Below are 68,897 nucleotides of genomic sequence, written 5' to 3' on the forward strand. Positions count from 1 at the left end.
CTTGAAGACTGCTCTCCTACAGAGCTGGTGTCTACTGAGATGAGCTAAGCCTGCGTCCTTGTTCAGTCCCATGCCATAAGCCCCACCCCTTGTTCAGCTGTATGTGATAGTCCTGATTCCTGTTTAACCATATACAATAAACACATTAAGCTTCTGGGCTCCCCATGAGAGATCCTGGACTGCCCGACCTTGGTTTCTCTGTGTCCATATGTCTGTCCTTTCTTTATTCCTCTGCCACTCCAATTAAGTCAGTCCAGGGAGCTATGTAGAGCATGGCAGAAATTTACCCAGTGACCAAACATACTGAAGATGTGTCTCGGTCAGGCCCCAGGTCTGTGATCCTGCAGCCCCCTAGATTTGAGACAGTCTCAGAATGGTCTAGACATCTAGGTGTGATGAGAACTGGGTGCTAGTATCCTTGAGTTGTGTAAGTCTAGGAAAGTTACACATAAGGGATCAACATGTGAGCTGAGATGGTCTCTCCATGTCTGACACATGAACTGAAAGACTCGCCTCATATTAGGGGGCAGACTTCAGCCTGTTTGCTAAGAGGCATCTAGGTCAAGGAGAGGCAGAACATTCTGGCCTCTGCTAGATTTATCATGTAACTTGTTCAACCCTTTGACTAACTGGAGGTTTGTGGGAAATAACTTGGATTAGGTAGACTTGGAGCAGTGAGCTTTGGTCTTTTCTGAGTAAGGAATGCTTGTGATTTAGATAGAATTCTATACTCCATGATGCCCACCAAAGATATTTTAGGAGTCCATGTATGTAACATGAAACACCTCTGGCCTACATAGCAAATCTTTTTTTTTTTTTTTTTTGGTTTTGTTTAGATGTTTTTCTCCATCTTTATTAAATTGGGTATTTCTCATTTACATTACAATTGTTATTCCCTTTCCCGGTTTCCAGGCCAACAGCCCCCTAACCTCTCCCCCTCCCCTTCTACATGGGTGTTCCCCTCCCCACCTTCCCCCCATTACCGACCTCTCCCAACAATCACGTTCACTGGGGGTTCAGTCTTGGCAGGACCAAGGGCTTCCCCTTGCACTGGTGCCCTTACTAGGTTATTCATTGCTACCTACACAGTTGGAGCCCAGAGTCAGCCCCTGTATAGTCTTTGGGTAGTGGCTTAGTCCCTGGAAGCTCTGGTTGGTTGCATTGTTGTTCATATGGGGTCTCAAGCCCCTTCAAGCTCTTTCAGCCCTTTCTCTGATTCCTTCAACGGGGGTCCCGTTCTCAGTTCAGTGGTTTGCTGCTGGCATTCGCCTTACATAGCCAATCTTACATGCCGCAGATTCTTGTGACTTTCTGTGCATGTGCATATACAGGCCAGATGTCATTTCTTATGTGCCATCCATCTTGTTAAGACAGTCCCTCCCTGATGCCTAGAGCTCTCTGATTAGGCTAGGCTGTACTTGTCTGCCTCCAGCACTGGAATCATGATAATGTGCCACCATGCCTGGCTTTCTGTATGGATTGTAAGGATTTGAACTTAGGTCCTCATACTTGCACAGTGAATACTTTGTCAGTTGAGCCATCTCCAAAGCTCAGGTTCTCATGATTTTCCTCAGAGAGAGCAGACAGATCTAGATCAAACCACGACTGCTAGAGAGATCTAGCCATGACCGCTCTTTGGTTCTTTGAGGAACTATAGTTTTCTCTTGCATAGAATCAAGATGTTCAAGACATAGAGAGATCAGGAAATAACCTCTTTCTCTGGTGTTAGTAGGTTAGGCTAGAGACTTGCAGCTAAGTCCTCTAACAGACGTAGGAGGATCTATTACTGGTTACTTGGTCTGCTCAGTCCTCAGGGAAGTCCCCAGAGTTCCTAGATTCTTTGAGAGAGCTGGCGGATGTTCCTAGACAAATTGCTCAGTTTGTTAGGGTTTCTGCTTTCTGGTCCGCTCCAGTCTTCTTCCCCTGCCCCCTGCTTTACGCTGGTGTCCCAGCATCTGTGGTTCCATGACTTCTATCTGTGTAGCACTGAGAGGTCACTCAGAGAGGAATTTCTAGAGCATTTGTGCATTTGGCTTCCTAGATGCCTTCAGGAGGAGGACAGGAAAGCAGCATTTTTGCCTCTTTTTCTGCTTTGAGAAGAGCCACTCAGCACAGCTGTCTGCAGGGTTCACACCCCACACTCTTCTGAATGAAAAGCTTCCATCGAGAAGTCCAGAAAAGGCAGGTCCAGCCTCAGAGACTTGCTAAAGAAACAGGAATCACTTGAATCTTGGGCATGATCCCACTTCCATGACTCACGCCCCCTCCCTCTTCCAGAAAGCCAGGCACAGGAATTAATTTATGGGTTCTGTCCAGAGGTCTTTAAGTAAACAGTGCTAACAGCCCTTTCAGCTATCCAGACAAGCTTGATTTTAGGCCCCTGGGAGGAAGCTAATGACTTGTAGTTACTTGGCTATTGTTTTCCGAAAACAATTTGACTTCCTTTTAGATAGCCTCGCAATTCCTTCTTTACAAATTGGGGTGCTGGAGCCAGGGCAGGGCTGAGCTGGCCAGCTCCAGAGCACAATGCCCTCAGTCAAGCCTCTTTCTTAAGAACTTTAAAGGCACCTGAAAATTGGTTGAACAGTCAAGACTCTGTGAATGGAAAGGACCTTTGTGATTCTGCCTGTCTCTTGAAATCTCACCCTATCCAAGAGCCTATAATAACAATTACACTGCATAATGTACAAAGAACAAATGTGTGAAAGACTATGTAATGTCGTGACCATTTTACAGATGTAAACATTGAGGCCTGATGACTTGCCTGAAACCATATAATTAGCAAAGGCTGAGGGTAGAATTCTGTCTCAGATCTGAGCAGGGAGACTGACTGTCCTGAGCCAGCAGGCTTTGGTGGGTCCCCTGACAATCAAGTCTTCCTGCTGGAATGTACATTCAGCTGCACCGGCTGTGAAGTTGAGATGCAAGATACCCCCTTCCCCACGCCCCGTCTCATTCTCCAGAGCTGGGATAGGTTGGGTCTCAGGTTGGGAATTTTTCTTTCAGACAGTCTTTCACAGCTAAGGCTTGACTAAGGATGACCTTAATCTCCTGACACTTCTGTCTACTTCTCTAAGGGCTGGGATTACATGAGCCACCACATCTGGTCCATGGGGAAACCATGCTGAATCTTCTTTCTGTCACAGATGCACAGATACACAGGTGCACAGGCTCACAGGTGCACAGGTGCACAGGGGTGCAGGTACACAGGTGCACAGCTGCACAGGGGCACAGGTGGTATTCTCAGATGAATAGCCCAGACCCTTTCTGTTAGAAAACACTCCCCTAGTCTTTCTCTGGAAATAGGTTGAATCTTACTGACTTTTTCTTAATTTTCAAAAAAGTGTAGTATAAGCAGACTTTAGTTTTTATTATTGACTCATTTATATGTTGTATGTGTGTATATATTATATTATATTATATGTACATGTACAAAAGAGAATAGACATGTAGTTCTTGCTACATTTTAAATAGTTTTCATTGGATAGCCAGCCCATAGGTTGGATGGTTATTAACATTATCATCATTTTAAAGTGAAAAAGAGGGTCCCATAGATGCTAAGTGGTACAGCCAAAATCTGAGACCAAGCCAATACTATGATTATTTTTATGTTGCTGAAGTTTAAACCCACATTCTAGGCAGTTGCTCTACTACTGAAGTAAACATCTGCTTTGCAGCCAGTAGTCTCTTTGTATGTGTGTGTATGTGTGGAAATTTGTGTGCTCATATGTGTGTACATGTGTTGAGATCAGAGATCAATGTCAGGTTGTTTCTGTATCTTACCAGTTCAGCAAGAGTAGCCAGCTTCTATCTCTAGGATCCTCCTGTCCCTGCCTTCCCAACACTAGGGTTACAGGTATGCCGTCATGACCAGACTTTAACATGGGTGTTGGGGATTTGAACTTGAATCCTATGCTGGTGCAGTAGCAAGCAGTTCCCCAGATCCCCTGGAACCAGCACTTCAGTAGATCCCACTAATGTCTCTCACCGCATCTGACAAAGACAGGATTCTGAGTTGTAAGTTATTTCCCCCACATCCTGCCCATTTTACCTCTAACATTTAGCTGACTGGATGTAGGATTAACCTTTGAAAACCAATGAGAATCTAAATTTTCTAAATGCTTCTCATTCGCTGTAAGAACTTGACCCTGGGAACACAAGTTCAGCCTAATGACAGATATGGACACATAAAACTTCTATCCTTGAGTTAGGGTTTGAACACCTGTGGCTAAGTTTTCAAGATGGAAAAAGGACACTGCACCTCTCTTTACACTTAAGGGTATGCCTCTCTTTTGCAGTGACTTCTCAGAGGTTGTCTGAGTACACAGTATATTTGTCAATAAGTTCTTCAGCCTTGTACTTTAAGATTTTTGTCAATAGACCACTATACCAGTTTGCTTTGTATTGCTGTGGTTAGAAAGAAATGACCAAAATCAACCTGGGGAGGAAAGGGTTTATTTCATCCCTTGAGTCATAGTTCATCATTGAGAGAAGTCAAGGCAGAAGCTAACACAGGGGCCATGGAGAAGTGCTGCTTCCTGGCTTATTCCCCATGGCTCTCTTACTTACCCTAAGTCAGGACCACCAACCCCGGGGTGGTACCACAGTGGGCTTGGGCCCTCCCGTGTCAATCATTAATCAGGAAAATGAGTCCCCAGACCAATCTGATGTGGGCAATTTCTCAATTGATTCCCTCTTTACGCATAACCCTGGCTTGTGTCAAGTTTACAAAAGCTGACCAGTATAACTACCAAGTACCAGACCTTGTACTCAAAGGAGAAGCAAGTCCTCTTTAGTCCTCATGAGGCAGACATTAGGCAAGGTTGCATCCCTTGTTAAAGGGAAGGGAGGGAAGGAGGGAGAGAGGTAGGAAGGAAGGAAGGAAGGAAGGAAGGAAGGAAGGAAGGAAGGAATCTAGGTAGGTATTGAGCTGGAATCTCTAGACTTGTCTGAAACAGGACTAACATTTAAGACTCTCAATAGTTTAGTTTCAAGGATTTCCTAGACGGAGAACAAATGCCGTTCCAAGATGCCCCAGGGAAAGGTCCCACAATTTTGTTGAATGAAATCTCCAGTCTTAGACTCTTGGGGGCCTAGTACTTTCCCCCATCCTCTGACTTTAGAAGGAAAGAATCAGGCTTGTGTGGCATTAGGCTGGCAGTGATGATGACCATGAGGGTGATGGTGGCCGTTCCTCTTCCTCTACGTCCTCTTCTTTGACTCAGCCTGCCACTACAAAAGAGTTCTGAGGTCTGGGATCCCAGAGGACCCCTACGCCCAAGATTAGGTCTGGATAAGATTTTAACCTTGCCTTCAGGGATTAAAAACTTGAAAAGTGACAAGAGAAGAGAACAGAGCCATCAGGAACAAGAAAGTGAGTTTCGTTTGCTTTCTGCTTCTTGGAACAAAGTGGGTGTTTGTTTCTTTGCCACTATCTGGAAAGTAAAAGTCCTAAAGGGATTGGCTTAAGCCTGCCGTGTTTGCATCCCAACCAGCATAAAAGTGTGACCTCAGCCCACTAACCGCAGCTCCAATTGCCCATTTACACCCTCCAATTAGGCGCTGGGGACTCATTGCTCTTGCAATTAGCTGCTGACAGAAATTACTTGCACATGTAGCCTGCAAAGGAGGTAGCTGTGAAAACATCTGCACTATAGTGTCTTGGGAGGGAAACCTAAAGAGCCAGAGAGTCACTGCGTGAAGAGGACATGGAAAATCTGTCACCTCATTTCTCTCCTTGCTTCTAGAGACAAGGGGGGAAGGAAGCAAGTTTTGCAATGCCAGCGTTAGAAGACTTTGGAGAAGGTGGTAGACTGTGAGATGCCTTTGTGGTTACAGAAGCGCAGTCTCTTGCTGGGGGTGGAGTCCGTTCTTCTGGTGCTCTGACTTGGAGTACCCTGGGCTCCTTTCTTACTATGCTAGAGGAGTTCATATTTCTTCACAGCTGGGGGACAAAGTGATGAGGCTGTGCATCAGGCAGAATATTTCTCCGTGTCCTAAATAACCCTGGGAAAGTTATTCAACTTCTCCCAGTGTGAACCTTCTTTATGTTAAAATGGGGATGGTAGTGTACTGTTTATCATGCAGTACCGTGAAGTGTGCAGCTTTCCACTCTGATATGACACAACGAAGCAACCGCTCCAATGATTTTCCCTCCCATGATTTAGCAATTTATTGAATGGGCAATGCCGAGTTTATATTAATTATTTTACCATTAAGAACTCTATTTTGCAATCAGGACACCAGCTCCTTGTGGCCTTTGTTTTTCAGCATTGACTGAGTCCATTGTAGGTGGCCAACGAGTCTTGGTCAAGGCCACAATCTTTATGTATTGCAGAAGGTTTCATGACATTGTTTTTCTATGGGTTAGAGAGATGTCTAAGGATTCAGAACAATTGCTTGTCTCACAGGGGACCCTGCTTGGGTTCCCAGCACTCATGACTGTCAGTTCACAATTGCCTGGATCTGGCACCTTCTTCTGGCCTCTGTGGGCACTGCACTCGTGAGTGCACATACCCACTCACACATAAGCACATATACAAATAATTTGAAAGAAAGTAAATCTTACAACAACAACAACACCCCTTAGATAATTTTTCTATGCTTTTATTTCTAAGTGGAAAAACAGTGAAGTGTGCCCAGCATGCTGCTTAGTGGACTTTCTTTGCAACACCCTTTTTAATGTGTGGAGCCCACCCTCAACACCTCTCTCTAGGACTCTTTTTATACTGAGCGTGAAGAAGAAGGGGAGAGCACAGCAGGATTTCTATTTTGTTCCCAGCTCTTGTCCTGAGGTCTTTCTAGGGCATTAGGCTTCTGCTGCTGATGTCCTTCTCTGGTTTGTGGTGACAGTCATACTGGGTCCCTTTAGAGAATCACTCCAGACCTACATACAGCATGAATGATGTTTTCCTTACTTTTGTTAAATTCTTGCCTTCATCCAGAGAGATTCTCGAAAGAAATAAGCCAGTCTTCCCAAGTATTTTCTGTCTGGATGCTGTGCTGAGTCTTGCGCACAGCTTCCTGGACGCAGCTTCTTGGAGTGTCTCTAGTGACCCCGCCCAATTTCCCTACTGGTTAATTCTTTCCTCTTCAGGTAGGATGGTGGTATTTTCCTGCTATGCCCTGAACTGCCCAGCCTCGCAGGTGTGCCTACATCTAAACACGTCTTCCCTTCAAGTTCTCAAAGGAAAATGGTACTCTCTCTGTCTCCCTGATGATCTAGGCATTACATCACGGGCATTCAGTTTCTCCTCTGGCAGCCCCACGATCTATGAATTCATATTCCATTAAAACTTCCCCGCTTTCAGATCACTCCCAGATGAGACTTTATGGGATCTTATCCGGCTATCTCTGGCTAGAGGTGTTAATGTGTCTCCAAGTGCCTTGTTTTGTGGAGCGGCTGTAAAGTCGGGACAAAGTCACAGCATGGGGACAGGGACCCCTGGGACCCAGGGCTCTGTGCTGGCTTCAGGGCTGAACTCTATCCCAGCCATAGTAGGCACAGACGGAGAGGGAGCAGGCTCTGTGCAGTACCACTCCGTGCTGTGTTCTGAAGTCATACCCACGGCACCTCTTGGTACTAGCCACTAATCTAAGTCTTCATGTATCTCCATCAGTCCTTGTGGCAACCCTGAGAAGCAGGGTTATAACCCCCAGCTTACAGCTGAAGAACCAGCGCTTCATGCAGGATGGCTTGCCCGGTGTGGTTCTCAGCTAGAGAGTGGCAGAGCCAGGATTCAAACCCAAATAGGACATTCTGGCAAAGGAACCTGTGACTGTGGAATCAAGATTCCTGCATTTGTTTTTATCAGAATCGTTTCCCTTCCCCTAATCCAGTAAAAGAAGCCTCACCTTCTGTCTTCTCCTGCCAGCCCTCAGCTGGTTTGCTGATGGAAAATAGTGTCCGTTTGTGACTAGCTCTGGCTGGGGAAGGCACCGAGTAGATGACTATGTGGAACAAGAGGCAGATCTGTGTGCCTGGCCTGGCACCTGCCACCCACTGTGGTATATGACACCATTAAGGAGTCTAGACTGTCCCTCAGTTTCCCTGGCCATTGCAAATGGTTTCTGAGATTCTCTTCCTCAGCTGTCATATCTGTGGCTTTTAGTCATTGGTTTGTCTGACTTTAGCAACTCCCACCTCTGACACTTGTCCCAACCCCTCTGGGACCAAGGCTTAATGCTCAGGCAGAGGAATTGGTACAAGGTGGAAGAGGAGGTGGTCTCAGACCATGATTCCTGAATTTGCTCATCTGTGACAAATAATGCTCTAAGATCTTTCCCTGGTTCAGCTACATCAGGGACATCTACAGACTTCTTCAAATTGCCTAAGAAGGTGAACGCTGGCATTGACTAAAACCTAACCTACCGTGCAACTGAGTCACCATGATCCTGTGTCTCAATTTTTTGACCCTCTGTTCTCCTCAGAGGCATTGCAGAATGTGAAATCAGAAACTGGAATGGTGAAGTGGAATAAAATGGGCCACGTGTGTGAAGCCCCTAGCCCAGTGCCCAGACACACATAAGATGTGGCTTTCTGGTTAGAGGAGAGGGAGAGGAAGAGGGCGTGAGAACACTCTGGTTGGTGGGGAACGCAGCTCTACCATTTGGAACCCCAGGCTAAGGGGGTTTGACCATTCAGGTTAAACCTTGTGCCCATTCTGGGTGCCTAATGGCTGTGGCTTGGGAGAATTACCTTTTCCTGGGTTCCCTGGAGGGTTTGTTGTGTGGATAGACTCCTTTTCTGGTGACAGAAAAAGGACTGGAAAAAGAGATTTTCCTCAGGGTGCTTCAGGAAAGCAGAATTCTGTAGCCTCAGCAGCAGAGAGATGGGCAGAAAAAGACCCAGGAAGGCTGTGCCTGAGTCAGCTGAGACAGCTAGCAAGTGCATGGACTGCCAGATTGCCGATTGTGGATCGCCACGACAAGAACAGCCACTTGGACAGGGACAGCGGAGGGCAGCAGGGTGGGGGGTGGGGTGTCTTTCTCGACTGGTGAGAAGAAGGGAGGAGAGAGGACTTTTATAATGAGTACAAAATTCTAAACACAAAAGAGAGGGGAGGGAGGGACCCAGAGGGGGAAAGGGGTGGAGAGAGAAAGAGGAGGAAGAAGTGGGAGGAGGGAGGGCGATGGGATACCGGTTAAAAAGAGGGTGGGCGGGAGCAACCAGCAGGCTCAAGAGCAAATAACACTGGACAGTTGAACAGCAGCCAGAGCCTGAAGAAGCCAACTCCAGGGCGGAGGAAAGGAAGCAGGTAAGGGTGGACTTGAACTTTAAAGGCTAAACCTACACATCAGTGGGAAGCAGCTCAGAGACAGACTTGCCTCTCCAGAGGCTGAAAAAAGAAGCAAATCTCCCTCTGGACCTATGAGTGGACTCCCTACCCCTCTCTATTCCTGCCTTAGTGAAGCTTGGCTAAATTAAGTAGGAAGGTTTAGTCATGATCTATAGGAGCCGTGGAAATGTGAGCGGGATCGGGTGACAATCTGCCCCTGTGCAAACGCAGTGCCCTGGGGACATCTTAAGAAGTGGGTCACTAGTCCATTTCCAGGAACTTCTGTTAAGTGGGAATTGACCCTTTAAAAACAAAAACCCCAACAGTGTTTTATGATGTTTCCTCTAGGCGTGAAATCTCGTTTGAAATGCTTTCCACAGCATCTAGGAGAGCGTCTTGAGTGTTTTTTTTTTCTTCATAAGGCGTGTTGGACAGTTTAAAAATATTCTCTGCTTAGCTTCCTGCTGCGTCTCATGTCCCCACTGTGCAGTGGCCATTCACAAGAATCCCAGCTACCCCTGAGGTCAGGTAAAGAGGCTAATGAGACCAAGAGAGGTAGCCAGAGGGAGGAGGCCCGAAGGGCTCCATCTTACCTGACGGCAGTGTGAGGCCGAGGCTGCTGCGAGCTCCTTACCTCTCTTCTGATCATGTGGCAATATAACCCAGCCCTGGGGGTGGGAAACCTGGGGCTGGTCCCATGGGTAGCTATGTGACCTTGGGCGTGACACTTCCTCCTTCTGGTTCTCATTGTTCTCCCACAAAATGTTGGAAGTAGAAGGACCTTCTGTGGTCCAATTTGCCGCAACACCATGCAAAACTGTGGTTGGGTAGGCTTCAAAGCAGCTCAGAAACACTTAAAAAGCAACACTTGACACACTGTTTCTTTGATCCCCTGGTTTCTGTACCCCCTCCTAGTGTTCATCACAGTGGGTGCTTCCTGGCCAAGGTTTAGAGATGGCATGGCCAGGCTGGCCTTAGAGAAGAAAGGGCAGTGGACATAGAGAGACTTGAAACCAAGAGATGTTCGCCAGAGTGGAGACAAGACCTGGTAGGCAGGAAGCTTCTTAACTGGCCTCACCCTGAAGCTAGCAGGCAAACCAGACTAACTTTCACAGTAGCAGGTTAAGTGGGCTCCAACTTCTCTACCCTTTGTCCCCGGAGGCATAGCCCAGCCCAGAGCCTGATTCACTGCTCTCTAGGGACAGCATCCCTACCTTCCTGTCAGGTCACCCCCAACCCCACCCCTGGGGCAGCAGAGCTGTTTGGAGCTTGCAACCCCTGGCTACCCCTCCAGGCCCTTTCCTCACTCAGCAGCTGCCAGTAAGGAATCCATAGTGCAGAGCGGAAAGCCCCAAGAGGGATCATTTCTGGGCCCTGTCTTTCCTACATGTGTGATGTTCACAGTTCCATGGTACTCACCAAGTCAAATTGTTCTGCCTTACCACTGTCTTGAAACAGTGTCTGGCTGGGCTCCTGACATTCTTAGCTGCCTCACTCCTATGCCCTCTCCTAGTCCTGGCCTAAAGTCTTAGGTCATTAAAACTGGAAGTCTCAACGTGGCCAGTCAAACTCTTCCCTTGACAAAGAGACCAAGACCTAGAATGGGAACATGCCTTGCTGGGGATAAGGCCCTGCTCTGCCCTTATTCTTTGCTATGTTATCTTTCCCGTCTTCCCCGATGCTTCCGTGTAAGTATCTCTGCAATCCTGAGCGTTGGCAGACACCGCCTGTCTGCCTGCCCCTCCTCACCCCCACTGGCTGGTAGAGATTACAGACAGCGGACAGTCACAGACTCCAGCAGTCACTGAGGCTGTCACAGTGCCACCTGGCCTCTGGGGTACTGGCTGAGCACATCTCCGGGGATTGCCAGTTAAAGTGGGACAGGTGAGCTGCCTGTGTATCGCTCAGGACTGAAGTGGGAGACCTGCAACCCCCTGAGCCAGGAGATCTGATGTCACTGAGGTCAGGCTCTCTGCCTCCCAGGGAAGGACTGTTCCACAGGAGATCTCATCGGCTTTCTGTAGGAATGAGTGCCCATAGGTCTGGCTCTAGGCTCAGGGGTTGACTGAGCTAGCCAGAGAGGGGAGATGCTCATATTCCTGGAAGGCCTGGAGGTTTCTGTAAGAAAGGCAAACTTCCTTCCTATTGTGGGAAGAGGTTGACTTGTGAATGACAGCTCAATACCACTTTCTGAATCAGTTGTTCCTGACACGTTAGCAAGTAGCTGGCAAGAAAAATCCAGCAATCCATTCACTTGGATAAATAAGTGGAGTTTTGAGGATTCAGAATCAGAGGGATTGAAATCACACAGAGTGACAAGTCAGTGTCTCATATGCATAGGGCAAAAGGAAGAAGCTGGGTATGGGTTTGGAAATTAACTATGTGACTTGAGGCAAATTACTTAATGTCTCTGATCCACAGCTACAGGAAGAGAAAGTCTTCTGTAAGGCTTAGTTAGCATCACAGAAAGCCCATTTCCTGCTGCCCATTGAACTCTGGGGTCCAGGCACCCAGCTGCTGAGCTACTCCCCAGCCTGGTGTCTTAGACCGCTATCACAATAGTTGTTCAACCAATGACAAAGCAGTAAGGCCAAATCCAGCAGACCCAGGCCTCAGTCCCAGGCTCTTTGATTTAAACCTCATTTACTACAAAAGCCCTTTCTCAATGAAGGCCAGCCAGTGGCATCCCATTCTGAGAACATACTGCTTGCTTTCATGATTTACAGATAGATGCTTCCCCCCTACAACTATTCTTGCTGACCCCTAAGCTGAGGGTTAGAAAGTCTGATTTGTCTCTTGACTTTGCCACTCGGCTTCCAACCTCTCATAACTGGGCAAGTTACAGGCTCTCCTGATGCACCGGCTTGGGGCTGTCAGGCCTTGGCAACCATTCCACCCAACTGCTTTTGTCTATACCAATGCACTGTGGTTCAGGGAGAAAAATGCACCTGTGTAAAGCCACGGAAAAATAGTAGAAGCCAGAAAAAGCCTCCTTCATGAGCTGGTAGCACTGGTGTCCATAAATGACTTCCAAAATCCTGTGCCAACCTGAAAAGTTCTTGGTTCAGAACTTCAGGAGAAGGCAGAGGTGGCCAGCCAAGATGTCTCTGGTCCCCAGCTTACAGGAGATAAGACAGTCTGCTTGGATTCAAAACCTTTAGCTATGAACACATTCAAAGGGCTTTATTTAGTTCCTCAACCCCACAGCACAGGCTCTAGTGCTAAAATATATGTGAGGCAGGCTGGGTCTGCCTTGGGAACTGAGGAACCCCTCTCTTCCTCAATCTTGCTCAGAGGGTCTCGATGCCAACTGAAACATTCATCTTTCTTCCAGACATATGAGTGTCCTTCCAGCCCCCCATGTTTTCCTCATCCCCCCCCCCGATGGTTGCCCTTCCAGTTCTAGTGCCAGGAGAGACTTGCAGTGTCACTAGCCGGTTTCTTGTATCTTCAAGTTCATTGTAATTGGGTAATTGGGCAATTGGGTCATGGTTGAGGGGTTTTACTGGGCCTCCGATGTTCCAAGTAGTGCACTAGACGCTTCCACAGATTCACAATCCGTTAGTGCCTGTGATCAAACATTCCTACTTGCTTTAGAGCTGGAAACTGAGATCAGTTGACGAGAGAGCAATGAAATCAGAGTCCTGGCCCTCCTAATTCTCACAAACCATGAGTCTGTCACCTACCTATGACTGTCCCTGTTGTTCTTGTTATGACAGCCACAAAATTCCAGAACCTGCTGTTTGGCTAGCTAGAAGGCCATCAGTAGACATTGTCACAGCCAAGAGCACTTACTGGCTGAAAAAGGAAATGACTTTCTATATGTGAATCCCGGCCGAATGGTGGCTGATGCTCCTGAGTCTGGGGGTCCTGACCACTGTAGGCTGAGGCCCCTGAGGCAGTGACGAAGCCAGGAATAGCTTAAGTAAGAGCTGATCTGCCAATTAGACACAAGGTAACAAGAAGTCCCCAGCTTCTTGTGGGACTGGATAAAGTGAGCAAAGTCCCGTTCACGGGTTGAGACTGGCATTCTGGACACATGCTCATCATACTCTGCTGATTGTAGGTGCTTTTCTGATTCTCTTGTATAGAGATGTAAGGGGAACATGGGCTTTGGAATCAGATTGATAAGATTCAGACCTGTTTGCCGCATTTTATAATCATGAGACTTGGGACCAGTTACCAAACCCTTGAACCTCCATTTTCTTTCCTATGAAATGGAACAATATGACTTCCCTAAGAGAGCTAATGGATGGGTTTTAATTATGGTTTGTAAAGAGCCGTGCACATGGAAATACATCGTGTTCTCAATGGCGATGTGCGTTTTTATGGTCCTTGTTCTACAGCCGTCTCCTCCAGATAAGGGTTGAGACGGAGCCGTCTCTGAGTCTTTGAGCTGTAAGGTTCTATGAGTCTATTACAAGACCATAGGAACGATAAAGAAATCCAAGTATTATCATAGAGTTTCATTACTAATCACATAGGAAGTAATCAGTCCCTGTGGGGTAATTAATACGGACCTCCTGATGTTTTGTTGTGCGTTGCTATCCCTGTACGCTAGCCACTTCTACTACTTCTTTTAATATTTCAGGGAGAAAATGATTGTTTTTCCTAACATAATTCTTCCTTCACTGCATCTGTTCCCTCCATCCTCTTGGCTTCAGAACAACAATGTGCCAGCAGGTGTCTCTGAATCGTCCAATCTGCCCTTACCGGAATAAAGTAATTAGATTTATTTTAAAGAGTCGATTATCTGCACGGGCTTGAGAGGGAGGAGGGCTGTGTCGCATACTGTATGTTATCCATCTGTGTCTTTCCTCCTCCTCCGACTAATGCTGAGGAAGTAGCTCACAGAGCATGCTCAGTAGTGGGAGCTCCTGTCAGGTGTCTGGTCATACATACCCTTGAGCCTTTACATCTGAAATGTAAGAATTACTCTACTTAAATCAACTCCCAACATAACAATTGTCCCACAAGCATCCAGTCACCTCAGACAAAAGCAGCCGACTTCTCCTGTGAGGTTTTGCTAAAGAAAGGAAGGACAGGACGGGCAACTAGATGAAAACGAGCCAGTTGTTAACATGGGGCTTTGCTTCAGGTGTTCCAGGATCACGTTTGACCTCAACTCCAACCTCACTCTGAGCTCTAAAAGCAGGTAATGATGGCTTCTAGTTCCTTTGCTTGAAGTGAGATTCCAAGGAAAACAGTCTGTAATGTTTATGGGGCATTCAGTGCATAGGAGTATCTCTCGATATGTATCATGTCATCATCACCATCATCGTCACCACCATCATTCTCATCATCATCATCATTGTCATCAATAGTGTGTGTCTGTGTGCACGCACGCGCATGTGTAACACTAGGTAAACTAGAAGATGTAGTTGGCAACGTCAAGGATAGGAAAGATGATTGAGACAACTGAGTACTTACACTAGTTTTGCATGTAATTCTTCCCATGTGTCTTCAGGGGAAAACTACTACTAGGCAAGGAGAAATTAGAAAACTGCACACGAGTGAATAAGTCTACAAGAGCCCTGGGACGATGTCCCTCCTGGCACTTTACAGCCACCTGTACTGTCTGGCATAGCACAGTCACTCCGTCAACACTTTCTACACTAAACCGAACTGGCACAATGCTATGCCTGAGGCATTCTTTGAGGAGGCCCGTTGGGTCCCTTTACAGCAGAATTCTCTTAATTGGGAAGCAAGTCAACTGCATTCCACTGTATGACGAGCAGAATTGCAGCGGGCCCCAGGGGACTGTTACTATTACTATGAATAACAGCCTTTATAGAGAAACAGAGATCTGTAAGATACTCTCCAGGACATGTGTCACTGTCCAGAATTAGCCTCTGCGGAGTGGTTTTATAATCTAATTTTGACAAACTTAAAGCCTCTCAGTAATCTGATGGGAGGAGACTTGAAGTAGTCCCTAGTGACATTGTCTACTGTAGACATATTCAGTCCTGAGTAGCCAAGCAGAGGTCTCTCTGGTGGGCAGAAGGAAGATTCAGTGGCTTCCATGTCCTTGGCGTCTGTCACAGAATAGGAGTTCCTGTGCCAGCTTTCCAGGAGGCTGGTCTTCCTGGCATGCACAATGATTCCTAAGTGGCGCTAACTTCTTCAGCAGCCGAGAAGGATCAGCCTCAATTCATTTGGTACTTGGTGTTTTGAGTCACGTGAATACTATCCTTCAATGTGTGCACTAGTTTTCTGTTGGTTTTTGGAGTGTGTGTGTGTGTGTGTGTGTGTGCGTGTGTGTGTGTGTCCCACCAGGTGCATGGCACACCACAGGAGAGGAATTCATCTTGGAAGCCACGATGAGAGAATACATGGCTGGTGGAGCAAATATCTCTCAGCATGTTTGTGAGACCCCCAAAGACTTTCCAGCACACCCCGAGGCTCAGCTGCTGATTTGAACACCAAGAAAATGTTGTCAGATACTGTGTTAGAAAGTTGGCTACATGTGACCCCAAAGAATATAATTGTTACTCAAGAACATAGACAATTTTCAGCTATCCCTTTGGAAGCTGCTTTGATCATGCACAGTATGCACTCTTGAACAGGAGAGATGAGATGCTGTGCTCGGAAGCGTGGTGGGGGACACCTGTTTCCTACATGGTTTACACTAAAGGAGAAATGGAGATCAAAAATTGTGAAATCCTTAATATCCCAAGCATCCTTGGAGGGCTGCCTTCTCAGGGTCTGCCCTCAGAAGCAAGGCATGTGCTGGGCATAGTGAACACTGTGGATGAGAATTGCTTCAGACTCCGAGACATAGCCTGTAAAGTCTCCCTTGATCTGAGCCCGGCCTCCGGGCAGACCCTCGTGTCAGTTCTCATCCACTGAGTTCTGTCCTACAGCTCTCTGTCTGAAGTGCCTTCGTCTCCCTGCATGTCCTTCGCACACTCTGTGCCCTGATGGACAGCATGCCTACTTGGGTTGTCTCCTCCAGGAAGCCCTCTGACCCACCCACCTGCTCCTCCAAGGGCAGTGCTGGCTTACTCGTTCATATGCCTCATTGCACTTCATTTCTGGACCGTCTCTGGCTTTATCTGTATTCCTCCACAGGACAGTGTCTCACGAACATGGAGATGTATTGACCCTTGGGCCTCTGAGTTCTAGCACTAGGCTAGTGTATGAGACACTCAGGAAATGTTTATGAAGATGAAATGAGTTATGCTTTCCTACATACTTTCCCCAGCACTATATATAGCATAGGTTATATAAAGGGAGCACAATAAATATTTGCTTGATTGCATAAAAGCTGACCCTAGATGTTATCACTAAACAGCAGATTTGCGTCTGGAATCACTCAGTGGCCCAGCATTCATGGGGATTTGTCCAGCTCCAAGTGCAGAGACCTGAGAAGTGATGGGCTCCATGTTGGGGAAAGCTGGAAGGAGATTTACAGGCACCGCACTCTATCAGTGGTTCTCAACCCGTGGGTCGCGACCCCTTTGGGGGTTGCGTATCAGATATTTACATTCTGAGTCATAACAAAACTACAGTTATGAAGTCGCAGTGAAATGATTTTATGGCTGGGAGAAGCACAGCGACCATTAAAGTGTTGAATGGTAGGAAGGCTGAGAGCCAATGCTCTAGACTAACCAGAAACTGAAGCCCTGGGTCTGCTTCTTTACTTTGCCTTTATTTCTTGGATCAACACATCTCCATGAACAGGCAACAGTGATCCCTGAATAGAGTGGCTGTGAGGATTCATCCGTTCCACAGCAAAAACCAAATATCTGCAATCCTGAGGGGAAATTCAGTCTTGAATGGAGAAAGTGTGGCCCTTGCTCACCGAGCTGGCAGGAGACAGCAGAGAGGCACACTCTGAGCGGAGGAAAGGTTTTAGTTGTTATAACTGGGCTTCTGAAAGGATATTGGAGACTCCTTAGAACTGCTCTGTGCTGTCGTCATTTGTATTTTCTGCTGTGACAAAATACCTCACAAAAGTAATTTATAAGAGGCTTGGTTTGGCTCCTGGCTCAGGAAGAGACAAAGTTATGGAAGGTGTGGTGGTGAGGTGGTGGGAGCGAGAATGCTCCAGTTAGCTGCTCTGCTGCTGTGATTAAACCCTGACTAAAAGCATCTTGGGAAGGGAAGGGTAGAAGGGAAAGAAGTAGAGAGAGATGGACACTGGTGTTCAGCTCCCTCTCTCTTCAGGAGCATACTGAAGACACATCCTCCTTCCTTGATTAATAATATATTTAAACTGTTATCTATCATCTATCTATCATCACCATCATCCTCCCTGTTGCCCCTTCCTCTTCCCCATGTGTGTGTGTGTGTGTCTGTCTGTGCATCTGTCATCTGTCTGTCTGTCTCTGTATGAGACTGACTGTGTGTGTGTCTGTGTGTGACTGTGTGTGTATCTGTGTGTGACTGTGTGTGTGACTGTGTGTGTGTTTGTGTGTGTGAGACTGTGTGTATATCTATGTGTCTGTGTGTGAGTGTGTAACTGTGTGTGTGTCTGTAGTCTGTCTTGTGTGTGTGTGTCTGTCTGTCTCTGTGTGTGTGACTGTATGTGTGTGTCTGTGTGGCTGTGTGTATGCGTCTGTGTGTGTGTATCTGTGTGTGTATCTGTGTGTGTGTCTGTGTGTGTGACTGTGTATGTGTGTGTGTATCTGTGTGTTTCTGTGTGTGTGACTGTGCATGTGTGTGTCTGTATCTGTGTGTCTGTGTGTGTGTCTGTGTGCGTGTCTGTATCTGTGTGTCTGTGTGTATGTGTCTGTGTGTGTGTATGTGTGTGTGTCTGTGTCTGTGTGTCTGTGTCTGTGTAGTTCAGAAGCTAATATTATTTGCCTTCCTCAATCTGGTTCTACCTTATTATTTGAGTCAGTGTTTCTCACTGAACTTAGGGACTGGATCAATCTAGACTGGCTGTCCAAGAAGTCATGTAGGTGCTTCTGTCTCCACTGACCTAGTGCTAGGATTATAGGTGCACACTGCTGCCCCTGGCCTTTTTAAAAGATTTATTTTTATTACTATTTTTAAATTGTGTGAGGTGGGGTGGGGGAGTGGGTGTGTGCATGTGTGCACACATGCATTCAAGTGAGTTTCTTAAAATCCAGAAGATTGTGTCTGATTCCCTAGATCTGGAGTTGCTGGCAGTTGTGAGCCGCCTGGTGTGGGTGCTGGGAACCAAATTTGGGTCTACTGCAAGAGCAGGTATATGCTCTTAATTTCTGGGCCATTTGTCAGCCCTGGGTTTCATGTGGGTGCGGGGGGGGGGGGTCCAAACTCAGGTCCTCAGGCCCGCACACCACCTCACCAGCTGATCACCACCACACCGGCTTTGTTGCTATTGGATCTGTGACAAGATAGGGACATTGTGTTATAAGGACATAATGGAGGAAAGTTGCTTACCTTGTGGCAGCCAGGGAGGGAGGGAAGGAGGGAGGGATGGAAGAGAAATAAGAAGTGAGGGGGTGTGCAGACAGCATCTAGGGACAACGTATGCATTTCCCTTCTGTCTGTAAGGGAAATAAAGGCAATTCCACTAAGTAAAAGCAAAGAACCTTTGCTTGCCTCTCCTTCATGATGAATTCCCAGTGCCTAGATGAGAGGACACTTGCAAGTACCCCCCCAAAAAAATTGCGTGAATGGATGAAGTGACGGATATTCTAGGTGGCAGAAACAAGAGGTGCTGAGGCAAAGATGTGAAGTATGATTGTGTGTGTGTGTGTCTCTGTGTGTGTGTCTGTGTGTGTGTGTCTGTGTGTGCGCGCACGCACCAGAAGAATTGGGCATCTTAAATAGTGAGCGTGTGAGGCAAACTGGGGGAAAGATTGAATCAGAAAGTGCTGTGAAGGATCTCAGAGGGTAGATTTGAGTTTGAACTTCAAAGTGTTAGGAGTCTGACGGGGCCCACAGCCGACGCAGTGAGGAAAGTTAGCATTGTGCCCACTGGATTTACTCATGGCACTGGCAAACTTCCTTCAGCCCCCCTCCCCCAACACACTTCCGGTCAAGAAACAGATTATATCTAGAAGGCATTTCATGTGCCCTACGCACAGCCAATTCACTTAGTAGCTAATCTACAAATTTCTTTGGCCGAGGTTGTCTGGGTCCCTGAGGGACTCAGTGTAGCTACAAAGTTGGCTCTGGCTGTGGACATTACACATTAAAACCTGAGCAGCTGGGGCACGGAAGCCATTTAAAGTTGTTCTGACACAGACTGGAGGTCAGAGGAAGTCATAAGTGAAAGGTTCCTCATCTTATTTCCTCTGCCCCGGGGTCTGCCTCACCCCTACCCCTTCCTAGATGTCTATTATTCTCTCCTGATGAGACATCCTTCCTAATATCATGTTTCTGGTTTTCCAAATATTTTATTTTTCAACCTGGGCATGGCTTCTTCCAGGTGCTACCCCTTGACCCCAGCAAGGGACCCAGCAGACAAACCCCTTGATGGACCAGACCAAAGCGTCACAGTAGTTGTCTGGAATTATTTTATATTTCCTTGGGGACTTGCATGGAATGAGTGGCAGAGAGAAAAGATCAAGAGAAAATTCCTCAGGGATTAAGTGTGAGATACTTGTCCCAAACCCTGGAAGAATGTGTCATTTATTTTTATTTCCTTTGAATGTCTGTCTTCTCGTGCCTCTCCCCTTCCGGTCCTTCCTTCTCCTGCTCCTCCCCTTCCGGTCCTCCCTTCCATTTCTATTTGCTCTGTTGTAACACACGTTTTCCTCTTTCCTTTGTCCTAACTAGACTTTAGTTAGTCGTGGCTTTGTTTCTCATAAGCTGGGCTCTGTGCTCAGCACTGTTTCAATGTCGTCCGTAGCACTCCATCATCTGAGTCCAGTCTCTTCATCCACTTCAGAGGCGAGGGCAGCAGAACACAGCCTGAGCGTTTGTTCAAGCCCAGCACGAGCCTCAGGAACTTGAAGGCTGAATAACAGCTACACCTGTGTTCTCCTAACTCATAATGATATGGTTCCTTCTCCACTCACAACTATCCCTTTTCATTTTCATTTCTTAAGGATTGTTTTATTTTTAATTATTTGTGCAAGTGAATGCAGATGCCTGCCCACAGCGCCTGGAGAGAGCGTTGGGTCCCCTGGAGCTGGAGCTGCAGGCGGTTACGAGTGTTGGGAACCAAACTCCAGTCCTCTGTAGGAGCGGTACACAATCTAACTGGACCGTCTCTCCAGTCTTCACTGGCATTTTCTGGTCTTCTCGACCTCTGTCCAACTTCACTTCCATTTCTCCCCTTTCTTTCACTCACCGTGCCCGATTGGTACACAGCTATGGCTGCCACCGCAGATGCTTGCACCACGCACTATGTCCAGAAGAGATGACAGATTATTCAAACCCTTATCTAGTCTGCCATTTTCCTTTTGAGAAAAATGCTCTACAGTTTCCTATACTTCGAGGCTGAAGGAGTGGGTCCTTCACCACCTGAGGGGCAGATGTCTAATTACAACCCAGAAGAAAAGCCTCAAAACACGGGTGTATGATATGTAAAGGAGAAGAAAAAAGTCTCTTTTCATTCCCAGAGTTGAGGTCATGAGTGGGAGAAGCCATGGCTGGTTACCATCAAGGTGTCTGTGGTCATGGAACAGAGCACAAAGAATGTCCTATAGGGGCTGGAGAGATGACGCTGTAGTTAAGACCTTGCTCTTCCATAAAGACTGGAGTTCAATTCCCAGCACCCACATCAAGTGATTTAAAACTGTCTGTAACTCCAGGCCCAGGGGATCTAGATGCCTCTGGTTTTCACAGGTACCCACATACACATGGCACACACACACACACACACACACACACACACACACACACACACACACACACATACACACACACACACACGATTAAAACAAAAAGAATGTGAAATTGTGAAACCTCTATGGTCTCAGTCTCTCTCTCTCTCTCTCTCTCTCTCTCTCTCTCTCTCTCTCTCTCTCTCTCTCTCATTAGTGGAATCAGGAATAGTTAGAGGTTTCTAATGTAGGGCATTTGTTGTCCATAGAAGAACCCTGGAGTTAGAGAAGAGTTGATTCAGAGGCCTCAGGCCACTGGGCAGCATTTCTGAGATTCTCTGGGCAGCTTCAGGCCCACATCACTCTGTCCACAGGCAGGAAGTGGAGGAGACAAGAAAGGCTGTGAGAGGCCTGAAAATTTCTTTTCCAGAGCACTCCTTCCACATGTGGCTGCCCCATGCCTTTGTTAGAGACAGAGAAAAGTCTGTGGCTTGATTTTTTAGATCTATTATTTATTTTATTTGTGTGTGAGTGTTTAACTTGCCTGTATGTATGTGTTCTGTATACTTGCCTGGTGCCCACAGGGGTCAGGAGACAGTCTTGGATCCCTTGAGACTAAGAGATGGTGTAAGCTACCATGTGAGTCCCAGAAACTGAACCTGGTCCTCTGTAGGAGCAGCAAACGCTGCTACCACTGAGCCACTCGTCCGGCTCCATCTGTCTGGGTTCAGCATGCCCAAGGATTCAGGCAAGGAACAAGCTTACTGCAAACCCCAGTGCCTCTTAGTCCTCTTTTGCTCAGCTAAGATCTATTAAGCACCTACTTTGGGCTGATCTCTGGAAGACAGAAGAAAAGATGTTATCTGTTCTCAAATTCTCCCTGCTGGGGAGAAGGTCACAAGTGCCTGTGGGAAATGAGCGTCCTGAGCGTCACCAAGGAGGCTGAAGAGGGAGCATGGAGATTGGAGAAAGCGTAATGGGATTCAGCTCTGGGTGCAGGGGTGTGTGAGACATAGGGGGAAGGACAGTGTCTTAGTCACTGTTCCATTGCTGTGCAGAGACACCATGACCAAGGCAACTCTTATAAACAAAAGCATTTAATGGGAAGCTTGTTTACCGTTTTAGAGGGTTAGTTCATGACCATCATGGTGAGAGGAAGACAGGCATAGTCCTAGAGCTTTACGTTTTACATCCTAGCTGAGAGCTTTCCATTCTGATCCACAGACAGGAGGGAGAGGAGGAGGGAGAGGGGGAGGGGTAGAGGGGGAGGGGGAGGGGGAGGAGAGGAGAGAAGAGATGAGACTAGGCCTGTTGAGGGCTTTTGAAACTGCAAAGCCTACTCCCAGTGACACACCTCCTCCAGTAAGGCCACACCTCCTAATCCTTCCCAAATGGTTCCACTAACTGGGGACCAAGCATTCAAACATATGAACCTACAGGAGCCATCTCATTCAAGCCACCACAGAGCCACTGGGAGTCTGGAAGGACTTGGTATAAATGGACAAATGAAATTCCTATGACCTTTCATAAGCAGAACTCTTAGCAAATGGAGCCACAATTGCAATGGCTGTACCATGGCACTGACATGAAGAGCATTTTCATGTTGCCTGACACTTGTGGAAGTTGAAGGCAGGGACGTAATAAGAAACTGTGGCACCTTTAGAGTGACCAAGATGTGCATGTTTGCTGTCTTTCTGCACAGCTTTCCAGATGGTTCTGATCAGTAGGACGTGCCTATGGAGAAACAAAACTTTCGATCCTTGCCCTCAGCCCTTCTGTCCTCCTTCACTTCATCTTGTCTTTTGGAGTTAGAGAAAAGGAATTATTTTCTGTCTATGATGGTTTGCATATGCTTGGCCCAGGAAGTGGCACTATGAGAAGGTGTAGCCTTGTGGGAGGAAGTGTGTCACTGTGGGGTGGGCTTGGAGACCCTCCTCCTAGCAGCCTGAGGATATTCAGTCTGTCCCTGGCTTCCTTCTGGTGAAGATGTAGAACTCAGCTCCTCCTGCACCATGCCTGCCTGGATGCTGCCATGTTCCCGCCTTGATGATAATGGACTGAACCTCTCAACCTGTAAGCCAGTCCCAATTAAATGTTGTCCTTCATAAAACTTACATTGGTCATGGTGTCTGTTCACAGCAATAAGACCCTAACTAAGACACTGTCCAGCAGTCATTCAGAGCATATGGAATATTTATGATGCGAATTTAAGAACATCACATTCTTTACCTCATTCGATCCTCTAGATCCTCTGGCCCAGCTCCTCCAAGCTCCATTTGAAAGAAAGGAAGCAGTGAATCAAGTGTTCAGGGGCACATGGCAGCGTCTAAGCCTAGTTTCCCAGCTCCAGGTATGGTGCCTAACCTGCTGGCACCAGAACCATCTGAAATGCTTCCCGCAAATCCAGACTCCTAAGAGGCCACCCCATAAGATATAAGAATGGAGTAGAGGTGGTTACTTTGGGGAAAGGGCTGACATACACTTACTTTTCAGGAGTTAGCTTTATTAGGAGAAAGGTTCTTGAAACTGATTGGGCGTTGAGGTCAGGGAGCTTCAGAAAGAAACAGTACAGAGCTGGAGAGGTGGCTCAGCAGTTATGAGCACTGGCTGCTCTTTCAGGGGACCCAGAGCCAATCCCCAGCACCTCTACAGTGATTTACAACTGTCTGTAACACCAGTCCCAGTGCATATGAAGCCCTCTTCTGGCCTCTGCAGGCATTGCATACACATGGTGCACAGACATGTAGGCAAAACACCCAAACACAAAGAATGGAAAAAGGAAAGAAGGAAGGGAGGGAGGGAGTCAGGGAGGGAGGAAGAGAAAGAACAAGACAATTATATTGACAACAACATAACAAGGCCTCAAAGGATACAAGTGAACTTAGAGTTTCGCTAAAAGGATTAGCTTAAAGAAAGAAGAGAGGGGTTGGAGGGATGATTTGGTAGCTAAGCACACTTGCTGTCCTCACAGAGGACCCAGGTTTGGTTCTCAGAAACCACATGAAATCTCATGACTCCAGTTCCAGGTTATCCTGTGCCCTCTTCTTGCCTCCCTGAGTATCATGGTCACATATGGTGCACATACATACCTGTGGGCAAAACACTCACAAACGTAAAACAAAAATAAGTCATTTTTTAAAAAGTAGCCATTATAATAGAGTGAGGGAGAGCCAGAAGGGAAAGTCCTCAGAGAAATCCCTAAACTAAGGAAACAACTGGTTTTTATATCGGTAACGGGTGGTAGGGCTTTTCCTATTACTTGATTTAATTCAGCATAATCACATGACAAAGAGTGTGGAGGGCCAGGTGCTGGGTAAGCCCATTAATCAGAAGACTGTTGTTAGGCTCTATCATGTCTTCTTAACTCTCCATCCAGGGGCGCCATGCTTTGACCTGGCTTAGAACCTCCTCTAAGAATGGGAGGGCACGGGGCTGGGGATTTAGCTCAGTGGTAGAGCGCTTGCGTAGCAAGCGCAAGGCCCTGGGTTCGGTCCCCAGCTCTGAAAAAAAAAAGAAAAAAGAAAAAAGAATGGGAGGGCACTTTTCAAGACCCCTGGCTTTAAGAAAATTGCACTGTCCTCATTTTTATTTGCTTTGTGTGTGCGTGCACATATGCTTGAGTGTGTGTGTGTGTGTGTGTGTGTGTGTGTGTCAGTTCATGTGCACAACAAGCATGCAGTACCCCAAGAGGACAGAGGAAGGTGTTCAATTCCCCAGAACTGGAGTAGCTGGAGTTGTGAGCTGCCACGGGGGTACAAGAAACCAAACCTGAGCCCCCACCCCAAGAGCAGCAAGTGTTCTTAACGAGCCCCTGTCCTCAGTCAGTTTATGTTTTTAAAAAGTAAATTACTAAACCCACCCAATCTCTTTGCTTTAATTTCTCCCACTATTCCCAGCTTCATCTGTGCCCTGTCTGTCTGTCTGTCTGTCTGTCTATCTATCTATCATCTATCTGCCCATCTATCCATCTATTATCTATCTATCCATCCATCCATTATCTATCTATCTACCCATCCATCCATTATCTATCTATCTACCCAACCATCCATTATCTATCATCTATCTATCTATCTATCTATCTATCTATCTATCTATCTATCTATCTATCTCTTTGACTAAGCGCATTTAGCACTGTCACGATGAGCATGGGGAAGGCTATACACTGCAGCATGGATAGCTCTTGGGGTAAATCTCTGAAGAAAACTGTCTCTTTCTTACCCAGAAACCATCAGTTGCCAGTAGCTCCTCAGCTAGGGATGGAACTCCATGACTCCCATCCCCACCCAGGCCTGGACTTTGTCTGGCTTGAGCTTACAGTCACCTCCTTTGTCACTTCGTGTATACAGAAGTGAGACAGATTGATTCTAACTCCAGAGGCCCAGGTCACATCACAAAAGACACAAAAAGCCTCTAAAAATTAGAGGGTTCTTTTTAGATTTGTAAGATTTATTTTAAAGCATCCACAAATCATTTTGTTTTTGAGACAGTCTCATGTGTAGCCCTGTTAGCCTCCAACTAACTTCCTGTGAGCCCACAGGAACCTTGAACTCCTGATCTTCTGCTTCCCCTTCCCAAGTGCTGGGATTACAGGTGTGCACCACCACACCCAGCAAAAGTTACACTTTCTTAAAGAACACATTGGTGTGGATCAGTGGTCCAGAGCATGATGGGACCTTCTAAACCTCTTGAAACATCCCACGCAGACATCTTTCTGTTTCTGCTCTATTTGCAGAAGGCTCAGCACCAGTCTCCAACACTTGGCAAGATGGGTGACTGGAGCTTCCTGGGGGAGTTCCTGGAGGAGGTCCACAAGCACTCTACGGTCATCGGCAAGGTCTGGCTCACCGTCCTGTTCATTTTCCGCATGCTGGTCCTCGGCACCGCTGCTGAGTCCTCCTGGGGAGATGAGCAGGCTGATTTCCGGTGTGATACCATTCAGCCTGGTTGCCAAAATGTCTGCTACGACCAAGCCTTCCCCATCTCCCACATTCGTTACTGGGTACTGCAGATCATCTTTGTGTCCACACCATCTCTGGTGTACATGGGCCACGCCATGCACACTGTGCGCATGCAGGAAAAGCAGAAGCTGCGGGAGGCTGAGAAAGCTAAAGAGGCCGGTGGCACCGGCACCTATGAGTACTTGGCCGAGAAAGCCGAGCTGTCCTGCTGGAAAGAGGTGAACGGGAAGATTGTCCTCCAGGGCACCCTACTCAACACCTATGTCTGCACCATTCTCATCCGCACCGCTATGGAGGTGGCCTTCATGGTGGGCCAGTACCTCCTCTATGGGATCTTCCTGGACACCCTGCATGTCTGCCGCAGAAGTCCCTGTCCCCACCCCGTCAACTGTTATGTCTCGAGGCCCACAGAGAAGAACGTCTTCATTGTCTTTATGATGGCTGTGGCTGGACTGTCTCTGTTTCTCAGCCTGGCTGAACTCTACCACCTGGGCTGGAAGAAGATCCGACAGCGCCTGGCCAAGTCACGGCAGGGTGACAAGCACCAGCTTCTTGGCCCCTCCACCAGCCTGGTCCAGGGCCTCACTCCTCCTCCTGACTTCAACCAGTGCCTAAAGAACAGCCCAGATGAGAAATTCTTCAGTGACTTCAGTAATAACATGGGCTCCCGGAAGAATCCAGACCCTCTGGCCACTGAGGAAGTGCCAAACCAGGAGCAGATCCCGGAGGAAGGTTTCATCCACACACAGTATGGCCAGAAGCCCGAGCAGCCCAGTGGCGCCTCTGCAGGCCACCGCTTTCCTCAGGGCTACCACAGTGACAAGCGCCGCCTTAGTAAGGCCAGCAGCAAAGCAAGGTCAGATGACCTGTCAGTGTGACCCTCCTCTTAGGGAGGACCAGTCCCAGAAGGGAGCCAAGGAGGGTGAGGCAGGACAGAAGCGGTCTCTCTGACTGTATACCTTCCTCAGCACCTTCTCTCCCGGGTCTGGATGGTGTTGCTCATTAATCCTCCAAATTTCAGTTCTGAGAGTATTCTCAAAGATTGGGCTACTCCTCAAATCCCCAACCCCACATCCTCTACCAGTATTCGCAGTGAAGACTTTCAAGTGATTTAGTGAATATGGTGGGGGCAGGAATGGGAACCTTGGCAAAATCTGGTCTGGGTAGGACAGACATGAAGATTCGACATTAGCAACAGATAAACCCTCACCCCAAATCTTGTCTTCTTCGGTACTAGGCCCATCCTTTTTATTTTTTAAAGGAAGAATCCAAGGTTGAGAGTATTCATCAAATAATCTGCATTGTATTGTTCCTTTGAATCTGTCGTTTCCATGTGCCATACCTCAGAGTGCTGGTGAGGTAACTGTGGGTTGCCCTTGGCTGCATCTCCCTCCTCCCAGTCTTAAAGGGGTGTCCTTGGTCCTCGGCCAGCATCAGCTTTACAAGTGCCTTGGTATGTGCCTTTGGAAAACACTGCATGTTGATGATGCTGCAGCCTTACTGCCAGGCTAGACACCCAGCTCAGAAGGGTGCCAAGACCTCTAGAAGTCACTGTGCACATAAGCATTGCTGGAATTGCCACCAGCTGTCATCCTGCAGTCCTTTACAGTTCAACCTAGTGATAGAAACCGTCCTGGACAGCTCACCCAGTGTTCCTCTAAAATCTTGGTTAACAGGAATGTCCAAAGTCACCATCCTCTCTTGGACCCTGGCCAGATTACCAGCCACCAAGTTCAGTGGAATTTCCCCAGGATTTAATGAAACAAAGAGAGCATTGTGCTTCTCAGGTTCCTTGGGGGGTGTTGGGGGGGATTCTTCTGTGGAGATGAAAAGAGAGGAGGGGGAGGACACTGGAAAACTATTTTCCCTTCTGCATATGCCTTCCACTGCCTCCCAGCTTGGACTGCTGAGAGGTGTGGTGATAGATAGCAACGGAGGCCCAAGATCTCTCTCTTAGAGGCATCAAGGGGACCTGGAAGCCGAGATGGAGCTCCGGTTGGTTTTGACACGGCCCTTATTTAGTGCAGATGCTCCTGTGTTTCCTTGGGACCCTTAGGTACATCAGGGAGGGACTGTAGAAAATTCCTGCCTTCCTCAGGGTCTATCCTGGGCTATCTACTGAGAGGATCCACAGTCGGTGTCTCTCCTTATGCAGATGGAAAGATGCTCAGCGTCAGATATCAAGACTTACAAACACAATGCTCTGTGTGTGTGTGTGTGCATGTGTGTGTATGAGTGTGTGCATACTCAACCATCTATGTGTGTATATGTGTGTGTGTGCATGCTCAACCATCTGTGTGTGTGTGTGTGTGTGTGTGTGTGTATACCCGTGTATGCATGCAGATAGAATGGTAAAGAAGAGCCCTGAAGAACTGTAAGGAAACATGTAGAAAAACTTGGGTTTTTCTGCCTCCTTTTCTGTTGCCCGACAGGACAGCTGAGCTTGCTTCCTAATCAGCCTAAAGGTCAAACCTGGGAAGTCAGTACAGGAGGGTGAAGGTTCAGAGGTCAACCCCTGCCCATGTGACCCATCTCTGGGTCCCTCTGCTGGTATTTGGATGGCTGAAGATACTTGGGAAAGGCTGACTGGCTGTCCCAGCCCCAGTGTATCTCATTCATTCCTGACACCGACGCTATGATTCTCTGCTTTTCTAGTTATGGGATGTGTGTTTGTCTTCTGAAATGGGGCCTTTTGAGTTAGAAAATCTGAGACCAGTCTTCGATGGTGAGGTTTTTCAGAAGAGAAAGAGAAAGTAATATGTGTGACTGGTTTTAAATAAAATACGTCTCTACATGTTAACTCTGGTTTGTGTCTCCTTTGGACTGTGGCTTTAAGAGGGTGGCAGACTTGATGGAGAAGGGAGAGCATGGAGTCAGACGCACAAGGGTTAAAATCCCAACTGCTGGTCTCTACCTGGCCATCAGTGAGCTCTTTCACTTCTGAAGTCTGTTAGTCACCTGTAAGTCAATCCAGTGATGTTCACTCCATTAGGCTGTGAAGTGAGAGGCTGTGTAGGAAGAGAAAGACAGATCCTCTCAGGCACAAGAGTTTACAATTGAGGAGCCATTGTCATTATTTTCAATACAGAGTGGTCCAGAACCCGAGGTACTGAGGGATAATTCTAGACCTTCCTCTTTTGGAACTCACAGCATTATCTACCTGGGGGGAACAAATGAACTCACAGAAAGGACACAAGTAGGGTGCAGGACAGGGCTCGAGGATTTGAGTTCAAATCCCCGCAACCACATAGAAAAGCTAGGCATGGCCATTATTGGCTTGTAAACCTAGCACTGTGGGGTGGGGTGGAAGCAAGGATTGCTGAGCATAGCTCTGGGTTTAGGGGACAGAGGGTGAGAGGGCAGGATACCTATGCTCTACTTTGTCCTGTGTATATGTATGTTTATTCCAGACCAAATACCACACATACCAACCACATAGTCACACACACACACACACACACACACACACACACACACACTGCATAGTCATTCACATATAACACCACACACACACACACACACACACACACACACACACACTGCATAGTCACTCACATATAACACAAACCACACACATACAACATATACACTGCACACATTCAACACACATATATCACACATACACAACACACACACACACACACACATATATATATATACACACACACTCTCATATACCAAACATTCATGTGCATATACCACACACACTCACTCAAACACATATACCAAATATGAATACATACACCTACCCTTTCACAGCACACCCACTCTTGTACACCACACGCTCACACACTGATACAATTAGAATATTAACTTCTATTGATTCTAAGAACCTCACGTCTCCAGAGAGTGATACAAACAAATGAATGTACATGAAGAGACCAGACCTGAGCTCAGAGGCCTGAGCAGGGGTGGGAGGAATGGGAGGGGGGAGGGGGGAAATAGTTTGTAAAGTGTTTCCCTTGCAAGTGTGAGGATCTGAATTCTAGCCACAGATCCTCCACTTTAAAGAAAAAATGGGGCATGGTGGCATATGCTCGGAATCCACGCGCTGGAACATTGGAAATAAGCAGGCCCCTGAGGCTCACCCGTCAGACAGCCTAGCCTGCTTGGCCAGCTCCAGGCCCATGAGCGACCGCATCTCAAAGAGGGTGAAGGGCTCCTGAAGAACGACATCTGAGATTGTCCTCTCTCCACACGTGCGCATATGCACCTGCACACACACCCCACAGAGGAGAGAAAAAGAAAAAAAGGAGAAAAGTGGGGACCTCAAAGATGACTTTGTGAAATAGTTTTAACAACGCCCCCCCCCATTTCGTAGTCATGGAAACTGAGGTACCGGGAAGGTCTCTCTAACCCTGAAGTGGTTTCTCACTGACCTCTGAATGAGAACATATGTCTTTGAAAATGGTGAAATAATTCATGCTCCAAACAAGGGTCAAAGGCCACCCTGGCCCTTTGCTACCAGATAAGCTACTATTTCTGAAAGAAAGAAACAAAGGCCAGGGAAAACAAACATAAGCACCACCTTCATCCTCATTCACAGATCCCATTAGAAACCTTGCAGATACATCCTTACCATGCATGCACTGAGACTTAGTATTCACTGGAACCTGTCCACGGGTGAGGGAGGGTTCCAGCCCAGCGGGCCTGAGTAGTTCCCACAGAAAAGGATCTATAATACACCTCATGGCTGTGTAGTTACAGCTATACACAGAATGGTTAAGATGGTGCTCAGACCACCAAAGCAGAGGTGACTTTTGTAAAATCTCAACCTGTGGTTGGCTACTCTTCAGCTTCCAATGGTTCATCAGCAGGAGCAAAAGCTGATTAATAGCACAGCAAGCCGACTCTGAGTTCAGGGCTTGGGTCCCTTCCCTTAATTCTTTCCTTGAACGTCAGAGTCTCTACCTGGGCTGGAGTGATGATGGCTCAATGGCTCGGTAGTGAAGAGTGATTGCTGCTAAGTTTGGTTCCCAGCACCCACATCGAGTGGCTGCAACCATCCGTAACTCCAGCTCCAGGGGATATGACGCCCTCTTCTGGTCTTTTCAGGCATCCACTCATGTGTGAATAATTTTAAAAAATCTTTAAAGTAGTAATTCCTAGCACCGGTGTTTCATTCCCCTGGCCAGCCAGTATTGAGTGATTAGATGTTAGCCTCACTCCTAGGAGTCATAGTGTGATGAGTCTCGGGGGTTTTTGGTTTGGTTATGGTTTTGGTTTTAAGCAGCAAATGTGACAGCAGAGAGACAAACGAGGCCGGAGGCACTTGGAGATTCTTTGAAGAATTATTTCCATCGTATGCTCATGAGAACAATAGTGAGTCTGGGAGAAGCTTCCAAAATGAGTGTCCCTTAACCCTAGGAGGTTCCGGAAGCCCTGCCGTCAGCCCTCGTAGTGGCCCCTGATAGTAAGTAATCAATAAGCAGGAGTGGCTTGGGGGTTTCCTGTGGGTCACTTGATAGTTATCAGACATTGGTAGAAACTAAAATTTTATCACTATTTCAATTAAGAAGGAGAAAAACTTAACATTTAACAATTTATGGCTGTCCGTTCACTGGAAGCAGGGTCTCATGGAAGCCAGGCTAGCTTTGAACTCTGTGAAGCTGAAGATGATCTTAAATTCCTGACCCTCCTGCTTTGCACAGCCTGAGTGCTGAGCTCACAGTTGCTTTGACCAGGCCTTGTACCAGGCTCTGGAAATACAACTTTACAAAGCGGACATGGCCCAGCACAGTGGACATGGCCCAGCCTTTTCCAGCTTGTAATAAGGGGAGGGCCTGTAACGCGAGTGAACAGACAGATTCCAGAATTTCAGATCATGTTAAATGCCATGCAGGAAGCAAACCGGTGGTAGGCCAAGGCTGCAGGGCCGGTGTGTACAGGAGTGTGAAGTCCTTTCTGAGGAAGTAGTGTGAAAATTCACATCTGGCAACTGAAAAGCCAGCTGCTTGACGAGCCGAGTAGGGAATCCAAGTTCCTTCTAGGAAACGCCAAAATACAGTTGTGCTTTATTTCAGTGAGGCCTAATGTTTTTGAAAGATGAACAGTTCGAGCGGTACCCACACCAGAGCTGCCTGGCCTCCATTGCTACAAAATGTGCATTCCTTTCCCTCGACAAACCTCAAGGGACAGAACGCTTTTCACTGAAGCAAACAAAGGAACACTTAGAAAAGCTTTGAATGAAAGCAACTAAATAACAACATCGAGTTGGACAAAATTATCCCACCTAAGGCTGAGATGATCATTTCCACCAGGCTCTACTCCATTCTTGGTCTTCTGGGCTAGGATTGTTCCCTGGAGTGCGCATAGGAGGGGCGATGGGGTTGCTCCGGGGCTCACCTAGCCACAGGCCCAGGGCAATACCAGGACCTGTGAGCAGAAAGGAGATAGGAAGGAACCTACTGTGCATTCCAGAGTAGCCTTGGCATCAGAGAAGTCAAAACATGAGACCTCACGTGCACAGCGGGCAGCGGGGATATGGGTACATCAGGGAAACCAGGCTATGGAAGCTGCAAATGACACCAGGCAGGCGGGCATGTCTGGAACATACCTCAGCAGCTGGGGACCACAGCCCCTGATCCGGGTTTGGGGGTTGGTCTCAGACTCAGTGGGGGAAGACTGATGTGGGCAAAGCCAAGCCTTCTCCTGACGGCTGGGTCATTCACCAGGCCTGAATTCAGAGTCTCAGTGCAGTACAAGGTGAGGCTGTTAGCAGAATTATAGCAAGATGCTGTAATATGCTGCTGAACTCTCAAACTAAACAGGGGATCAATAGTGAGAGCTCTGGCCAGCTCAACAAGCCGTGGTGGCAGATAGGGAGACCATTCGTCCTGAAGCCCAATGTTACTCTGAAATCACTCCTTCACCTACAGCCCTCGGAGGGCAGAGTTTGGCTCAAGTTCCTCTGCTCACACCCTTACCTGGCTGAATTTTCCATTACCCTGACCCAATGCCCTTGTAGGTGTGACCCTTGATAAAAAGAGTTTCCCAGAGAGAAAACTCATGCCTGAAGACTTTCGGGAATGTTCATTTTATTGAGCTCTGTAGCATAGCCAAGGCCCTCAAGGTGCTACCAAGCCACAAAGGGCTCAGGGCTGGGTAGGAAAATATGTTATACCTTTCTGGGATTGTCATTTAAGTGGGGTGGGTCATGGTCTGGAGAGCCTTAAGCTTATAAGAATCTGATTTGAAGGTACGCGCTTGAAAACCAGCATCAAAACCTGTATAGGCTACAGTCGGCCGGGTGAAGGTCAACTTGAATTTGGTAACAGCAATGAAACCAACTTGCAGTTAAGACTAGGCACTGGGCTAAGGCTTGATGTGTAACCATTTCATCCTCACAATAATCCCATGAGGGGTTACCATTTCATCCTCACAATATTCCCACTGAACCTTCACAAGGAAGATCCAAACCTACACAGCCAGCCCACACCACAGCTCACATCTCTGTCTATGTTCTTTCTCTTACGTGTTTATTATATCTTAGGGGGAAGGGGAGCTGGAACATTATGTGTACAGCATGTGTAAAAGTGGGCTTATGACAGCAAGGCTCTGAGCTCTGGAGCAGCCAAACGAAGGCAGCTGTGATGGGGTCTTTGGGGGGTGTGTGCTTTCACTCTCTTTCCTTTGTGAGCTATTTTAATGTTACCACGTTATTTTAAAAATAAAATTTTCATATATTTATATTCAACCTTTGGACTAAATTTGGTGCCGTCTTGGGTGGCTGCCAGGAGCTGCCTCTCCCCATGTCCACTGAACTTATACTTGAGAACATTTTCCTTTGCTTGAGCCTTGACAGTACCCTTAAATGGAATAAGGTTAGCAAGAGGCGCCATCCTGGGTCCAGGCTGCAACTGTGGCAGCAGATGGTCTGCCAGCTGCGGACTCTGGAAATGACTGTGCGCTGGAGTGGGTGGGAGGCTGACTTCCACCCCTTGCTCTTGCACACCTCTGTGTGGTAAGTGTGAACAGCACCCTACTCTACAACGGGTCGGGGTTTGGGGCCGTCACCTGGGAGGATGGCAGGCTGACCGGCCACTCAGGACTTGTAGGATTTATTGCATTACGAGGAAGAGGGGCTCGGTGGGGCAAGAGGGGAAAGGGCACCTGTCGGTTCTCAGAGCAAGGGGAACCTGAGAAGGACATGTTCAGGAAGAGCTCAGAAGAGGGGGTTGTACTTGGGTAGCTTTGAAAAGGGAATACAATTTTGTTATGTCAAGGGAGACATTAGAGTTGGAGGAAATTGTACAAGTTTACCTCCTCACACCACCCAAATGCACACCACACCGCACACACCATGCCCCACACAACACGCTACACACCACACACACCACAGCACACACCGTACCACACCACACACCACAGCACACACACCATGCCCCACACACCATGCTATAACCACACACACCACACCACACACCACATACACCACACCATACACCGTACCACACACACACCACACACCGTACCACACCACACACCACAGCACACACACCACATCACACACACTACATCACACCACACACCACAGCACACACACCACATCACACAGCATACCATACATACCACACACCATCCCGCACCCCAGCAGAACATATAATAGAATGGTATTGTTTGTTTCCGAACCTGAGAGAAATTTTGAGAGGAACTGAAGGTGATTCTGAGGCCAGGAGGATGATGTGCTTTTGAAAGACTAGAAACTGACTTTCTCAGGGGTAGGGGCTATGCTTCAGAGTAACCAAATATGACGGTCTTTCAGACCCAGAGGCTGGGAGAGTGGCCATTCAGGAAAAGGCAGAGCTCCAATTGTGGAGGCCTAGGAGCTGGTTAGGTATGGGGTGGGGATGGTAGCAGAAGAAAGCCAGAGACAAGGAAGAGGTTTTAGGGCTCTGTGATCATTTATTTGCTCAATAAAACTGAATTCATTCGTTCATTCAACAAAACTAGGTGTGAGCTTGCTGTGTGCCTCAGAGCACCAGGATGCGGGGATTGGAGATGAAAGCTGAGTGGTTTACTAGGCATCAAGAGGGTAATGAGTGTGTCAGACTCCTTTCAGTCTCACTTCCTGTCCTTCCACAGTACCTGCCTCCTGTTCCAGCTACCTGATCCAACCTCACACAGGAAAATGGGACAGATCCTATCCTCGCTCACCGGAACTTTCCCCATGACGCGGTCACAGGGCACTTATCAGGGGTTGTACTAACACACAAGCAACCAAAGCAGGAACCAAAGCAGCATGGCTCAAACCTCTGACTACCCGTACTGCAGAAGCCCCACACTACCCCTGGCCCACTACCCTGGCAGGGCTTACCCTGGCCTGCGGGGGTTTCTTTGGGGTGCAGGCCTTTGGACTGATCAGCTAACCCGGTTTGCACATACTTGCTTAACTCCCTCTTCCCATTGCTTTGGCCTCTCTCCTGCCTCTCTCCCCCGGAGCCCACTCTTGTCTCTAGAACTGCACACCCTAATGATAAATCAACACACCAGCCTCTGCCTCCGTCTCTGTTCCAAATGCTAGCGCTGTTTGGAATCCAGCTCCTCTCAATGGAACATCGTGGAATGTTCAGGCCAAGGTCAGAAAATTATTACTTCACTTCAATGACAAGTATGTATGTGCAGGTAAAAATAATTGTGATGTTTGAAGTGTCTGTCCTGCCTTTGCTTGGCTCTGTAGGGCTCTCATGATGTCTGGTGTCAGTTTGTGTGATTGCAGCTTTACAGGAGTCCATGTCAGCACCTAGGACAAGAGGGGGCTGGTAAGAGATGCCTGGAAACCTCTTCCAGCTTGAAGCTCTCTCCATTCCTCAGGTCCTACGTTTTTCTGCTGCCTCACTTTGTACATGAGCTAGTTCTTTTTAAAGACTTGTTTTCATCCCGCAAGTTTTAGTTACATGTATGAGGTATGTCTGCGTGTACATGTGAGTGCAGGTGTCTCTGAAGCCAGAGGCTCTGGGTCCCCTGAGAGCTGGAGTTACAGGCGGTTGTGGGCCACTGATGTGGTGCTGTGAACTGGCCCGGGGTCCTCTGTAAGAGCCGTACGAGCTGTTAGCCATCTCCCGAGTCCCAACAGACTAGTTTTAAAAACAGCCTGTCCTTCCTGCCTCTGGCTGCTTGTGTCTACTGACGTGGCCCGGGTAGAAACTTCCGTGAAACACAGAGCATGCTCCCTCTCCAGCACATACTTGGTTGTGCAATGGCTCGTCCGAAAAGCTGCTGTTCCCAGCAGTGATCTGGAGTCTTTCTTGGGGGCTATCTGAGCCTGTGACTGTTATTATGACTTTGGGGATATCCTGTGCTCTCACTCTCCCTCCCATACTGATAGCCCTCGGTGGCTGCTTTTTCCTTTCTAATTTTCAGTTGGAAAGGGGAAAGGTATAAAAGAAGTCATTCTCCCTTTCCCACCTCACCCCAAAATATTCTCAAAAATGTAGTTAGGTTAAAAATCCCACATTCACACCCATTTATTGGGGCTCTATCCTAATATTTATATCAGCCTTTAGGTATTTAAGACATGTATTTACTTTTTGTGTTCATGCATGTGTGTGTGTGTGTGTGTGTGTGTGTGTGTTGCGTCTCTGTGTGTTGTGTCTGTGTATGCTGATAGGATAGCAAAGGAAAGGCCTTGTGCCACAGTATGTGTATATGTGTGTGAGTGTATATGTGTGTGTGGTGTGTGTGTGTGTGTGTGTGTGTGTGTGTGTGTGTGTGTGTGTGTGCTGATAGGATAGTGAAGGAAAGGTCTTGTGCCACAGTGTGTGTGTATGTGTGTAAGTATGTCTGTGTGTGTGCTGATAGGATAATGAAGGAAAGGCCTTGTGCCACAGTGTGTGTGTGTGTGTGTGTGTGTGTGTGTGCATGTGTGCGTGTGTATGTGAGTGTGTCTGTGTATGTATGTGTCTGTGTGTGTGCTCACAGGTTTGTGAAGGAAAGTTCCTATGACACAGTATGTGTATGCACAGAGTGTGCATATGTCTGTATGTCTGTGTGTTTGTGTGTGTCTGTATGTCTGTGTGTGCATGTATCTGTGTATGTGTTTATAGGATGGTGTGTGTGTGTGTGTGTGTGTGTGTGTGTGTGTGTGTGTAGTCTGATGACAACTTACGGGGGTTGGCTCTCTGCAGTTCTCTCCTTCACATGGAGCTTAGGGATGGAACTCAGGTGTTGGCATCGTGGTAAAGACTTGTACAGAATGAGCGATGCACCAGTTTTTATCTGGAGGGGTTTCTGGCTATGGAAAGTGGCCAAGGTCATGGTGGTTTTTCTCTCCCCTCTGGCTCTGGCAGGAGGGCTAAGAGTGTGGAGGTGTTGAGTTCAGGATGGCCAGGGCACTTCAGCTGGTGAGAGTGAAAGGTGCCCTCTGACAGCTGGTCTGGAACCTGTCAGGGTGTAGATAGATCGGCTCTGTGTGGCAGCTAAGCTTTCAAAGGGAAACACCTCTGGCTTTTCAAACACGACTTTTTCTGTTTCCTCTCCCTGGCACCTACTTAGACCCTGCCAATCTAAGTCCCTCTTACTCCCAACACTCTCCATCCATGCGCCGGCTTCCCTCTCCCACCCAACCAGGCAGCTGAGTTAATTAAATGCCCATGACTCACCAAGTGAACCCTGGAAAGTCAGTACACCTGACGTTTCTCACTGTCACCCTCTCTCTCACCCAGGGGACATAGGCTTCTGGAACTGGGAGGGACTATTAGCAATAAAAATGGAACTCTTATTTTCCAGAAAATAACAAAGCTTCTAGAACTCACGCCGAACAGCCGTCTGGTTTTAGTTTCCACTCACTTCTGGGCTCTACCTTGTGGTCGTCCAGCTTCTGAGCATTTCCACTCACCATCACCACGAGGTGCTTAGGCTTAGTGGTCCAGGCTTCACAGGCCTGGTGGTGGAGTTCAGCTTTGGTCTTTATGAGACTTCTTGGCGTTCTTGTCTCCTTGTCGGTAAGACAGAGGAGCAGCGCCTAACTCCTTTAGAGAAGGCATGTACATCACCTTGTTTCTATAGCTTCATGGTGGCCTAACGGAGTCTGCTCACTCAGGTCGTTTCCCCGATCATCTGCAGAGAGCTTTTGTAAGACGCCTCCTAGTTTGTTTGTTTGTTTGTTTATCTTATTTTTATTTTTAGTTAACATTTTTCCCCAGTTGAAACCTTTGCTCCTGGAGTTCCCACCCAGCATGAGTTGCCCAACGCAACCCAGTGCATGAGAGTCGGTAACAAAGCCGCAATCAGGAACCCTGTTCCTGCTCAGGCCAGGTGCCCTGTCCTACGTGCTGCAGGGACGAAATGACAGCAGTGCAAACTGCTGTGACCATTATTCCCCTTTCAGAAGTTGGGATGACAAAATGCATTTTCTAAAGCGTTAGAGCTAGTTGGGGGTTTGGGGCAGACAGAGGCTGATAGACTCTCATGTCTCTTTCCCATCTGATGTTCTGACCTATGATGAGTCCAGCTTTGATGAGGTCCCTTCTGCTTCATCTACCTTAGCAGGTCCGGGTGGGGGGATTTGATGATGAATATAAGCAGTGGCCCAATATAAGTTGTCTCCATTTCCCTATGGACATCTTAATATGCTAAAGAAACAGGCACAGAAGGGCTCTGACCCGCAAGTATACTGGGGACACAAGTTTGAACCTTTGGTTCTATATAAAGTTCTGCATCAAAACCACAAACATAATAATCTGCCTCCTGAGAGCCTGTTCTGTAGAGATGATAGCCAGAAGCGTGGATTGCCCACGTGGGAGGCTCCAGGGGAACTTCTCCTGGAGTGGAATACAGAAACAGGGTACCTAAGAGTCATCAAGGAAGAAAAGACACTGAGATAATACTCAGACACAAACTTTTGCAATGAGTCCAGAGCTCTGTGTCTGTCTATATTCTTAGAGCCTAAAGCTTGAGAAAATGTCAACAGAACATGCATTTGGGTGCCACATTGAAACACAAAAGCACTTGTACAATGAAGTCATAATAGTCCAGGGGCACATGTAGTGGCTAAACCAGCATAAAAATCAGTTCAACACAGCTTCTCACCCGGACTCCTTAGTAGTCTGCCAGTGGGAGATCTTCATCACCCTCTCTCCACTTCCTCAGTTTTCACAGACCACTTCAAGGACTAAATATGCATGACTGCATCTCCATCCATGATGGCCAGGCTCGTGTCCAGATCGGCAATGCCTGCTGGGAGCTCTACTGCCTAGAACATGGCATCCAGCCTGATGGCCAGAGGCCAAGTGACAAGACCATTGGGGGAGGAGATGACTCCTTCAACGCCTTCTTCAGTGAGACAGGAGCTGGAAAGCATGTACCCTGGGCAGTGTTCGTAGACCTGGGACCCACAGGTATTGATGAAGTTTGCACTGGCACCTCCCGCCAGCTCTTCCACCCCGAGGAGCTCATCACAGACAAGGAAGATGCTGCCAATAACTGTGCCTGTGGTCACTACACCATGGGCAAGGAGATTGTTGACCTTGTCTTGGACAGAATTCACAAGCTGGCTGACCAGTGCACAGGTCTTCAGGGCTTCTTCGTTTTTCCACAGCTTTGGTGTAGGAACTGGCTTGGGGTTCACCTCCCTGCTGATGAAATAGCTCTCTTTTGATTACTGAAAGAAATCCAAGCTGGAGTTCTCCATTTACCCAGACCGCCCAGGTTTCTACTGCTGTGGTTGAGCCTTACAATTCCATCCCCACCATCCACACCACCCTGGAGCACTCTGTACCTTCATAATAAACAATGAGGCCGTCTATGACATCTGTCATAGAAACCTCAACATTGAGCGCTCAACCTACACTAACCTTAACCGCCTTATTAGCCGGATTGTGTCTTCCATCACTGCTTCCCTCAGATTTGATGGGGTCCTGAATGTTGATCTGACAGAATTCCAGACCAACCTGGTGCCCTACCCTCACATTCACTTCCCTCTGGCCACTTATGCCCCTGTCATCTCTGCTGAGAAAGTCTACCATGAGCAGTTTACAGTAGCAGAAATCGCCAATTGGTTGCTTTGAGCCAGCCAACCAGATGGTGAAACATGACCCTTGCCATGGTAAATACATGGCTTGCCGCCTGCTGTACTGTGGTGATGTGGCTGCCATTGCCACCATCAAGACCAAGTGTACCATCCAGTTTGTGGACTGGTGCCTCACTGGCTTCGAGGTTGGCATTAATTACCAGCCTCCCACTGTGGTACCTGGTGTGACCTGGCCAGGGTCCAGAGAGCTGTGTGCATGCTGAGCAACACCACAGCCACTGCTGAGGGCTTGGCTTGCCCTTATCACAAGTTTTAACTGATGTATGCCAAGCGTGCTTTTGTGCACTGGTATGTGGGTGAGGTCATGGAGGAGGGGGAGTTCTCTGAGGCCCATGAGGACATGGCTGCCCTCGAGAAGGATTATGAGGAGGTTGGGGCAGATAGTGCTGAAGGAGACGATGAGGGTGAAGAATATTAACTCATGTGCTGCACCTTTACACTTCAGTGGTCTCATCTTTGTCTTTGTGTGTGTTTTAACTGTCCTAAACCATCAATAAAGGTGTTTCCATTTTAAGTGGGAAACCGGCATTGGTTCATAGCTTTCCCCCCTTCCCCTTTAAGAGTGCATCTTGTTAGATAATTCAGGCTGGCTTCCTGCCCCTATGCCTCAGTGGGTGCTATCATGACACTATAGCTGTCACTGTCACTGTCCCTGATTTGGATCATGAATTTATCACCCAGTGAGTGGGTCCAGTTGAGACCAGTGATTAGTTGATCATTTTCAAGTTTCTATTAGGTGCTGTGCTTACCAATGTAAAACAATGTGTACTTTAAGCTGGAGAGATAGCTCAACAGTTAAAAGCATTAACTGCTCTTCTAGAGGACCTGAGTTCAATTCCCAGGAACCACATAGTGGCTCACAACCATCTGTAATGGAGATCCGATGCCCTCTCTTGGTGTGTCTGAAGACAGCTACAGTGTGCTCACATACATAACATAAAATAAATCTTTTCAAAAAATCAGTCAAACTGGATCAAAGACCTTACCTGTAAGACTGAAAAGTTTTAAACTTCCAGAGGAAAAGATAGTCAAAGATACTATAAGATAGGAACACAGCTGAGGACTATCTGAAAAGTGCTTCGGGCCACAGGAAATAATACCAAGAGCTGACAAATGAGATTGCATGGAATTTAAAAATTCCTGCATAAGAGAGAAAACATCTTCAGAATGAAGACACAGCTTATAGAGGAAGACACAACAAATCCACATCTTTGCCAGCAATATAACCAAGGAATTGGTATGCAGGCTATATTAAGGGATCAAAAAATAACATACCCATTAAATCCAAATCAATAAAATGGCCAATCTTGGTTTTCAACTTGAGTGCATTTGAATATATGAAAAGCCAAGCTTCAAAGCACTCTTGTGAGAGATTTTCTTAATAAAATTATTAGAAGCATGAAAGCCAGCCCTAAATCTGGGCCATACCTTCTGGAGGCAGCCCACACAGAAGGACATGGAAGAAGGAAACTTTGTTTTTTGCCTCATGACCTCATGCTCACTGGCGAAATTGCCTATCCTGTTGCCTCAGCTAACATTAAATCAACTTCAAGATTCCAATGTAGACTGACGTAGGCTTAGATTTTTAAAGACCTACTTTAAATAAGGGTCTCAAAAAGTTTTCCACTTTTAGCCCACTGTCCAAAGGTAGGGGAGAAAAGATAGATGTGGACCTGTTTAGAAGTAGTTCTTTACAGCCACCCAATTAGACAAGATGGATGAAGCAAAGAAGTGCAGACCGACAGGAGCCGGATATAGATCGCTCCTGAGAGACACAGCCAGAATACAGCAAATATAGAGGCGAATGCCAGCAGCAAACCACTGAACTGAGAATAGGTCCCCTATTGAAGGAATCAGAGAAAGAACTGGAAGAGCTTGAAGGGGCTCGAGACCCCAAAAGTACAACAATGCCAAGCAACCAGAGCTTCCAGGGACTAAGCCACTACCTAAAGACTATACATGGACTGACCCTGGACTCTGACCCCATAGGTAGCAATGAATATCCTAGTAAGAGCACCAGTGGAAGGGGAAGCCCTGGGTCCTGCTAAGACTGAACCCACAGTGAACTAGTCTATGGGGGGAGGGCGGCAATGGGGGGAGGGTTGGGAGGGGAACACCCATAAGGAATGGGAGGGGGGAGGGGGATGTTTGCCCGGAAACCGGGAAAGGGAATAACACTCGAAATGTATATAAGAAATACTCAAGTTAATAAAAAAAAAAAAAAAGAAAGAAAAGAAAAAAAAAAAAAGAAAAAAAAAAAGAAAAAAAAAAAAAAAGAAAAAAAAAAAAAGAAGTAGTTCTTTGGGGCGGCGAATTCAATCTCCACGTGTCAGGATACCAGAAGTCCAGTTCAGTAGTGTCAAGATACCAAACATGAATCAGCAGCATTGGCATGATCCAGCAGAAACCACCAGTACTCCGTTGAATTGGCATGAGTCAGCTAGAGCAACCAGTACCAGCCTGGGACACCAGGAGAAGTTCTCTACCATGAGTTTCTCAAAAAAGTGAAGATCAGCAGAGTGTTGCAAAGCTAGTTATGCAAGTATGCCACCACTGTCCATTGAGTCCTAATTATACTTTCTCCAAACCTTACATGTCCTCCCTCCAATCCTGTCTCAGCAAAACACCACATGAGTCTGCATCACATGATACATCCAGAAACATCTACTTCAGACTGAAGACCAGCAGTTTTCCAGGAGTCTTCCAAGCTAGAACCAAACTGTAGACATCTGGCCTAGACTGAACAACTGTGAGTGTTTCAGCTTACCTATCATAAGAGAGCCATTATTGGAGTACTCGGACCACATCCTGCCAACCAGAAAATAAGGCACACACACACACACACACACACATTCACTTGCACATGTGCACATGCATGCACACACAATCAGTTTTGTGAAGATATAGAGAAAATGAAGTCCTTATTAAGGAGTACTGCTGGGAATGTAAAGTGCTCACTCCCTGTGGAAATCAGTGCAATGGTTCCCTCAAAAGCTAGAAATAGGATTACCTTCTGATCCAGCTATCCAACAACAGAGAATATACCTAAAGGAATTTTAGTCAGCACACTAAAGATGATGCTGGGTCATCCATGTTTATTATGATATTATTCACAACAGCCAAGCTGTGGAATCAGCCCCAGTATTGATTATCATGTGAACTGATAAAGAAAATGTGGTATGAAACACAATGAAACTTAATTCAACCTTTAAGAAGCATATAATTCTGACATTGGTATTAAGTGAGGTAATCCAGACTCAGAACTATTACATGTTTTCTCTTTATATGTAAGACATAAGAGTAGGAACTGAACCAGTCACACAGCCCCCTGCACCCAAATCCTGTGGGGGAGAGAGCTGGACCATCAGAAGTTCGGTCACTCCTGGGAACTCAGAGGAGACTACTCTCTGCCCACGTTCCCAACCCAAGAGGAATTTGCCTAGTGCCATCTGTGCCCCCTGGACACAAGGACCTAGGAGCAGTCAGGGGCAGGACCCTTTGGCTTCTGCCTGCACCGAGAGCTGAAAGCCATTGTCAGGAGCACCTACACACCTGAGAGCAGAGGTAAGACCAACTTTTCTGCTTCAGGTGACCTGCCGGGTGGACTCAGGTCACACAAAGGTAGAAGTCCGCTGGGACAGGGCACTTCCGGTTTCTGGCTCCACCCGGAACTGAACTGAACCAGTCACGCAGCTCTCTGCACACAAATCCTGTGTAGGAGAGAGCTGGACCCTCAGAAGTGCAGACATTCCTGAGAACTCCGAGGAGACTACTTTCTGCTCACATTCTGGACCCAGGGACACTAGGGAAATCGCCTAGTGTCATCTGTGTCCCCTGGGCACAGGGACCTAGAAGCAGTCAGGGGCAGGACCCTTAGGGTTTCTGCCTGTGCCGAGAACTGAAAGCCAGTTGCCAGGAGAGCCTACACACCTGAGAGCAAAGCTCTCAAATCCAGCTGAAAGAAAACAGGTCTACAGGAGTGCTAACACACAGGTCTATAGCCGCTGTCAGAGACAGCAAGACAAGCTAACACCAGAGACAACCTGATGGTGAGAGGCAAGTGCAGGAACCTAAGCAACAGAAACTAGGACTACTTGGCATCATCAGAGCCCAATTCTCCCACCAAAACAAATAGTGTATATGCAAACACACTAGAAAAGCAAGAGTTAGATATAAAAGACATTTTTTTTTTTTGGTTCTTTTTTTCGGAGCTGGGGACTGAACCCAGGGCCTTGCACTTCCTAGGCAAGCGCTCTACCACTGAGCTAAATCCCCAACCCCTATAAAAGACATTTTATGGTGATAATGAAGGAGGACTTTAAGAAGGACATAAAGAAATACAGGACAACACAAGTAAACAAGTAGAAGCCCTTAATGAGGAAACACAAAAATCCCTTAAAGAATTACAGGAAAACACAACCAAACAGATGAAGAAAACCTAGGGAAGAGATCAGGAGTCATAGATACGAGCATCACCAACAGAATACAAAAGATAGAAGAGAGAATCTCAGGGGCAGAGGGTACTATAGAAAATATTGACACAACTGTCAAAGATAATGTAAAACCCAAAAAGCTACTGGCCCAAAACATCAAGGAAAATCCAGGACACAATGAGAAGATCAAACCTAAGGATAATAGGTATAGAAGAGAGTGAAGACTCCCAACTTAGAGGGCCAGTAAATATCAATAAAATTATAGAAGAAAACTTCCCCAACCTAAAGAAAGAGATGCCCATAGACATACAAGAAGCCTACAGAACTCCAAATAGATTGGACCAGAAAAGAAACTCCTCCCATCACATAATAGTCGAAACAACAAATGTACAAAACAAAGAAAGGATATTAAAAGCAGTAAGGGAAAAAGGCCAAAGAACATATAAAGGCAGACCTATTAGAATTACACCAGACTTCTCACCAGAGACTATGAAAGCCAGAAGATCCTGGGCAGATGTCATACAGACCCTAAGAGAACACAAATGCCAGCACAGGTTACTGTATCCAGCAAAACTCTCAATTAACATAGGTGGAGAAACCAAGATATTCCATGACAAAACCAAATTTATACAATATCTTTCTACAAATTCAGCCCTACAAAGGATAATACATGGAAAATTCCAGCACAAGGAGGGAAACTACACCCTAGAAAAGCAAGAAAGTAATCTTGCAACAAAACCAAAAGGAGAGAGACACACAAACATGATTCCACCTCTAACAATAAAAATACCAGGAAGCAACAATCACTATTCCTTAATATCTCTCAACATCAATGGATTCAATTCCCGAATAAAAAGATATAAACCAACAGATTGGATATGTAAAGAGGACCCAGCATTTTGCTGAATGCAGGAAACATACCTTAGAGACAAAGACAGACACTACCTCAGAGTAAAAGGCTGGAAAACAACTTTCCAAGCAAATGGTTCAAAGAAACAAGCTGGAGTAGCCATTCTAATATCGAATAAAACCGACTTTCAACCAAAAGTCGTCAAAAAAATACTCTTCATATTCATCAAAGGAAAAATTCACCAAGATGAACTCTCAATCCTAAATATCTATGCTCCAAATGCAAGGACACATACAGTCATAAAAGGAACCTTACTATACCTCAAAGCACACATTGCACCTCACACAATAATAGTAGGAGATTTCAATACCTCAGTTTCGTCAACAGACAGAACATGGAAACAGAAATTAAACAGAGACATAGAGAAACTAACAGAAGTTATGAACCAAATGGACTTAACAGATATTTATAGAACATTTCATCCTAAAACAAAAGGATATACCTTCTTCTCAGAGCCTTATGATACCTTCTCCAAAATTGAGCATATAATCGGTCACAAAACAGGCCTCAACAGATACAGGAAGATAGAAATAATCTCATGCATCCTATCAGATCACCACAGACTAAGGCTGGTCTTCAATAACAACAATAATGACAGAAAGCCCACATATACATGGAATTTGAACAATGCTCTACACAATGATAACTTGGTCAAGGAAGAAATAAAGAAAGACATTAAAGACTTTTTAAAATTTAGTAAAAATGAAGGTGCAACATACCCAAACTTATGGGACACAATGAAAGCTGTGCTAAGAGGAAAGCTCATAGCTCTGGGTGCCTGCAGAAAGAAACAGGAGAGAGCATACATCAGCAGCTTGACAGCACACCTGAAAGCTCTAGAACAAAAAGAAGCAATTACACCCAAGAGGACTAGAAGACAGGAAATAATCAAAGTCAGGGCTGAAATCAACCAAGTAGAAACAAAGAGGACTATACATAGAATCAACAGAACCAAGAGGTGGTTCTTTGAGAAAATCAACAAAATAGATAAACCCTTAGCCAGACTAACCAGAGAGCCCAGAGAGTATATCCAAATTAACAAAATCAGAAATGAAAAGGGAGACATAACTACAGAATCTGAGGAAATTCAAAAAATCATCATATCCTATTACAAAAGTCTATATTTAACAAAACTGGAAAATCTAGAGGAAATGGACAATTTTCTAGACAAATACCAGGCCCCAAAGTTAAATCAGGATCAGATAAACCATCTAAGCAATCCCATAACGCCTAAGGAAATTGAAGTAGTTATTAAAAGTCTCCCAACCAGAAAGAGCCCAGGACCAGATGGGTTTAGTGCAGAATTCTATTAGACTTTCATAGAAAACCTTATACCAATACTGTCCAAACTATTCTACAAAATAGAAATAAATGGAGCGCTACCCAATTTCTTCCATGAAGCCACAATTACACTTATACCTAAACTGCACAAAGACCCAACAAAGAAAGAGAACTTCCAACCAATTTCCCTTATGAATACTGACACAAAAATACTCAATAAAAGTCTCGCAAACCAAATCCAAGAGCACATCAAAACAATCATCCATCATGATCAAGTAGGCTTCATCCCAGGGATGCAGGGATGTTTCAATATAGGGAAATCCATCAATGTAATCTACTATATAAACAAACTCAAAGGAAAAAACCATGTGATCATTTCATTAGATGCTGAGAAAGCATTTGATAAAATTCAACACCCCTTCATGAGAAAAGTCCTGGAAAGAACAGGAATTCAAGGCCCATACCTAAACAGCAACAGCCATATACAGCAAACCAGTAGCTAATACTAAACTAAATGGAGAGAAACTTGAAGCAGTCCCACTAAAATCAGGGACTAGACAAGGCTGCCTACTCTCTCCCTATTATTCAATATAGTACTCAAAGTTCTAGCCAGAACAGACAACAAAAAGAGGTCAAAGGGATACAAATTGGAAAGGAAGAAGTCAAAATATCACTATTTGCAGATGATATGATAGTATACATAAGTGACCCCAAAGTTCAACCAGAGAACTACTAAGCCTGATAAACAACTTCAGCAAAGTGACTAGGTATAAAATTAACTCAAACAAATCAGTAGCCTTCCTATACTCAAAGGATAAACAGGCTGAGAAAGAAATTAGGGAAATAACACTATTCACAATAGTCCCAAACAATTTAAAATACCTTGGTGTGACTTTAACCAAGCAAGTGAAAGATTTGTATGGCAAGAACTTCAAGTCTCTGAAGAAAGAAATTGAAGAAGATCTCAGAAGAAGGAAGACCTCTCATGCTCATGGATTGGCAGGATTGATATAGTAAAAATGGTCATTTTGCCAAAAGTAATCTACAGATTCAATGCAATCCCCATCAAATTTCCAACTCAATTCTTCATAGAGTTAGAAAGAGCAATTTGCAAATTCATTTGGAATAACAAAAAACCTGGGATATCGAAAACTATCCTCAACAATAAAAGAACTTCTGGGGGAATCACCATCTCTGACATCAAGCAGTATTACAGAGCAATAGTAATAAAAAACTGTGTGGTATTGGTACAGAGACAAACAGTGGAATAGAACTGAAGACCCAGAAATGAACCCACACACCTATGGTCACTTGATATTTGACAAAGGAGCTAAAACCATCCAATGGAAAAAAGATAGCATTTTCAACAAATGGTGCTGGTTCAACAGGAGGTCAACATGTAGAAGAATGCAGATCGATCCATGCTTATCACCCTGTACAAAGCTTAAGTCCAAGTGGATCAAAGACCTCCACATCAAACACTAATAGAAGAAAAACTAGGGAAGCATCTGGAACACATGAGCACTGGGGAAATTTTCCTGAACAAAACACCAATGGCTCATGCTCTAAGATCAAGAATCGATAAACGGGACCTTGTAAAACTGCAAAGCTTCTGTAAGGCAAAGGACACTGTCATTAGGACAAAATGACAACCAACAGATTGGGAAAAGATCTTTACCAATCCTACATCTGATAGAGGGCTAATATCCAAAATATACAAAGAACTCAAGAAGTTAGACTCCAGAGAGCCAAATAACCCTAGTAAAAAATGGGGTACAGAACTAAACAAAGAATTCTCAACTGAGGAATATCGAATGGCTGAGAAGCACCTAAAGAAATGTTCAACATCTTTAGTCATAAGGGAAATGCAAATCAAAACACTCCTGAGATTCCACCTCACACCAGTCAGAATGGCTAAGATCAAAAACTCAGGTGACAGCAGATGCTGGCCAGGATGTGGAGAAAGAGGAACACTCCTCCATTGTTGGTGGGATTGCAGACTGGTACAACCACTCTGGAAATCAGTCTGGAGGTTCCTCAGAAAACTGGGCATTGTACTACCTGAGGACCCAGCTATACCCCTCCTGGGCATATACCCAAAAGATTCTCCAACATACAACAAAGACACATGCTCCACTATGCTCATAGCAGCCTTATGTATAATAGCCAGAAGCTGGAAAGAACCCAGATGCCCTTCCACAGAGGAATGGATACAGAAAATGTGGTACATCTACACAATGGATGTACTCAGCTATCAAAAACAATGACTTCATGAAATTCTTAAGCAAATGGATTGAACTAGAAAATATCATCCTGAGTGAGGTTACCCAATCACAGAAAAATACACATGGTATGCACTCACTGATAGTGGATATTAGCCCAAAACTTTGAGTTAAGCAAGATACAATCCACAAACCACATGAAGCTCAAGAAGGATGACCAAAATGCGGATGTTTCACTCCTTCTTAAAAGGGGAACAAAAATAGCCATAGGAGGGGATAGTGAGACAAAGTTTAGAGCAGAGACTGAAGGAACGGCTACTCAGAGCCTGCCCCACATGTGGCCCATATATATATACAGCCACCAAAACTAGATGAGATTGATGACGCTAAGAAGTGCATGCTGACAGGAACTGGATATAGATGTCTTCTGGGAGACACAGCCAGAACATGTCAAATACAGAGGCGAATGCCAGCAGCAAACCACTGAACTGAGAACAGAACCCCCGTTGGAGGGATTAGAGAAAGGATTGAAAGAGCTGAAGGGGCTTGCAACCCCATAAGAACAACAATGCCAACCAACCAGAGCTCCCAGGGACTAAACCACCACCCAAAGTCTATACATGGACTGACCCAGGGCTCCAACCTCATATGTAGCAGAGGATGGCCTTGTTGGGCAGCAATGGAAGGAGAAGCCCTTCATCCTGCCAAGGTTGGACCCTCAGAGTAGGGGAATGTCGGGGGCAGGAGGTGGGAAGCGGGGAGTGGATGGGGAGGGGAACACCCTTATAGAAGAAGGGGAGAAGGGGATAGATGACTTATGTCCGGGAAACCAGGAAATGGAATAACATTTGAAATGAAAAACAAAAGAAGACATAAGAGTAGACTTGGGAAGGGAGCAGGGAGCCAGGGAGGGAGGGGGCAGGGAGAGGAGAGTATAATAGAGGTGATGTCAGGAAGGAATTTATCAAACTGCTCTTATAGGTTATTCTGGCAGAGGAGGGGCATCCATGAGTTCAACCATTCACTAACTTTTTTAAAAATTGTGATGTATCAGCATGTGTCTGCATGCATGTCTCTGCACCCTGTTTGTGCCGGATGCCCACACTGATCCATGTCTTCACCACAAATTCAATGACTCTTAAGGGGTCAAACTTGGTTTTATCTCTGGCCCTGCTGCCCTTCATGGTAACTGTGCCCATTTTGCCTCTGGTGGCTAAACACTGCTGTAGTGTCTAGACCCAATCACATCCTATAAAACCAGGTAGGCCATTTCAATTGCAGCAGCTCCTACCGTCTGTCTCAACTTAAAAACCCTGGCCACAGTTAGATCCAGTGCAGTATGCAGACAGCAGCAGTTGGTGAACTGCTGTCAAGGAACTGCTTAAGGGGCAGCCCTGAGGAACTATGTGAAAGGAAATCCTCCCATTGTCAGAGTGTGGAGTGGACTTGTGAAATACATCTTATCTAGAAAGAGAATGCCCTGCGAAGCGGATCTAAGCCAATCCATTGACAATGGCTAGTGGTTTGGACATGGGGGAAGCTTGAAAGAATTAACTGAAGGGTTTGTGGGGAAATGGTTTATGAATACTTGTAATGGGTCCAGAAAGTACAAATCCACTTGTTCCGTGAGAATGCTCTCTTAAGTATCCACAGTGTGGAGTTCCTCTAACTGGGAACAAAGTGCCTTGCTCTGTGAGTTGTGTCTTTTTCCTGATCACTCTGATATTTCAATTATGTGCATCTGGGATTAAGATTGACAGGTTCGGTAACATGAACAGCCCTATAATCAGGTTGACCAGGCCACATCCCTCAGAACTCAGGGTCTTTGCAGCAGGAGCAAACCTTGAATCTTTAATATAGGACTATAGCCTAAAAGGTACAGCTCTTAACACGTGCCCAGGAGGCTGATAGTGTTTGATTCTTCATCATGGGGGGACACAATCTGGGTTATTGGAGTAGATGTCCATTTGGATATAGATTTTCCCCTTCTCTATCCACGATCCTTCTGTGAAGAACATCATATGCAGACTTAATAAATGTCTGATTCTTGGTCAGTGACCCACAATTTTTCTTAGACTCCCTTCCCTTTATTCTTCCTTATTCATATGTTTATCCCAACGTACTGCTCAAAGACGCCCAGAATACCCAAAGGCTCAAATGAGAAAGCACTAACTCAAGTTCATCTTTTTCGTAGCCTGTGTCCTTGCTTGTGAAGTCTGGTTTCTTAGATTTATTTTTGGTTTCGTGTGTGTGTGTGTGTGTGTGTGTGTGTGTGTGTGTAAGCATGTACACATGCATGCAGGTACTAACAGATGCCAGAAGAGGGTATCAGATACACTGCTGGAGTTATAAGTCACCCAATGTAAGCTCTGGAAACAGAACCCAGGCCCTCTGGAAGAGCAGCAATGGCTCTCTTAACTAAGTGCTGAGCCACCTCTCCAGCCCCATAGCTGGAATTTTAATAGGCTGTGATAAACATAATTTCCATCTTAACTTCATCCTTCTTCCAACTCCACTGACAAGGCCATTCTCTGCTACATATGTGGCTGAAGCTGTAGGTCCCTCCCTGTGTACTCTTGGGGTGGTGGTGTAGTCCCTGGGAGCTCTGTGTGGTTGATATTGTTGTTCTTCCTATGGGGTTGCAAGCCCTTTCAGTTCCTTCAGTCCTTTCTCTAACTCCTCCAATGGGGACCCCGTTCTCAGTTCAATGGTTGGTTGCAAGCATCCACCTCTGTATTTGTCAGGCTCTGGCAGAGCCTCTCAGGAGACAGCTATATCAGGCTCCTGTCAGCATACACTTCTTGACATCCACAATATTGTCTGGGTTTGGTGGCTGTGTGCATATGGGCTGGATCCCTAGATAGGACAGGCTCTGAATGGCCATTCCTTCAGTCTCTGCTTCACACTTTGTCTCCATTATTTCCTCCTGTGAATATTTTTGTTTCCCCTGCTAAGACCAACTGAAGAATCCACACTTTGGTCTTCCTTCTTCTTGAGCTTCACGTGGTCTGTGGATTGTATCCTGTGTATTCAGAGTTTTGGGCTAATATCCACTTATCAGTGAGTATATACCATGTGTGGTTTTTTGTGATTGGGTTGCCTCACTCAGGATGATATTTTCTAGTTCATTCCATTTGCCTATGAATTTCATGAAGTCATTGTTTTTAATAGCTGAATAGTACTCCATTGTGTAGACGTACCACATTTTTTGAATCCATTCCTCTGTTGAAGGGCATCTGGGTTCTTTCTAGCTTCTGGCTATTATAAATAAGGCTGCTAAGAACATAGTGGAGCTCGTGTCTTTGTTGTATGATGGAGAATCTTTTGGGTATATGCCCAGGAGTGGTATAGCTGGGTCCTCAGGTTGTACTATGTCCAATTTTCTAGGGAACCGCCAGACTGATTTCCTGAGTGGTTGTACCAGCTTGCAGACCCACCAACAATGGACCTTTTCAAGAGGAGATTGGGTACGGATGGTAGCCAGAGGGGTTGCTTTCCTGTCGTAGGTCAGTGAAGTAACCCAGCCAAATCCTCACCCTCGCACACAGCCCATCCCCATCATGGCTTTTCTGAGATCCTATACCACCTCCTGCCTAATACATATTCCTAGGGCCACCACCATTTGACTCAAGGATTCCAAAGTTCTCAAAATAAATAACACAGAGCAACTGCTGTACCTGGGAACAGGCAGTGGGATTTCGAGGCCCTAGGGCAAAATTCCTATTCCCTCCCAGTTTGCTTAAGCCCTTGTGCCCCTGTGCCCCTGTAGGTGCCTGTCTAGAAACAAATAGATGGGAAAACTCCTTCTACCTCCTTTGTTTATTTTTGCCTCAAAAGGAAGTTGGTGTGGGTGACTGCATTCAAAGCCCTCTTTTGCAGCATGGAAATTGTTCAGATGTATTCTCCCATAAGCTCATATCTAGAGCCCCTGAAGCTAAGCAGAAGTGGCTGAATTAGAGGCAGAGAGGAGTGAGTGGCTGAACCTCATCCGCTCTCCTCCATCTTGCTCTCCCCTGGGAGCCAGCATGAGCTATAACAATATTTTATCACTCAGAACAGTGTGAGGCCCACATAACCCTCAAAGGATGAGACATTACTGAACTTAAGAGGAGGAGGCCAGGTGAACATTCAAGCCTGTGATTACCTGCAGGTGAGTGGCTGAGTGACCAAGTGGCTGAGGTTATATCAGATCGCCTCAGCTGAGGGGCCTTTAGGACCAGGAACCAAGGCAAAGCCAGAGACCATGAGCAGTTTGGCTTGGCCTAAAAAAGATGTAAATGTTTTCAGTGTGAGTGTCTGTAGACAGCAGTAGGGAGAACTGTAAAGGAGCAAGATAATGGATCCTTGGAAGACAGTCCAGGAAGCTTGGGTGTGATCCAGTAGGCCACAGGGAACCGCTGCAACTCTTTGTGTTGCAAGAGCAGCCCAACGAGTCTGTGCTAACGTAGAATCTGCTTAAAGAGCTGTGTGTCTGAACTCTAAAAACCTTTAGCAGGCACTCACGCTGGCTCTTGAAGGCTTCCCTTCCTCCCTTCTTCCACCAATGTCTTGGTGCCTGCACATTCTACCTAGAACGCATAATATGCCTTTGCACCCGTCTCCCACCATCCAAAATGAGTCGGTCCAACACCTTGATGTCCCTGTGAGGCTCCTGAAACACAAACCTGGTATACTGTGGCACCTTCTCCTCCAACTCCTTCACTGGATCTTCATGGAATAAAGTCAAAACTCCGACAATGTATGCTGAGGATGTAGCTGGTTGGTAGAATGTGCGCCTAGCTTGCATGAAGCCCTGAACTTGACCCCTAGCTCTGTAGTGCACTCCTGTAAGCTCAGCACTCTGGAGGGGAGGCAGGAAGAGCAGAAGTTCATGGTCATCCTTGGCTGCAAGAGGAGTTCAAGGCCAGCTAGGGGTACTCAGGACCCTGTCTAAAAGAGAAAGGAAGGAGGGATGAAGGAAAGACAGACCTAACCTTGCTTTCCCATTACCCTATAGATTTCACCCTAGCTTTGCCCTTCATTACACTCAGTGGTTAATATCGTTAATTTGACAAGATCTAAGATCATCTAGGAGCCAAGCCTTTGGGTATGTCTATGATGGAAGACCCACCCTGAAGGTCCATGACACCATTCTATGGGTCCGAGATGGAATGAGCAGGAGAAACTGAGCTGAGCCCCAGCATCTGTGTTCTGCTTTCTCACAAAGGAGGCACAGTGACCAGATGCCTCAATCTCCCTGCCATGGCTAACTGCATCTTCTCAAGATTGTAAACCAAAAGTTACCCTCCTTCAAGTCACTTTTGTCACAGCACCTAAGACACTATGCCGGATGCTTCTACTACTCCACCTCTGGCTGACCCAAGCCGTACCTGTACCTGGTTGTCTCCTCTTCAGAGGCCTTTCCTTTCTTTGGCCCATGTGGAAAACCTACATATATATAAAAACAAAAAAAAAAACCAAAACCAACCCAGTTCTAACTTCATACCCCTTCCAAAATGCTCTTCGGGCCCTCCCAGTGAAGCTGTCTCTTGAGGCAGCACGCTTGCGTGTAGTGTGCCTCCTCTGGCACTGAGCTGTCTGCCTACTATAGAAGCTATTTATAAATGCCTGCTTCTCCCTGCATGCTGTGTGCTCACAGAAAGCAAACAGGGAATTAACAAAATAAGGACTTAGTGAATTTCCTACACTTGTTAGCTGAGTTTATGGAACTTTTTTCTTAAATGGTTCCACAAATGTTCAAAAACCATGAGCAACCGTCCTGAGGCCAGAGTGCGCTGATCTTTCAAGTTCCGCACAATCCCCTCTTGTTCTATAAGTGAGGTCAGCACTAGATAAGAAATGCCACCCTGAGTAGCCAAAATCTCCCACACTCCTCCCAGGCCAGCGTTGTGTCTAACACTGGAGCCAGGCTGGCAGTTTGAGGAAAGGCCTGGCGTCAACTTCAAAACACCAGGACTCTATCCACCACAGCTGACACTTTACACCCTTTACTGTTGCTCTGGCCCTGGGATTGAAGGCTGAAACTACTTAACCTGTGAAGACGTTGGAGAAAAATGTATGTAACCATGGAAACAAGTCCAAAAAGCAGCTATCTGCAATCACTGAGCGTTGCTACAGCCAGCCTCTGGGCTAAGGACTATGAATATAGTTAGCAATGATAACCAGGTATAAGAGGGGACAGTCTGCAGCTAAGTTAAGCTGTGTTCTTTAACCTACATCTGACGAAACTTAAAACTCCTGCTTTGGAGGAAGTGAGGAACTGGAGAGTATACTGGCTGGGTTTGTGAGTCAATTTGACCACATGCTAGAGTCACCATAAAGGAAGGAGCCTCAGCTGAGGAGAAGCCTCCATGAGATCCAACTGTAAGGCATTGTCTCAATTAATGATCAGTGCAAGAGGACCCAGCCCATTCTGGGTGGGGCCATCCTGGGCCCGTGGTTCTAGGTTCTATAAGAAAACAGACTGACCAAGCCGTGGGAAACAAGGCAGCAAGCAGCATTCTTCCATGGCTTCTGTATTAGCTCCTGCCTCCCAAGTCCTGCCCTGTTGGAGTTCCTGTCTTGACTTCCCTTGGTGATGAACAGTGATGTGGAAGTGTAAGCTGAATAAACCCTTTCCTCCAGCTTGCTTTTGGTCATGATGTTTCGTTGCAGCAGTAGCAATTCCACCAAAGACAGAGGGTAAGGCTGTCCCACCGAAGCCCATTCAACACAGAGTGCCACCAACTGCAGAACCTTACAGGACGCAGGCACCTTAAAAACCCAACTCTTGGAGGAAAAGGCATTCTGTGTCCATCTCTGAGTTCAGCCCAAGCCGCAGCCCCAAGCATGAGGCCCCTCCACCCCACAGCAGAAATACTCAAAAAAGTCCTTGTTCCTTCCACCAGTATAAATGGGAGGAAGGGTCCTGGAGTTTCCAGGGTTTGGAATGGGTGCCAGTGTGCATTGGCAGAGGAGGGGTCAGATCTTCATTCGAAAATAAGGATCCTTGGCTGGAGTGGACATCGATGGGAGGGATGATCATGGAGTCTAATTAGATGAGATTAGATGGCGTTAGAAGCACTGGGATTCATTTACAATCTATGAATCCAACCATACCAGAGGCGACACCACCAAAAGATTCCACACTGACCTGTGCGGGTTACACAGAGCCCACGGCACAGCCAGGCTGGGAGCCCAGCAGACCCTCAAGGAGCTGGTTACTCTGAGTTCAGACGTGTTTCCCCTTTGGTTATGGTAGGGCTGGAGATGAGCTCAGGACTCTCACACAATACACAAATGCTCTCATTCTAAGCTACGTCCCCAACTCCAGTTTCCTCATCGCAGATGGAATGACTATGACTTTCCTACTTCCAGGGACTCTGGGAGGTTCAAGTGAGGATATTCTTACAACATCTTTAGAAACTGCAATAGCTGCAGAAATGGGAACTCTGTTTCCTCTACTCCCAACCGCCTCTTATTCCTCTCTTCAAATTTACTAGTAGGATTATGGGATACTGGAGCCAAGATGGCTGCCAATCGAGTGTAGAGACTGTTGACACTTGATCCTCTGTATTTTCTGCCTTTTGTGGCATGTCTCTTAAGACAGGCAGAGAAAACATGCGCTCTCTGTATTCATGTAGGAGGGGCCAATCTCCTGGGGGGTCTGAGCTTCAAAGAAGAAAATTGCTTGCCTAGAACAGCACCAGAAACACCTTGGGTGTCTGTCAGAGTGAAATTAGAAGTTCTTTCTTCTTACTCATAGTGGGCTGGAGAGAGCAAAGGGTCATCTTGGGAGTACGCACACAGCACGCCGCTCACTCCAGTGGCTGCCTTTGTCCTTTCCAGGTTAGGCTGTTTGTCTACATTCCACTTGAAGAACACTGGGACATTAGTTTAAGCGATACGATGGCCATCCATGAGTGATTTGTTTTCCCATCACTTGATGCTGCTTTCAGCATTGTCTGTCACCTTGACGCGGTTGTTGGGTTCTGATGTCTGGTATGAACCGTGTCTGGGTGCAAGTGGCTCAGGAGACAGACCGTGGTGAGTTCCGACTGATGGTTTTCTTTGGGATCCCATTGATTAACATTACTGTCCATCCCACTTAGAATAATGTCAACAGTGGAGGCTGGAGAGATGGCTCAGCAGCGAAGAGTGGGCACTCTTCTTACAGAGCGCCTAAGCTCTGCTCCCAGTGCCCTCAGTGGACAGATCACAACCACCCATGGCTCCAGACGCAGAAACACCATTATCTGAATTCCACAGATACTTGCTGTGGTGGTTTAAAGATGCTTGGCCCAGGGAATGGCACAGTTAGAAGGTGTGGCCTTGGTGAGTGTGTCACCATGGGGGTGGGCAATGAGACCCTCCTCCTAACCATGTAAGACCAATCTTCTAGCAGCCTTCAGATGAAGATGTAGAACTCTCAGCTCCTCCTGCACCATGCCTGCCTGGATGCTGCCATGCTCCAGCCTTGATGATAACAGATTGAACCACAGAACCTGTAAGCCAGCCCCAATTAAATGCTGTCCTTTGTAAGAGTTGTTGTGGTCATGGTGTCTCTTCATAGCAATGAAACCCTAAGGCACTTGCACTCACAGACCCATACAGATACACATAAATGATAAAAATGGTCATTTTTTAAAAGATGTAGACAATGACTACATCCCTGGCAATAATCACACAAGCGTATTACTTGTTACTCTTAAACAACGATCATAATAGCACCTAACACACTCAGTGCTGAACATGTCACCGAGTAATCTCTGTCAATTCCCCCAACAGCATTCTGAGGTGGGTGGGTTGATGGTTTACACTTCACTGGTGAGGATAAGTGATTTGCCCAAGGTCCCACTGTTGACAGGTAAAGGATATGGGGTCTAGCAATACTCATCTGGAACAATGGAACTGCATGTGAAGTTATCCAGAAAGGATTTTTAAAAATAAATGCACGCGTAGTTGCACAGTCTGTGAGAAGGGCTCTGGAGAGATTGAAATGGAAATGTCCTCTTGACTCTTGTTTCAGGCCTGGGGGGACTCATTGTTGTCAGCCCCGAGTCTCCTTTGATCCAGGGATGACTTTGCAACGTAGCAGCCCACACAGATGGTCACTGGGTTCTCATGACTCTACCATCATCCCAGTAGGCTATACAAGCTACTGCTCCAAGACTCCACTGGACCTCTACTCAGGAGCAGATCATTCTGAACAGAAGATATGTGAAGAGTTAACAGGAGGTTCCAGCCAGAACCATTTACCTCTGCTTTTCCCTCCTGGATGCCTTCCACTGTGTGCTACTTGTGAATACCAAGCCGAGCCAGCCTAGACGTGGCAGTCAGTGACACTACCACAAGCCCTCCTCCATCTCTTCCACACCTCCTTCCTCAGCTTCTTCTCAGGAGGCCATGGGGACTTTGGCTAGAATGCTCAGTGAGTAGGGAAGTGGGCGGAGCCACAGCAGTTGCCTGTCATCTCCACCACAGCTGAGGCTGTGCCCCATCCAGTCGCACGCTGGCAGCAGCTGCCACAGCAGTCACACCCTCGGCCCAGGTTCCAGGAGTCAAGTGGCTGTCCCCAGGGGCCCTGGTGTGTTGATGGAGCTGAAACAGACAGAAAATGACTCAAGAGAAAATTGAGTCAGAACCTCAAGACCGTGCCTCTCTCGGGCACATCCTGTTCCATTTCTGTGTCTGTGGATTACGGAATCTGGATTCGGGGAAGAATGAAACAAACTCAGAAAGATAACATTGTGGCAGTTCTTCAGTAGTGTGTCGCAGACAGAGAGCTAAGCCCAGGAAGTCACAGGTCCATATCACATGGATTCCGGGGTTTCTGCCAAGCTTTGAGTCTTATTAAATATTAAACCACAAACACTCATTTTCTCTAACTGGGGGCATCATGATAAAACCCTGTGACAACAGAAATCTGGAAAGACTATTGTTGCCAACCACCACATGGGATGCTTCCACATCAAGGCTAAACTATGTGCAGTTCCCCTACCTGACCACCCCATCGCAGCTGCCTTAGGTGGTGGTGCCATCTACAGACGGGGCTGAGTGCCTCAAACAACCTTATCTCCAAACCTTTGCTCCTTTAAACAACTTAATCTCTGGTCTTTGATCCTCCAGACCGAAAGGGAACAAAAGCAAGTGAGTCCACAGTTTGACCTCCTCGGGGTCACAGCTTAAAGCTTTCAACCCTGACCGTGCCATTCAATAAAATCATGGCAAGTGAGTTGAAAGAACGTGGCTTAACCCAGGCTGACAAAAACTGGACTAATCCTAGGAGATGCAGATGAGGGGATGCGATCACCTCGATTCGAGGTCACCTGAGCATTTAAAAATGAATAAAGCGGTGCCTTCCAGAACTAAATTCTGAGAAAGTGCTTTGGGCTGAGACAAAGAGTTAGTACCACTCATTCAAAAAAAAAAAATCTTTCAGTTATTTTGAGGAAAGCATCCATATTCACATCCTGGCTGGGCGTTGATATATTTAAAAAATATACTTTCACGCAATCATGTATAATACAATGGGAGAAGGTTAGAGTCATGGCAGAAAGATGCTGTAATTTTTCTTCTGTTCAATAAATGGAAATGAAGTAAAGAAGCCGAGAAAGGAAGAAATAACTATCAGAGTGCCCGACATGTTGCAAACGCCAAAGATTAATGGTACACCATTTCCGCTGTGCATATTTTGTATACCGCTGCACCGTGAACACACTCTCGTCCGTGCCACTTATCTGTAAATATTGATTGCGGCTTTCTTAACCAATGTCCTTTCCCCACCCTCTCAGATTCAGGATTTCTTTGATTATCGTTGGTGTGTGTGTGTGTGTGTGTGTGTGTGTGTGTGTGTGTGTGTGTGTGTGTTAGAGAGGGAGAGAGAGAATGAATTAACGCATAAATGCGACTTACTGAGTTCACTTAGTGTCGCTTGTATGCATGTTTTTAAGGCTGACTACCTGGATTGGATGACCATTTAAAGACTCATCCCTGGGGAATTCTAATTCCCCCTCAGCAATCCTTAACTGTCTGTAGCTCTTCATCTAGAAGTGGGGTCTGGTGAAATTCCCCCAATCCATGTTTATCTCGTTAGTGTTTTACCTTTCGTGCTTTAGCTCTTCCCTTCATATTTCTTTTTAAAGCTGATGCCCAGGAGTTTGATTTCCCAGGCTCCCCTCTCGCGGCAGCTCACCCTGTCTCACTGTTCACACGGGTGTCTGCAAGTGCATGCTCTCTCTCCGATATTAATCTAGTCCTCGCTGACTTCCTACAGAGTCCTCATCGTAAACATATAAATCAGAATTTGCCGTATCAATAAAACATCAGTACGCTTTATTCGTGGATACATTTTTTAAACAAATGCAATCGTGCTTTCTTCTTTTCTTAATAAACCCAATGCTTAAAAAGTAGGGTGACTGTGTTCTTATTAATGCACTAATAAACATTTCAAAGATATAAATTGATTCTATGAGATGAAAATGTTTGTCTGCTTGACAAATCAGTTTGTCAGGTCACATCTATTCCTGTACGTTCACTTTTTAAACAAGCATAAGTAAAACGTGGTGATTTATAGTAATTCCAAGATTATCTTCAAAGTGACAAAGTGAAAAAGACATGTAAATACAACATGTGTGTTATCTATCAACATCCAAATGTACAGGCTGGGGAGGGCCAAGGAGCTGGCTCAGCAGTTCAGAGCACTTGCTGTTCTTGAGGACTGGAGTTAGATCCCCCCCAGACCCCCACCCCGAGATGTCCTCCTGTCTCTGCTGCCACTTGTGTGTGGACCCACATACGCATAATCAAAAATAAAACAAATCTTTAAAAACCCAAACCTAGATCTCATGACTACTAGATGTGTGCCAGTCACCCGAGAGCCACATCTCACCGAGTCCTGAGGGACATGCATTTTGAGTTAAGTGATGGCTTACAGCAAGCCACGCTCATGCCTGTCTCATCTTCAAATGCCCACCTTTCTCAAGTCTACCTGATGGGGCACTAGTTGGGCCGAACACAGCAAACATGACTTCAGTGGTCCTTGCCCTCTCCCCATTCCCTCTGACTTACTAAAATCTGTTAGATTATATTCCTAAAGGTAGCTGCAGAAGTCTGTTTCCTTAATTGGCCACTCCTCCTCCTGAGGCTGACTACCAAGGTCCAGCAGTCAAAAGCACCCTTTGGCTCACCTAATTCACATACCTCATCAGTGTTAAACACCTCAGTCTAACATGGGGTTTCCCCTTGTACCTGTATAAACCGCCATTTGCCTATGGGCCCTGTCTGTCTCCTCTCTATCCAGAGCCAGTCCTTTGATACCTGCACCCCTGCCTGACCTGGGACAAATGTCCCTGCCCCTCTCCCTTGTTCCCATCCCCTTCTCCCTCACCCTCTGTCTCCCATCGTTGTCTCTTATTCCCTGCCCTTTGACCCTCTAGGGAAATAAATCTCTTTTGTGCTGAGAACTTGCTGTGGGCGTGTCTTGTGCTAAATTCTGGTCCCTTCACCACTGAGAGTGTATACATCTGTCTCTAAGGCTCTGTATACTTGAAATATCTTTAGCAACTAGACTGAAATGTAAAGATCTAACCTCAATGTCACATCTCTGTGAGGTTGTGCTATGCGTCGCCTGATGCCCCGATGGCACCTGTCATGCAGTCGGGTGTATCTCCCTGTGTGACTTCTTTGGCTTCAAAACTTGAAAATGAGGACCATAATCTATTTGCTACTGCATTCCTAGATGGTGCCATAGTATGGCAGAGAGAGAAAACATAGCACTGAATTGACTCAAATACTTGTATTTATATATTTATTTTCTGTGTATGAGTGTTTGCTCCCATGTGTCTATGAACCAATATGTGCCTGATACCCAAGTGTCAGAAGAAGATGTCAGGTCCCTTGGAACTACAGTTACCAATGGTTGTGGGTGCTGAGAATGGATGGTCTCCTTTCTTCCCCTGTTCCTTCCCCCTCTTCCCCCTCCCCTCCCCTCCCTTCCTCTCCCCTCCTCTCCTCTCCTTACCTCATCCTCCTCTCCCTTTCTCTCACCTTCCTTCCCCTCGTCTCCTCTCCCCTCCCCTCTCCTCCCCTCTTCTCTCACTCCCCTCTTCCCCCCTCCTCTCCCCTCCTCTCCCCTCCTTTTCCCTCCTCTCCTCTCCTCCCCACTTCCCTTCCTTCCCCTCCCCTCCTCTTCTGTTCTCCTCTCCTTTTCTCCCCTACCCCTGCCACCAAACTGTGGGAAAGAACTAATCCTCCACCACACACCACAGATAACGAATCTTTATGATTGTGAGAAAGTAACACACAGTCACGACTGGAGTGGGATTTTGACTTTTATCTTTTCTTGAGATAGGAATAATCCACCTCCAAGCAGGACAAAAAGAAAATTACGGCTACATGGGAAGAAAAAGAAGCCACTACCCTGGAAGCCTCTCAGTAGCTGAGAATCCAGAGTTCTTATACAATTAACATTTGCTGGTGACATTGGGACAGTATTTCTATTGTAGAGAGGTAATTTTGTACACATGTGGTGATCATCATGGTTGGATGTTTGCATGTCGGCACACATGTATAAGTGCACAGGTGGAGGCCTGAGGTAGACATCGGGAGTCTTTCTTAATTATTCTCCACTTTATTCAGTAAGTCAGGGTCTCTCAGGTGAACCCAGAGGTCAATGAAGCAGCCTAGCCAGATGGCTTGATCCAGGGATCTCGTGTCCACCTTCTAAGCACTGGAATTACTGCTGAACCACCACATCCAGCCAGCATTGAAGGATCTAGGATCCACACTCTGGAGCCCATACTTACATGGCAAGTGCTTTATCCACTGAGCCTTCTATCTATATCTACATTTATATCTATATCTATATCTATATCTATATCTATATCTATATCCATATCCATATCCATATCCATATCCATATCCATATCCATACCCATACCCATACCCATAGCCATACACACACACACACACACACACACACACGGGGACAGGGGAGGGGACCGTGAAAGGCACCCTGGATCCTGGTTGAGGAGGCTTGAACCCCCGAGACCCTAAAAGAGATGGTGGGCATTTCCCCTGACTTCCAGGAAACTAGGCCGGTCAGTGGCCGGCAGCCCTTCATAGATTTGTGGCCATCAGTCATATAAGGGCAATACCCCAAACCCCTTTACAAGTAGAGGATGGGACCACAGGTCACATAAGCTTAAGACAGATCTCCATTTTAATGAGATACCTAAAGGCCTGGAGGCTTAGCCAATAAGCTTTCCTTCCCAGACACACTTCCCTGCAAAAGGTATTAGTCTCAGGCCCACCCTGAGAAGCGGGGTATGGTTTTACTCATCCACTTTCTACCATGACAATAAATGCCTTAAAAACATGGACGGCCTCTTTTCATTAGGATCTGCCATGGGGAGGCATGGAGAAGGCCTTTGCCTACAGAGCCACCATTTAATCTCCCGAAGAAAGCCTCCCTGCACTCCCAGCCACCTCCACCACCAAATTCCCCCATGACCATCAAGCCAAAGACTCTCCCCAAGGGACCAGCCAGAGCTCCCTCTCTTTCCCCTCAGCCTAGGGCTAGATCCAGTCCTGTGGGCCCCCATTCCATTCAACACACAATAATTGTGTGCACTTAGGGTTTCACCGTGGAAGAGAAGTGGCCAGCATCCTCTTCTCTCCTGGTCAATCTGCCCCTTCACAGCTGCTGCCAACTCTTGTGTCACAGCTCAGTTAGAACTCTCCTCATCTCAGGCACCAGACTGTCTGTCCCTGAGATCCAGAGGAGACAGTTGCTGCCTCTCTGCTCAGCAATTCACGAGTTCTGGTGACAGTAGAAAGACATATATTTCATATTCCTCCCTTAAGTCATGGAGCAGATGCTATCCCTTGGTCTGGTTTGCATTCCAGAGCCCCCTCTTCTGATTCTATCTGAGCTCTTCTGTTCCCTGTTTCCTGAAGGACTGGCTGGGTTGGAGGACACTGAGTGAGCTCACTACTTTTTCATATACTGGGCATAAAGTTGTTTAAAAAAAATCTCAATCTGTGTGTGTGTGTGTGTCTTTGTGTGTCTCTGTGTGTCAGTGTTTATGTATTGTGTGTGTGTTTACAGGTCTGTGTGTGTCCATGTGTATCTCTGTATGTATATGTCTTATGTCATTATCTATGTATCTTTGTGGGTGTGTATGTATGTCCATGTGTATCTCTGTGTGTATATGTCTGTGTGTGTCCATGTGTATCTCTGTATGTATATGTCTTACGTCAGTATCTATGCATCTTTGTGTGTATATATGTGTGTTTATGTGTCTGTGTGTGTCTCAATATGTCAGTGTGTATGTATGTTTATGTGTCTCTGTGTATATATGTCTGTGTGTCCGTGAATATGTATTTGTATGTGCATTTACGTGTCTCTGTGTGGTGTGTGTGTCCATGTGTATCTGTGTGTATATGTCTGTTCATCAGTGTCTATGTATCTTTGTGCATGTGCATGTGTGTGTGTGTGTGTGTGTGTGTGTGTGTGTGTTTGTGTTCTGAATGAGGATGAGCCTGTTTTTAGATCAGATCTATCAGGAAGTTACTCTCTCCAGCAAAGCAGACTAAATAGATAAATAGATTGGGTCAGAACAAAGCCAGGCTGCCAACTGCTCAGAGAACTGTAGAGGGCTGCTGGCTGCTGGAGCTGCGTCTCCTTATAATTTAAGAGGGGAGAGCTTCAGAATAATAATCAGGGCGTGCAGACAGAGCTTTGCATAGCTCTAGTCAATTATTCATTAACTAAATATTTGAGTTCTTGCTATAAGCCAGACACCTTGCTAGACACTAAAGATAGAACACTCGGGAAGGCAGATCAAGGTCACTGCCCTTGAGTGGTTTAGTGCGGGATCCTGCGAGTACAGATCTTAAACGTAGAAATCATCCGGGATGCTAGGTGTGGGGTACCATGTTCACAGGAAGATCTCTTTTCCCTGCAACATCACTCAGGCTGCCCGTGTGACCAATGTGACCTGCAGCTTCTGCCTGTTTCAGATTGTCACTCAAAGGGAACATAGCCATGCCATGTCCCCAAGCAGCCTCAGCTTTCCTGAGAGCCTCATAGAGGGAGGAATGGAGGGCTCTTGCCAACAGCCATGTGAATAATCTGTCTTGTGAGCAGAACCTCAAGCACTGGTCAGCTGACGCGGCTGTAACCTGATAGGAAATCCCAAGCCAGGGCTATCCTGCTAAAGCCACAATTACTTTGAAGGAACAAAGTAAGTTAGGGGGCAATTTGTCACACAGCCATAGTGAACTAATGCCAAAGGAGTGACAAAGTTGGGTGGGGCTCATTTTAAGTACACAGTTTGGGATAAGTCTTGCTTGAAAAGGAAATACTGAGAAGTGACAGTTCTGGGGAGATGGTATTGTAGTGCATACCTTTAATCCCAGCACTCAGGAGGTAGAGTCGTGTGGATCATTGAGTTTGAGGCCAGGCTGGTCTACAGAGTGAGCTCCAGGATAGCCCAGAATTCACAGATAAACCCTGTCTTGAGAGAGAAAAAGGGGGTTGGGGATTTAGCTCAGTGGTAGAGCGCTTGCCTAGCAGGAGCAAGGCCCTAGCAAGGCCCTGGGTTCGGTCCCCACCTCCGAAAAAAAAAAAAAAAAAAAAAAAAAAGAAAAAGAGAGAGAAAAAATGGGGCAAGGGGGAGTTCTGGGAGCCAAGCAAGCACATGTCTAGGGGAAGTGTATCCATTCTGAGGAAATGGCTAAGGCTAAGGTCTGAGGAAAGGGTGTGCTGAGAAGTCTGATGGACAGCAGAGGCAGTGTGGTTGGGTGGAGAGGGTAGAGAGCAGCGAGAGGAGACCACAGGAGAGCAGTGGCTAATCGCTACAAGGCAGACATGTGCTAGGGCACCCCAAAAGAGTCACCTCTACCCTCCATCGGGCAGTTTCAATTTTGGTGCCCTGCAGGGGTTGATGAGAGAAAGGGAGTAGAGAACAACTCCACAGCTTTGTCACAGTGAGTAAAGGAAACCGGATGTACCAGCGGAAGAGCAACTAGCGTCAAGAAGTGATTCGCAGTTTAGAGGGGACCCACCTACATGTGTGCAAGCTGATGAACCTTTTCTGGAACAACAGAGATGAAGGTTGTGGAAGCTGCTGAAGCCCGTGTTGAAGTGGGGGGGGGGGTCAAAGATAGAGTGAAGAGCTAGATTTCAGAAAGGCTGAGGGTTCGTCTGTGTTAAAAGGAACAGGTAGCAGTGACCCACACGTAATCTCTCTTTTTCCAATGGAGGAAGGGAAGGATGTGCTCGTAATGCACTGCTGGAAGAGAGAAGAATGCTAAATGGAGCCACTCTCAGCATGTAAGGAAGACAGAGAACGAAAGCCACAGAAGATGCACCTCACACAGCTTGTTTAGAAAGGAAAACAGCAGAATACATAGAAGAGAATCTTTATGTCCAGAATAAACAGGATTGTGAATTGTACCTGATTCCTGGTGTGGGGTGCCCTTTCTAGGGGAGATGTGAAAGCATGTGTATTCACCCCAGGTAAGATACTGATGACGGACCAAAGAAACGCTCCATGCAAGTCCAGGGAACCTACGAGTTTATTTGTATCACTTCCCCAAGCGTGGGCGGGAGTGTCCTTAGTGAAGCCTGGCCACTCAAAGGCAGCTGAAAAGCCTAGCCCCAACTTGGGGGCTGCAGCCCTGCCACTCCCTGTCCTATCTGCAGGCAACTTCCCAGGGCAAGACTTCTTCACCACACCACTAGCTACTGCATTCTTTTTTTTTTTTTTTTTTTTTTTTTTGGAGCTGAGGACCGAACCCAGGGCCCTGTGCTTGCTAGGCAAGTGCTCTACCACTGAGCTAAATCTCCAACCCCAGCTACTGCATTCTTATAACCTTAGGGAGAGAGAGGGCTTACAAATGTCCTGTTGGGACATTTGAGTCTAATAAGTTCCTGTAACTTCCTGAGCTCGATGCCCCAGTGTAGGGGAATGCTAGGGCAGGGAGGCATGAGTGGGTAGATGGGTGGGGGAACACCCTCATAGAAGCAGGCGGAGGGGGATGGTATAGGGGGTTTCTGGAGGGGAAACTGGGAAAGAGGATAACATTTGAAATGTAAATAAATAAAATATCCAATAAAAAAAAGAAGTTTCTTTGGCTTCTTTATGAAGTCTTATAGAGTCTTCTTATGAACCCCCCCACACCCCCTTCCAGGAGAGAATGAACTAAATTTGGAAGAAAGCTTCACAGCTAATGACTGTCAGTTGATCTTTGTCAACTGTAGCTCTGTATGCATGAGTTAGCAATGTGGTAAACATATAGAATTCTAATTCCAGAATGTGGGCTCATTCTGGCTTAACCAAATTCTACCATCTTCATAATGTCCAAGGTAAAAATAAAATAAAGAGGTATGTAAAGTAGCTAGAACAGGGTCCTTGGAAAGACAGTCTTGGTCGTGGCTTTATCTGATTGCTACATGGACCTCAGAAGGGCTACAGGGTTCATTGGCCACCATGCTGTCCTCTACTGGTCACAGCATTCAGAGCTCGTGCTGTGCCCAACACACAAGAATCTGGACTTGGGAGAGAGGACACCCTTAAGGAATGGAAAGACGTGGTTTCTTCAGAACAAAAAAAAAACATACGTGAAATAAGTATAACACCAGATTTAACAGGTCTAGAAATACTAAATACTGTAGGAGAGGATAGAAGAAGAGGAGGGGGCGAGGGAGGAGGAAGGGCAGAGGAGAGGGAGGGAGGAGGGGACCACGGTTATCAGTTGCCTCTCATTTGCCAGTGACCCTTTCTTTTTTCACCCTTCACATCAAAACCATGACATAGGTGCAGCTCCTTTTAGAATTGAGGACCATAAGGCTTAGGAAGGTCCGAAACTCCCTCCAATCACACCTTGGTAAAGAAAGAGAGTGGAGGAACAGGATAAGGTTCTAAGGATTGATCAAGGAAGTGCTGAACCTGAAATCACAGGACTCAGACCGCCATCAACAACAGGAGACCTGGAAGTCAAAAGTGACCCTACCCACAACCCATTGTGGGGCAGAGGCCTTTGCTTATTAGGAAACCAGAATAACTCACTCCTACTAAGCGGCAGGGCAGCACAGCATCTGGAACTTCCCACTGGGGAACTGCCTCAGTTGACCTTCGACAAGTGATATAGTAGGCTCTAGGGTGAAGGTCAATAGATGCAGAAAGGATTTTGGTTTCAAAGACTATCATGAATCCTTTCTGGCTTCAGAAGACTTGGTTGTTACACTTGTTATTGCCACATGACCTCTGTGACTTGGGTAGTTAATGGGTTCTTGTGTTTCACTGGGCCCAGCAAGGTAACCAAGAACTTGAATTCTGTAGGACCTAGTTTTACATTTATTCTCCATCCTTTTTCTTGTTAACATCTATTTATCTATTTGTAATTTAATCTTGATTAATAATATCTTTATAAGTACCTTAAAAAGGGAAAAAAAGGAGGGTTGTAGAGACACCTCAGCATTAAGAGCACCGACTGCTCTTCCAGAGGCCCTGAGTTCAATTCCCAGCAACCACATGGTGGCTCACAGTCATCTCTAATGGGATCTGATACCCCTTCTGGCTTGTAGATGTACATGCAAATATAGCACTCATTTACATAAAACAAATAAATAAATCTTAAAAGAAAAAAGGAAGAAAGAAAGAGAAAATTAGAACAGAAAACCAGAGACTGCCAGAAGTTTGAGGGAACCTTGAGATGCTAATGAATATCAGATGGGCAGATCTTCATAATCAAGAGCAATAGACGGCACAGAGTAAGTCAAATCAGGCATAGAAACTGAAGCAGAGCGGTACACCAAGGCTGGTGAGCTACAGGAGCCATGGAGCAAGGTGTGCTGAAAGGGCGCTTGGGGGCTCCAGAGAGTAGACTCCTGTATGAATGGTGGGCAAGGGTGTTTGACACCACACAGATTCCCAGGCATACTCCACTTTTTTCTTGAGGGAAGGCTGGGTGGAGGATGAAGGAGAACACACATCCTTGCTGTGTGGCTGTTCATTGTCAATGGTTTGGAAAACCCAGGTTCCTAGTGCTATGCTAGGATTGGGGTTCTGGTCTTGATACTTGAAGTGAGT

General features: G+C 46.4%; 1 protein-coding gene and 1 pseudogene across 2 annotated transcripts; both read left to right on the forward strand.

Moving 5' to 3' along the window:
• Positions 1-9,200: 9,200 nt before the first annotated feature.
• On the forward strand, positions 9,201-28,744 carry Gja5 (gap junction protein, alpha 5). 2 transcript variants are annotated; one of them, NM_019280.1, is given in 2 exon segments: positions 9,201-9,257; positions 25,719-28,744. In NM_019280.1, a coding segment is annotated over 1 exon segment (1,071 nt). In that variant the 5' UTR covers positions 9,201-9,257; positions 25,719-25,751; the 3' UTR covers positions 26,823-28,744.
• Positions 28,745-36,637: 7,893 nt separating this feature from the next.
• tuba1c-ps5 (tubulin, alpha 1C, pseudogene 5) lies at positions 36,638-40,486 on the forward strand (annotated as a pseudogene).
• The last annotated feature ends 28,411 nt before the right edge of the window (positions 40,487-68,897 follow it).

This window comes from Rattus norvegicus, chromosome 2, assembly GCF_036323735.1.
Source record: "Rattus norvegicus strain BN/NHsdMcwi chromosome 2, GRCr8, whole genome shotgun sequence".
Taxonomy (NCBI): domain Eukaryota; kingdom Metazoa; phylum Chordata; class Mammalia; order Rodentia; family Muridae; genus Rattus; species Rattus norvegicus.

Coding starts and splice junctions, on each gene's coding strand:
- Gja5 (XM_063282415.1), top strand. CDS start 25,752: ATGGGTGACTGGAGCTTCCTGGGGGAGTTCCTGGAGGAGGTCCACAAG.